The sequence below is a fragment of the Thalassophryne amazonica genome, chromosome 15 (assembly GCF_902500255.1).
Source record: "Thalassophryne amazonica chromosome 15, fThaAma1.1, whole genome shotgun sequence".
NCBI classification, from domain to species: Eukaryota; Metazoa; Chordata; class Actinopteri; order Batrachoidiformes; family Batrachoididae; genus Thalassophryne; species Thalassophryne amazonica.
Genome location: NC_047117.1, coordinates 89,664,890 through 89,736,978, shown reverse-complemented (window position 1 = coordinate 89,736,978; position 72,089 = coordinate 89,664,890). Strand labels below are relative to the sequence as shown.

General features: G+C 41.5%; 1 protein-coding gene and 1 long non-coding RNA gene across 3 annotated transcripts; one reads left to right on the top strand and one right to left on the bottom strand.

The window, feature by feature from the left end:
- Positions 1-21,658: 21,658 nt before the first annotated feature.
- On the bottom strand, positions 21,659-46,850 carry sclt1 (sodium channel and clathrin linker 1). Of its 2 annotated transcripts, XM_034188762.1 has the most exons (22): positions 46,724-46,850; positions 45,278-45,325; positions 44,493-44,560; positions 44,152-44,204; positions 43,954-44,026; positions 42,992-43,047; positions 42,581-42,698; positions 41,926-42,048; positions 36,724-36,789; positions 36,226-36,296; positions 35,595-35,706; positions 29,336-29,427; positions 28,880-29,057; positions 28,673-28,771; positions 27,752-27,823; positions 27,574-27,648; positions 27,358-27,500; positions 26,924-27,116; positions 26,081-26,277; positions 24,340-24,418; positions 23,958-24,041; positions 21,659-23,242 (listed from the first exon to the last, which is right to left on the bottom strand). In XM_034188762.1, exons 2-21 carry the CDS (start codon positions 45,309-45,311, stop codon positions 23,961-23,963), a joined length of 1,983 nt encoding a protein of 660 aa, XP_034044653.1. In that variant the 5' UTR covers positions 45,312-45,325; positions 46,724-46,850; the 3' UTR covers positions 21,659-23,242; positions 23,958-23,960. The 2 variants fall into 2 exon arrangements, with proteins under 2 accessions (XP_034044653.1, XP_034044654.1); XM_034188763.1 differs by lacking the exons at positions 21,659-23,242; positions 23,958-24,041; positions 24,340-24,418 and adding an exon at positions 24,897-25,483.
- On the top strand, positions 36,044-50,268 carry LOC117526711. Its single transcript, XR_004565336.1, has 5 exons — positions 36,044-36,054; positions 40,007-40,010; positions 40,726-40,731; positions 45,124-45,130; positions 50,159-50,268. It is a non-coding gene; the product is annotated as an uncharacterized LOC117526711 (long non-coding RNA).
- Positions 50,269-72,089: the final 21,821 nt, after the last annotated feature.

Genomic DNA, 72,089 nt, shown 5'->3' with positions numbered 1-72,089 from the left:
TTATTAATGATAGCTGGCAATAAAAACAGCAGCACCAACTCATCAGCATTGGGAGGATCTCAAAATCATCTTCAGCTTGAAAAAAAACAAAAAAAACAGTGATTACTCTAAAAAAAAAAAAAGTCCTCTTGTTCAATGCTGTGATACACAAATGTGTTTGAGTGCAAAATCACTTGATCCATCACACTGAGAAGTTAGCTAACAACATCAGGGTAATCATGGCACAACAACAGCCATGTGAAAGCAGCTGAGGAGATACTGGTCTGAGGTTGATAACTGGTCACTGCAGCAGATAAATTTGCCAAGATGTTCAAATATGAAGCCAAAGGTGCAGCTGTTAGATGTGACCTGATTTTCCACACAAGAAGGTAACACTGGCAACCAAAAAATGCACCACAACTACCAACTGTGAAGTCACAAAATGATTCCCACTTCTCTGCCGTACCAGTTGTTTGGGTGTTAAAATCCAGCCCCTCATCCACGTCGTGACACTGATCATGTACAGTAGGGGATTGCCTGTTGGGGTGAAATACAGTGGGGATCTTGTATGCACCATGGCCACTATGGTAACCATGAAGGCCCAACAGAAACCCTGAATGTGAGATGGCTGAAGGGGCTCTGGTGAAACAAGAAGTCCTCAACGGTGGATCAGGCGGAGGAGGTAATGGCTTGTAACCCAACAGCTGTGAAGATGTGTGAAGGCTGCTGCAGGTCCTCAGACCCTGATTGTCTGGGATTTCCCAGACATTGGACCAGGATAAGGATCAGTCAAGGACCATGTGCTTGTCATTGTGCACCAACATTTATACATTAAACAGACACATGCAGAAGCCTCTATAGATGGATTTAAGAGATGATCTTCCTCGCCATTGAACAATTGCCACAATGACTAGCTGTTTTCATGGACTGATCATCAATCTGTATTGAAGATCCAAGGAGATCCCCTTCCTATGGTGTGCTACCCTTGTGTGAAGTGTCACTAAAATCCACCAACCAGTTTAGGAGTATTTGTACTTTCCAGTCTCACAGACAGACGAACAGGGTGATTCTGAGATACCCTACAAATTTATACAGACTGGAGTATTTTTGGTGATGAAGACAATAAGGGCTGTGCCCATCTGACATTTGACCCCTATGACTTTGACCTTCACACAAATAATTCACCTCAAGCTGACCTTGCCAGGAGAATTCTGGAATCCATCTTAGTGTGTGTGTGAACTTTGGCCATAAACATTTTGAAAATCCAATTCCTTGACCTTTAAGAACACTGAGTTCTTTAAGAGCAATATTTGGCTCAACTTTTATTGAGACAGCAACTTCAGTGGAAATCAGCAAAAGAACCCGAGTGCAGCAAACAACACACAATAAGGCAGACATGACCTTGACCCCATTGATTGACCTTTGACAATTTTGACCTTGATGGGCAATTCTGGAACAGACCTTTATGTGGATACCAAGTTTGATGCAAATCAAAGTGAAAAACACATTTTGACCTTTGACCCCAATGATGTTGACCCCTATGACTCAACTTTGTGACATTTAATCTCACCTGTGAAACTGCAGAACTAAACTCTATATGTGTGTCAAGCTTGATAGACATCGCATTACAAAAATATTTTTTTAAATGAAATTTTGAGCTTTTGCCCCAATGACCTTGACCTTTACCAAAACAAATTCCAAGCTCAACCTTCATCCACATGCCAAATTTGGTGGATATTGAGGTAAGGTCCTGGGAAGAGCAGGGAAACAAAAGAGATAAATTGTATATTTATATCGACAACTTGGTGTTAAATCAACATGCAGATCCACAAAAACAGGCAAAACAAAAAAAAAAAGGTCAGTTTTATGTGTAAAAAAATGTTATCAAAAGCTCATGATTTAGCAGAGAGTAAAATACCTTTTGTGAGCACTATAACAAGTTTCTTTATTTTCTGTTAATTATACCTGTGAGTCAAATCCAAAGCAGAAAAAGAAACAAAAATATGAATATGATGAACTGATGATACGGTTAAAAATGAGAAACGTTCCTTGGACCTGCATGCAGCTAGCGCTCCACACCTTGTGACCTTCAGTGGTTAGTTATCTGTACTGGAAGCTGGTTGTTCCTGCAGATTCTAACTATGAATAATTTAAGAGATTCTGTCAATTTTTTCTCAGCCAATCTGGCTCCTTAACTGGTCAGACATAACTACATAATGGTTATTTGGAAAATCATCCACTTATCCATTTGTCACCACTTATCGAGTCAGGTCGCTCTGCAGACACGTCGCCCAGGTCGTCCTTGGGATCCTGTTGTTTCCTCAGCACAGATGTGTCACCCCTCCTCTGTATTCTGGGTCGAACTCCGCACAGGTGGATCTGCCCAGAAAACGTTCAGTGCACGAGGTCCAGGGGCCATCCTAACAAGCAAGTTTGGACAGACGGTGTTGAGATTGATGTGAGGTCCTTTGAGGTAAGATTTGTCTCTGAATCGTGGGAAAAGGAGGAGCCAGAAATGATGTTGGGAAGTTAAATTAAGAAATGAGGTCTAAAGTTGAACGTCAAAGGAGGTCATCTCAGCTTTCATGGAAAATCAACAAAGCGCCACCAGTGACCAAAAGATCTGGATGACTGAAGATAAAGATCCTCAGTCCAATGAAAACAGCCTCAAACAAGTGAATGAGTGAGACAGACGAGTGAACCTTTTTGCAGGAACACACAAAGTTGTGATAATGTTGAGAACTCTTCAAGATCCCCCAGGAATTGTTACAGGACTTGGCTGAAGATACAGAAAGTATGGGTTGAGCTGCTCGGTCTGCTGCCACCATGAACCGGGTCCAGGTAAGCGAAAAAAAACCCCCCAAAAAACGAATGACTGCCTGATGTGTTTATCACACAAATATTAAGTTGATGTTTTCAAAAGGTTTGTGTTGATGGTCAACACCATAACGAATGAGCACAATAAACAGGTATGTTTGAGGTTCAGAAAATTTCTAGAGTACCAAACTAGACCCTTGTTGATTGATTGGTGGGGAGGTGGTGGTCCAAAGATCAAAGGATCCTCAGCTCCCTGTCAGATCAGCAAGGTCGTTTATCCAGCAGCATCGAGGATGAATGTGAGACATCACTGTAAAGCTCTTTGAGGTTTCAATTCAGATGAAAAAGCGCTGTTATTTTTCTGCATATGTTACTGCACTTACAGAGTCTTGGGGATGGGGGAGCATCAATCTTTGGGGGGTGAGGGGGTGAATGCATCACTCCAGGGGAGGAAAAAAATTAATATATCAATCAATCAATCAATCAATCAATTTTTTTTTATATAGCGTCAAATCACAACAAACAGTTGCCCCAAGGCGCTTTATATTGTAAGGCAAGGCCATACAATAATTATGTAAAACCCCAATGGTCAAAACGACCCCCTGTGAGCAAGCACTTGGCTACAGTGGGAAGGAAAAACTCCCTTTTAACAGGAAGAAACCTCCAGCAGAACCAGGATATATATAAAAATATATGTATATAAAAATAATCTATTGTATGATTTCCATAATCTTTTGTGCAATTTGGTTCTTTTTGCTATTCATTTAGGTCCAATATGTTTCTCTCTGTTGAAGAACTTCACTATGTTTTGGTAAAAATACGTCCATGATATGAAGAAGCTATATAGCAAAAAAAGAGACCATAATTTTGTTGTTATATTGAGGTGTCATATAAAACAAATACTGAATTATTTCCTTTTGTACAATTCAATCTTTCATTTCATACCACTGCACTCATAATAATTAATTATTTGTATAATGTTTAACAATAACTTTGCCATTTTAAGTATAGGCAGTCATATATAAATGCCAATAATGACAAACAGTTTCTGCAGAGAGCCGTCTGAACTCTCAGCGTGAATGCACTCACAAAAACTAAACTTCATATTCAATCGGTGCTGCTGTTCAATAAATGGCTGAGGCACAGCGGGGCACCTGACAGTAAGTGCAAATGAGTTGAGGTCAGTGACATTTTATCTGGCAGATATGAATTCGATCAGCAGGTCCTGTGCCGATCTGCAAAGGTGTTATATTGATTCTGTGGCATTTACAGTCTGTTTTACCAAATCCTCGCTGATTGGTGGCCACATTGCTGAATGCACAATGCAGATCCAAACACTCAAACTCTGACCCTCGATTCTCTGCACAATATTCCTGAAATTAACTATCTAACTATCTGTTGACGATGCTGTGTCCATCTGTTTACATTCCATCTTGCAACACCTTGAGACCCCAGGCAACTATGCTAAGGTTCTTTTCATAGACTATAGCTCTGCTTTTAATACAATCTTACCCAGCAAACTCTTTTATAAGCTGCAGCAAATGGGAATTCATAGTACCCTTTGTCATTGGATACTTGACTTTTTAACACAGCGCTCCCAAGTGGTCAAAATCCACAATAACAGCTCCAAGGTTAAATATATATAAGCACCTGGTGCTCCCCAGGGATGCGTGTTGTCACCTCTTTTATATTCCTTGTACACAAATGACTGCACATCACAAACTGATACTGTGATTACACTACACTAGTGGGTCTAATTTCTGGTGAGGACGATAGTGCCTATAGAAATGAGGTCCACTCACTCACACAGTGGTGTCACATTCACAATCTAGAGTTAAATGTAGCCCAAACCAAGGAGTTAGTGGTTGACTTTCGCAGACAAAAGAAGGCATCCCTGCCATTGCACATTAACGGATTGGAAGTGGAACGTGTGAACAGTTTTAAATTCCTGGGCACTACGATAGATTCCTCCCTGAAATGGGATGAGAACCGTACTTGCATCACCAAAAATGCACACCAAAGACTCTTCTTTCTACGCCAGCTGAGGAGGTTTGGGGTAGCCAGTAAGGGGATGCTGCTGTTTTACCAAGCAGCTATTGAAAGTGTCCTGACATTTTCCATCACTGTCTGGTATGACAACGCCACTGCTCAACAAAGGATGCAGATGGATAGAATAGTCCACACAGCCTCAAAGATCATTGGCTGTGAACTCCCACCCATCTCTACTATTTACGAAACACGTATCTGTCGGAAAGGGCTGAAGATCCTACTAGATCAGTCACACCCAGCTAACTCCCTTTTCAACATCCTCCCATCAGGTAAAAGGTTGAGAGCCATAACCACTAAAACATCATGCTTTCTCAACAGCACCTACTGCAGAGCCATTAAGCACCTAAATAGTTCTCCTACCCTGCACCAGCACCTTATGAAAGTAGGTTTTTATGACTATGACTGAGCTCATATACATTGTTGCATATATATATATATATTTAGCATTCTAGTGCAATATGTCCATTTTGTATCTGCTGCGTACTGTACTACTGCACTTAGCACTTTAACAAGCCACTGCTGAGTCTATGTTTGCACTTGACACTTTAACCTGACTCAGGTTAAGGGGGTCTATTTTTTTTTCTTATTCTTCAGATATAATGTGCGTGATTTTAATTGATCAACATATTGATTTATTCTGCCTTACAGAAACCTGGTTACAGCAGGATGAATATGTTAGTTTAAATGAGTCAACACCCCCGAGTCACACTAACTGCCAGAACGCTCGTAGCACGGGCCGAGGCGGAGGATTAGCAGCAATCTTCCATTCCAGCTTATTAATTAATCAAAAACCCAGACAGACAGAGCTTTAATTCATTTGAAAGCTTAGTCTTGTCCATCCAAATTGGAAGTCCCAAAAACCAGTTTTATTTGTTATTATCTATCGTCCACCTGGTCGTTACTGTGAGTTTCTCTGTGAATTTTCAGACCTTTTGTCTGACTTAGTGCTTAGCTCAGATAAGATAATTATAGTGGGCGATTTTAACATCCACACAGATGCTGAGAATGACAGCCTCAACGCTGCACTTAATCTATTATTAGACTCAATTAGCTTTGCTCAAAATGTAAATGAGTCCACCCACCACTTTAATCATATCTTAGATCTTGTTCTGACTTATGGTATGGAAATTGAAGACTTAACTGTATTCCCTGAAAACCCCCTTCTGTCTGATCATTTCTTAATAACATTTACATTTACTCTGATGGGCTACCCAGCAGTGGGGAATAAGTTTCATTACAGTACAAGTCTTTCAGAAAGTGCTGTAACTAGGTTTAAGGATATGATTCCTTCTTTATGTTCTCCAATGCCATGTACCAACACAGGGCAGAGTAGCTACCTAAACTCTGTGAGTGAGATAGATTATCTCGTCAATAGTTTTATATCCTCATTGAGGACAACTTTGGATGCTGTAGCTCCTCTGAAAAAGAGAGCCTTAAATCAGATGTGCCTGACTCCGTGGTATAACTCACAAACTCGCAGATTAAAGCAGATAACCCATAAGTTGGAGAGGAAATGGCGTCTCACTAATTTAGAAGATCTTCACTTAGCCTGGGAAAAGAGTCTGTTGCTCTATAAAAAAGCCCTCCGTAAAGCTAGGACATCTTACTACTCATCACTAATTGAAGAAAATAAGAACAACCCCAGATTTCTTTTCAGCACTATAGCCAGGCTGACAAAGAGTCAGAGCTCTATTGAGCCGAGTATTCCTTTAACTTTAACTAGACCATTAACCATTACTTAAAAAGCCATCACTTGGCCCAGCTATCTTAGCTAATTATAGGCCAATCTCCAACCCTCCTTTTCTCTCAAACATTCTTGAAAGGGTAGTTGTAAAACAGCTAACTGATCATCTGCAGAGGAATGGTCTATTTGAAGAGTTTCAGTCAGGGTTTAGAATTCATCATAGTACAGAAACAGCATTAGTGAAGGTTACAAATGATCTTCTTATGGCCTCAGACAGTGGACTCATCTCTTTGCTTGTTGTGTTAGACCTCAGTGCTGTTTTTGATACTGTTGACCATAAAATTTTATTACAGAGATTAGAGCATGCCATAGGTATTAAAGGCACTGCGCTGCGGTGGTTTGAATCATATTTATCTAATAAATTACAATTTGTTCATGTAAATGGGGAATCTTCTTCACAGACTAAGGTTAATTATGGAGTTCCACAAGGTTCTGTGTTAGGACCAATTTTATTCACTTTATACATGCTTCCCTTAGGCAGTATTAGACAGCATTGCTTAAATTTTCATTGTTATGCAGATGATACCCAGCTTTATCTATCCATGAAGCCAGAAGACACACACCAATTAGCTAAACTGCAGGATTGTCTTACAGACATAAAGACATGGATGACCTCTAATTTCCTGCTTTTAAACTCAGATAAAACTGAAGTTATTGTACTTGGCCCCACAAATCTTAGAAACATGGTGTCTAACCAGATCCTTACTCTGGATGGCATTACCCTGACCTCTAGTAATACTGTGAGAAATCTTGGAGTCATTTTTGATCAGGATATGTCATTCAATGTGCATATTAAACAAATATGTAGGACTGCTTTTTTGCATTTGCGCAATATCTCTAAAATTAGAAAGGTCTTGTCTCAGAGTGATGCTGAAAAACTAATTCATGCTTTTATTTCCTCTAGGCTGGACTATTGTAATTCATTATTATCAGGTTGTCCTAAAAGTTCCCTGAAAAGCCTTCAGTTAATTCAAAATGCTGCAGCTAGAGTACTGACAGGGACTAGAAGGAGAGAGCATATCTCACCCATATTGGCCTCCCTTCATTGGCTTCCTGTTAATTCTAGAATAGAATTTAAAATTCTTCTTCTTACTTACAAGGTTTTGAATAATCAGGTCCCATCTTATCTTAGGGACCTCATAGTACCATATCACCCCAATAGAGCGCTTCGCTCTCAGACTGCAGGCTTACTTGTAGTTCCTAGGGTTTGTAAGAGTAGAATGGGAGGCAGAGCCTTCAGCTTTCAGGCTCCTCTCCTCTGGAACCAGCTCCCAATTCAGATCAGGGAGACAGACACCCGCTCTACTTTTAAGATTAGGCTTAAAACTTTCCTTTTTGCTAAAGCTTATAGTTAGGGCTGGATCAGGTGACCCTGAACCATCCCTTAGTTATGCTGCTATAGACTTAGACTGCTGGGGGGTTCCCATGATGCACTGAGTGTTTCTTTCTCTTTTTGCTCTGTATGCACCACTCTGCATTTAATAATTAGTGATTGATCTCTGCTCCCCTCCACAGCATGTCTTTTTCCTGGTTCTCTCCCTCAGCCCCAACCAGTCCCAGCAGAAGACTGCCCCTCCCTGAGCCTGGTTCTGCTGGAGGTTTCTTCCTGTTAAAAGGGAGTTTTTCCTTCCCACTGTGGCCAAGTGCTTGCTCACAGGGGGTGGTTTTGACCGTTGGGGTTTTTCCGTAATTATTGTATGGCTTTGCCTTACAATATAAAGCGCCTTGGGGCAACTGTTTGTTGAGATTTGGTGCTATATAAATAAAATTGATTTGATTTGATGTGGAGTATTGTGTGTATGTTTATGCTTCTTATGTCTCTTGTTTACGAGCACACTGAAACAAATCCCTAGGAACTTGCACTGGTTGCATGGCAATAAAGTATTGAATCTTGAATCTTAACATTGATCAAAGCATAAATCCTCTCATTGTCACATAGGACATTTTTCTCTGTCAGGGGAAGCGTGTAGAGGAAGGTGCACAAAGGTGGACTACACTCTTTCTCAGAGATGCAAACTAAAAGAAATTGGAGACTGGAAGGTGGTGGCAGCAGAGAGTGCAGCCAGAAAACATAGTGTGGTGGTTTGTCAGATGACTTTAGAGGTGAAGAAAAGAAAGAGAATAAAAACACAACAAAGGATCAGATCAAATCAAATCAAATGTATTAATTTATGTACCGCCAAATCATGACAAGTTGCCTCAAGGCACTTCACAAACATCATTTAAAAGGCAGAATAAAATGAATTAAGATTAAAAACAATAACAAATTTTAACATAAATAAGTAAAAGGAATAAAATAAAGAAAAGGAATAAAAGAAGACACACAATCGTATTAAATACTAATGATAAAACAGGGAAAAAAGTGTGTCTTCAATCGAGCCTTAAAAATCTCCACAGTGAGAAAAGGCTCTGTAACCCGCTGACTTTTTATTCACCCTAGGGATGCACAATAGGCCTGCACCCTGTGAACGCAGAGCCGAAGCCGTACATAGGGCTCAACCAGGCCGGCCAGGTAGGGTGATGCCAGTCCGTGAACAATTTTATAGGACAATAATAACACTTTAAAATACAATGTCAGATAGACCAGAAGCCAGTGAAGGGACGCCAGGACTGGCGTAATGTGGTCAAACCTTCTGCTTCGTGTCAGAAGTCTGGCAGCAGCATGTCTGCATGTCTCAGCATTAGCCATAGACAGGATGGGACAAATCTAAAACACAGGATCAAAAATTACCCCAAGGTTCCTCACTTTGTCAGTATGATGTATAATACACAAACCTAGGCTAAGCACTAGCTGATCAAATTGATGCAGATGTCTTGCTGGACCAAGAACCATCATTTCAGTCTTATCAGAGTTCAAAAGTAGAAAGTTACTAGACATCCACCTTCTCACTGCTGCAAGGCAGTCTTCTAGAAATTTTATGTGGACAAGATTTTCAGCAGTTATCGGCATGTATAATTGAGTGTCATTAGCATAGCAATGAAAAGCAACCCCAAAACGCTGCAATATATTCCCAAGAGGTGCTATATACAGGGAAAAAAGCAGGGGACCCAGAATGGATCCCTGCGGAACCCCAAACTCCATGCCCCTAAAATCAGAGGTAGCATCATTGCACAAAACACAGTGGGAGCGACCAGACAGATAAGATGTCAACCACGCAAGGGCAGTTTCAGTAATTGTGAAACAATTTTCCAGACTATCAAAGAGAATATGATGATCAACTGTGTCAAACGCAGCACTGAAATCCAACACAAAGACTGTAGTGGTGACACCAAGACTTCAGCTTCCTTCAGATGGTGGAAGCTGAAGACTGTTGTGTGAAATTCAGTGAGCAGGTAAGAGAGACACTGGATGGAGGGGAAGCAGTTTTGGAAAACTGGAAAAGGACTGCAGATGTGTTGAGCAAAAGAGTTGGGAAGGTACTAAGTGTGACATCTGGACAGTAGAAGGAAGACGAGGAGACTTGGTGGTGGAGCGAAGATGTTCAGGAAAGCATAAGGAAAAAGAGGTTGATGAAAAAATTGGGATAGAGAGATGAAGAAGGTTGACAGGAGTACAAAGAGATGCAGCATGAAAAGAGAAGAGGCAAAAACTAAGGAAAAGTCATATAGCGAGCTGTACAAGAGGTTGAACAGTAAGGAAAGAGAAAAGGACTTGTCCCGATTGGCCAGACAAAGGGACAGAGCTGGAAAGGATGTGCAGCAGGTTAGGGTGGTAAAAGATGCAGATGGTAGTGTGCTGACAAGCAAGGAGAGGTGGAGGGAATATTTTGAGGAGCTGATGATTGAAGAAAATGAGATAGAGAGAGAGTAGGCTGGATGATGTGGAGAGAGTAAATCCGGAAGTGCAAAAGATTAGTAAGGATGAAGTGAGGACAGCAATGAAGAGGATGAAGAGTGGAAAGGCAGTTGATCCAGATTACATTCCAGTGAAGGCTTGGAAATGTTTGGGAGAGATGACAGTGGAGTTTCTAACCAGAGTGTTTCATAAAATCTTGGAAAGTGAGAGGATGCCTAAGGAGTGAAGAAATGTGCAGGTTTCGATTTTTAAGAACAACGATGATGTGCAGAGCTGCAGTAACTACAGAGGCATAAATTTGATCAGCCACAGCATGAAGTTATGGGAAAGAGTAGCAGAAGCTAGGCTATCAGCAAGAGTGAAGGGAAAAGTCGACAAATCAAAATCAAATCAAATCAATTTTATTTATATAGCGCCAAATCACAACAAACAGTTGCCCCAAGGCGCCTTATATTGTAAGGCAAAAGCCATACAATAATTACGGAAAAACCCCAACGGTCAAAACGACACCCTGTGAGCAAGCACTTAGCAACAGTGGGAAGGAAAAACTCCCTTTTAACAGGAAGAAACCTCCAGCAGAACCAGGCTCAGGGAGGGGCAGTCTTCTGCTGGGACTGGTTGGGGCTGAGGGAGAGAACCAGGAAAAAGACATGCGGTGGAGGGGAGCAGAGATCAATCACTAATAATTAAATGTAGAGTGGTGCATACAGAGCAAAAAGAGAAAGAAACACTCAGTGCATCATGGGAACCCCCTAGCAGTCTAAGTCTATAGCAGCATAACTAAGGGATGGTTCAGGGTCACCTGATCCAGCCCTAACTATAAGCTTTAGCAAAAAGGAAAGTTTTAAGCCTAATCTTAAAAGTAGAGAGGGTGTCTGTCTCCCTGATCCGAATTGGGAACTGATTCCACAGGAGAGGAGCCTGAAAGGTGAAGGCTCTGCCTCCCATTCTACTCTTACAAACCCTAGGAACTACAAGTAAGCCTGCAGTCTGAGAGCGAAGCGCTCTATTGGGGTGATATGGTACTATGAGGTCCCTAAGATAAGATGGGACCTGATTATTCAAAACCTTATAAGTAAGAAGAAGAATTTTAAATTCTATTCTAGAATTAACAGGAAGCCAATGAAGAGAGGCCAATATGGGTGAGATATGCGCTCTCCTTCTAGTCCCTGTCAGTACTCTAGCTGCAGCATTTTGAATTAACTGAAGGCTTTTCAGGGAACTTTTAGGACAACCTGATAATAATGAATTACAATAGTCCAGCCTAGAGGAAATAAATGCATGAATTAGTTTTTCAGCATCACTCTGAGACAAGACCTTTCTAATTTTAGAGATATTGCGCAAATGCAAAAAAGCAGTCCTACATATTTGTTTAATATGCGCATTCAATGACATATCCTGATCAAAAATGACTCCAAGATTTTTCACAGTATTACTAGAGGTCAGGGTAATGCCATCCAGAGTAAGGATCTGGTTAGACACCATGTTTCTAAGATTTATGGGGCCAAGTACAATAACTTCAGTTTTATCTGAGTTTAAAAGCAGGAAATTAGAGGTCATCCATGTCTTTATGTCTGTAAGACAATCCTGCCGTTTAGCTAATTGGTGTGTGTCCTCTGGCTTCATGGATAGATAAAGCTGGGTATCATCTGCGAAACAATGAAAATTTAAGCAATGCCGTCTAATAATACTGCCTAAGGGAAACATGTATAAAGTGAATAAAATTGGTCCTAGCACAGAACCTTGTGGAACTCCATAATTAACCTTAGTCTGTGAAGAAGATTCCCCATTTACATGAACAAATTGTAATCTATTAGATAAATATGATTCAAACCACTGCAACGCAGTGCCTTTAATACCTATGGCATGCTCTAATCTCTGTAATAAAACAAGACAAGACAATAGTGAGACCAGCATGTTGTACGGTTTAGAGACAATGGCACTAAACAAAAGATAGGAGGCAGAGCTGAAGATGTTGCGATGTTCTTTGGGAGTGACAAGGATGGACAGGATTACATGAACACAGAGGGACAGCTTCAGTTGGATGGTCTGGAGACAAAGTCAGAGTGGTGAGACTGAGATAGTTTGGACACATGCAGAGGAGGGACCCAGGGTATATAGGGAGAAGGATGCTGAGGATGGAACCACCAGGCAGGAGGAGAAGATGGAGGCCAAAGAGGATCTGCTGTGGCGACCCCTAATGGAAACAGCCGAAAGAAGATTATTCATCCATCCATCCATCCATTTTCTTTCGCTTTATCCGGAGTCGGGTCGCGGGGGCAGCAGCTCAAGTAAAGCCGCCCAGACCTCCCGATCCACACACACCTCCTCCAGCCCCAAGGCGTTCCCAAGCCAGCCGAGAGATGTAGTCCCTCCAGCGTGTCCTGGGTCTTCCCCGGGGCCTCCTCCCAGTGGGACGTGCCCGGAACACATATTATTTGTAATTTATACTAAAAATATCTCATGTACTTTTATTATTTTTGACAAGCTAAATGTGAATTAAATGTTTGTGCTGTTATTTCACATGAATATTGATCATTTCTAGTGGGCAAAAAAGAGAGCGAGTGGAACGGTGTTGTTGAGCAGCTGTTCCTCAGCACACCCACTGCTGAGAGTACGTTAACGCAATACACGGCATGCTGACAGTACTTTAATGCAATACAAGGCATGAGATCATTTCAATTATACTCTATGTCAGGACCAGCAAACACTGTGAAAAATGCATTTAACTGTCAGTAATATGAGTAATATGAGTATATGTTTGATCAGTAATGGATCAAACATTCTCTGAGTGTCAGCAAACAGGTTGTAAAATAATCATTTGTGGAAACATGCTTAAGAGATTAAAGTATTTAAATATCAAAGAAACACATTCATCAGACATTCATAGTCCTCAGGTGCACATTTTAATATCCCTGTATAAGGAAACAAATACTTACACAGAGCCCTTTCACAGATGTTTTTTTTTATTATTATTATTATTTTAGTTTATAATGAATGAATATAATCCTTAGGTGAAGGATTTGATTAGTCTAAGAACTAAGTCTAACATGTTTAAGTAATTTTGTGAATAAACTGATGTCACGATTTGGCCCTGATCGAGGCTTTGATTCTATTTTTGCTTCTTTCTTTTCATCACCATCTGCCCCAGATTTGATTTATTAGTTGTTTTATTTTTATCATGTGTATATTCTCTGTTCTATTTTGCTTTGTCACTTTGTTACTTTTCATTCTTTGGCCATAGTTCAGTTCCGTTCTAGTTTTGTTCAGCCGGTTTGTGTTTTCTTTGTTTATAATTAGATTATTACTTGTTTATTTTGTTCTTCTCTTATGTGATAGTCTGTAATGTTTTTGAATCGGGTTTTATTTTCTGTTATCATATAGTCTCTGCTTTACTTATAGTTTGTTTAGTCACTTTGTTTGCTTAGTCAGTTCCAGTTCAGTTTTGTCTTAGTGTTTATTTTCCCATTATTCTCTGATCAGTTCTTATGTAGTTTATCTTCTATGTTTATTTTCTTTTGGTTCGCTTTTCTATTCTCATGTTCATGCCCTGTTCATTCCGGTTCATAGTTGTATTATATTCTGTCCGCGGTTTCTGTTTGATTTTTGTTGTCCGTTTTCCTCATGCCCATCTTATGTTCTCACTTCATGCCATTGCACCTGCCTCGTGTCTTTGTCTCTCACTTTGATTCTGTCTGCTTTGTGTTTTCATTCACACACGCTCTTGGCACCTGTTCACGTATCTTTATCTTTTCATCAGTCCACCTTGTGTTGTCCTCCCTCACTATCTTGCACAGTGCATAATCTTTGTCCTCCAGCCATGGCCCTTTCTAGATAGGGGGTTGTTTTGACCGTTGGGGTTTTTCATAATTATTGTATGGCCTTGCCTTACAATATGGAGCGCCTTGGGGCAACTGTTTGTTGTGATTTGGCGCTATATAAGAAAAAAGTTGATTGATTGATTGATTTCAGGAGATAAATGGATGCAGCAGATGCTCAGTAATAATACATGTAATGAGCAGCCAGTGTGAGCTTGAGATTCAATCAGGCACAAACCTGAACTTCATCAGGTGGCTTCAGTCTTATGAAAGAATAAAATCATCAGAGTTGTTGGAGTGGGAGATAATGAATGCCAGCTTAACGTGGAATAACAGACTCAGAAGAGAGACATCGAGCAAAGACAAGCAATGAATCAAAAGTCAATTATCACCTTTCCCAGAGGTTCAGCTAATAACAAACAGTCCAAAACACACAGATCGATTTACGCTCCCACGCGCCCCACCACTTATTTATTCACTGCTGCACGCAAACCTGGTTTTCCAATGAATAAATAACCTGCTACATTTTTTCCATGTATCTAAAAACGTATCCAACAATTTTGTTATTTAAAAAATATCTCACCTCAAATGTTACATGAATTTCAATTCAATTTATTTCATTTACAGTATATAGCACCAAATCACCACAAAGTTGCTTCAAGGTGCTTCACACAAGTAAGGTCTAACCTTACCGACCCCCAGAGCAAGAACACAGGAGACAGTGGTAAGAAAAAACTCCCTCTGATGATTTGAGGAAGAAACCTCAAGCAGACCAGACTCAAAGGGGGGACCCTCTGCTTGCCATGCTACTGACACAATTGGCAATACGAATATACAGGAAATTTTGGGAGTCCATGCTGGTGCACAAGACGGGAGGCCTGCAGAAGAAGACATCCACTCCCATCTCTGGATGGAGCCGCACCTCAAACAGAGAGAAAAAACAGAATCAGGCATCAGAAAGACAACAAATACAGTATAATTTGTCAGCATTAAGTGACAAGAAAAACAGAAGAAATGCCAAGGTGATCACCGGCCACTATGAAGTAACTCCCAGGAAGTATAACTAAAACTCAACAACATTTATAAAAGACAACACAGAGAGAAACCAGTCTAAAATGTGTGTGAAAAGGGGTTAAACTCAATTAAACTTCTTACTAAAATTAATCCACCTCCTCTTGTAAATCCATACAAATGAAAACGACAGCAACAGACATCAAGTTCATTTTCATGACAGCTTTAGTCACCATCTTGCATAAGGAATTGCCAAAATCTTGGGTGTATTTGAATTGATTTATTATGCTTTTGATCTTTTAATCTTTGATCCTTGATTTAATTTGTTTTGGTTCTCATTGTTGAGTTGTTCCTGTGAAGCACCTTGAGGGGACGTTGTCATGATTTGGTGCTCTATAAGTAAAAGTAAGTCCCTTCAGCTGCTCCCTTGTTTGCACTCGGGGTCGCCACAGCAAATCCAAGGTGGATAACATGTTGAATTGGCACAGGATGCCCTTCCTGACGCAACTCCACATTACATGGAGAAATGTGGCAGGGGTGGGATTTGGCGCTCTATAAGTTCAATATTTGCTTTTTTGTGGGGGAGTGGGGGTGAAAAATTATTGTCAATGGAATCCAGTATCCTTCTCTTCAAATAATAATAATAAAGTCAGGGGGAGTTAATTTGGCAATATCGGAGATGCAAGTGAAAGCGAGTCAAAGCCAGAGGAAGCTAACCAAAGTTAGCTCAGTGAAGGAAAGTTTTCCCATCCCTTCTAAAGTTTCAATGAAATATACTCAACAAAAATATAAACGCAACACTTTTGGTTTTGCTCCCATTTTGTATAAAATGAACTCAAAGATCTAAAACGTTTTCCACATACACAATATCACCATTTCCCTCAAATATTGTTCACAAACCAGTCTAAATCTGTGATAGTGAGCACTTCTCCTTTGCTGAGATAATCCATCCCACCTCACAGGTGTGCCATATCAAGATGCTGATTAGACACCATGATTAGTGCACAGGTGTGCCTTAGACTGCCCACAATAAAAGGCCACTCTGAAAGGTGCAGTTTTGTTTTATTGGGGGGGGATACCAGTCAGTATCTGGTGTGACCACCATTTGCCTCATGCAGTGCAACACATCTTCTTCGCATCATCCGTGAAGAGAACACCTCTCCAACGTGCCAAACACCAGCGAATGTGAGCATTTGCCCACTCAAGTCGGTTACGACGACGAACTGGAGTCAGGTCGAGACCCCGATGAGGATGACGAGCATGCAGATGAGCTTCCCTGAGACGGTTTCTGACAGTTTGTGCAGAAATTCTTTGGTTATGCAAACCGATTGTTTCAGCAGCTGTCCGAGTGGCTGGTCTCGACGATCTTGGAGGTGAACATGCTGGATGTGGACGTTCTGGGCTGGTGTGGTTACACGTGGTCTGCGGTTGTGAGGCTGGTTGGATGTACTGCCAAATTCTCTGAAACGCCTTTGGAGACGGCTTATGGTAGAGAAATAAACATTCAATACATGAGCAACAGCTCTGGTTGACATTCCTGCTGTCAGCATGCCAATTGCACGCTCCCTCAAATCTCGCGACATCTGTGGCATTGTGCTGTGTGATAAAACTGCACCATTCAGAGTGGCTTTTTATTGTGGACAGTCTAAGGCACACCTGTGCACTAATCATGGTGTCTAATCAGCATCTTGATATGGCACACCTGTGAGGTGGGATGGATTATCTCAGCAAAGGAGAAGTGCTCACTATCACAGATTTAAACTGGTTTGTGAACAATATTTGAGGGAAATGGTGATATTGTGTATGTGGAAAAAGTTTTAGATCTTTGAGTTCATCTCATACAAAATGGGAGCAAAACCAAAAGTGTTGCGTTTATATTTTTGTTGAGTGTATCAATGCCGCAAAAAGCTAAGTATATCCAAAAGTTGTACAAACAGATGGGAAAAAAAAAACACCAGAGTAGACATGAACCAGCTGCTAATGTTTAGCTTGGGCTAGAGGTGGGCGATACCGGGAATTTTGGTATTGATCCGATACCAAGTAAATACAGGCCCAGTATTGCCGATATTGATACCGATACCTTTTCATATTTAAGCTTCATAGATCCAAAGGATCCAAAAGACCTAGGATAGAATTTTGCCAAACATTGTACATGACAACAAAGTAATTTATTTATCACAATCAACATTTTTGTTTAAAAAATATCACTCAACACAACTTAAAACAAAATCTCCTGAGGTAGAGGGCTGACGAGGAGAGCGCTGAGTGGGTGGGCCAGGCTGAGCCTACCTGCATGGCTGTTGGCTGGCGCTGCTGAGCCACATGACGGCGCAACAACAAAAGACCAGAGGGGGGAGGGTGCGCTGCTCTGTGTTGTGTGACACAGTGCAGCACTGCTCTTACAGAGAGTAGACTTTGATGAATCTGCGTGCGCAGCAGTCAGTGTGTGCGGGAGAGAAAAAAAATGCTTGAGTATCGATCATTTTACACGAGGATCGTTCAATATCAATACCAGCATTAGTATTGATATTAGGATCGATCCACCCACCTCTAGCTTGAGCCACCATCTTGTTAAAGGAATTAATAACATTGCACAAACACTATCAAACTACTTACAATTTATACCACAAAGGTTTGGGGAGGGGGACGGCCTATAATCCAGTTAAAATCACTTATTTCATGTAGAGCAAGTTCTTTTTTTTTCTTAAGCTTTGGTTAGCTTTTCTAAGACAATATTAGCTATCCCTGATTGCACCTCTTTTGTGCTTTACCATTAAATCAAATCAAATCAATTTTATTTATATAGCGCCAAATCACAACAAACAGTTGCCCCAAGGCACTTTATATTGTAAGGCAAGGCCATACAATAATTACGGAAAAACCCCAACGGTCAAAACGACCCCCTGTGAGCAAGCACTTGGCAACAGTGGGAAGGAAAAACTCCCTTTTAACAGGAAGAAACCTCCAGCAGAACCAGGCTCAGGGAGGGGCAGTCTTCTGCTGGGACTGGTTGGGGCTGAGGGAGAGAACCAGGAAAAAGACATGCTGTGGAGGGGAGCAGAGATCAATCACTAATGATAAAATGCACAGTGGTGCATACAGAGCAAAAAGAGAAAGAAACATTCAGTGCATCATGGGAACCCCCCCGCAGTCTAAGTCTATAGCAGCATAACTAAGGGATGGTTCAGGGTCACCTGATCCAGCCCTAACTGTAAGCTTTAGCAAAAAGGAAAGTTTTAAGCCTAATCTTAAAAGTTACCTAGTCTTAAAAATGATCCATAATGCAATATGGAATGGCACGACAAAGCATGCGAGCCCCATTGTAGGAGGAGTTCAGGTTTGAGTTTCTCTCACAGACTGCATCTGCGTGGATTCACATAACTTTTCAGACATTTCGGGAATATGGCGCTCCCAAGATTACTAAAACTTAACTTAGCTTCAGCAACTACAACTATCAACAACTTGTTTTTTAGTGCATTTCTGTGAACCTCAAGGAAAGAATATAAATAACTGAGTAAACAGCACAGTGCCCTATGGAACTCTCCCCATGATTTGCGTCATGACACGTTGTATTTTGGGGTATGAGCACTGAAGAGAAACTCCCAGTTTTTCTTTGTGTCGGAATATTGATGGTTGTTGGATATTTTTGCAGAGATGAGTGTCTCGTGTGCGGTTCAGCACATACCACAGAGAAGTGTTTCTGACCGAGCCCTGAGTGGTCTTCTTGGCGGGTCTGATGCCAAAGGTGGTGCGGTCCTGATGGGAGAACAGCTCAGAGCACAGCTTGCACATCTGGGTCATCTCTCTGTCTACCATCCAACTCACCTAAAATCCAGCTGAGTCCAAAAACACCTGCAGGGTGGGGACCAGAGAGAATTTCACATCACACAGTGTATGGTTGCAGAGGTACAAGTTGTTTTTCAAGATTTACCAACCAGAAAAAAAGGTAGCTCAGCGGCATAAGGAGTTAGGCTACCATGTAGACCTGGGTGGGTTCAATGCCCTGGAATTTTCATTGGTGTTGTCTCAGTTTAATCAGCTGTGGAGGTAATGAGAACTCCTCTCTTGGGAGAACTCGAACCAGGTTAAAAGCTCTATAGATTTAGACTTGGGCCAGTTCACAACACACATGGGCTGAATTCACATCAACCCGACTTCTCTTGTATCTGATGGAAACAGGTACCAGCCTTGGCTGGGGAAGTAACTTACATCCCATCAGTGTTGCCAGATGTATGATAATTATCGTATTTGTATGACAGTTTTGCCCTCTGTACGATGTATGATCAATAATGGGAAAAAATCCAAAATGTACCATAATTTCAGTTGGTTGCCTAAACACGTATTTCTCTCTGACACCCAAGAATCATTTCGCAGGCGTTGCACTCAGGTGGCATCAAAGACACACCACACACAGGGCTGCTGCTAGCTTTGGCCGGCCCGGGGACAAAGTCATTTGAAAGCCCACCCCGTCTCCATACAAAGTAATGAGTTCCCATTCTCGGCCCTGCCCCTCCCTCCCTGGGCCCGAGACAACTGACCTGTAATGTAGACTGTTTTGGCTGCACATGCGCACATACGTAGCTTAGCCCACCCTCGTCACCATTGGAAATAAAAAAACCCCCGCTAAAATAGCAACGTTGTACGCGTTTTGTTTGTGTATGATAATTTGATTAACTTTCAGACCTGTTGTGAGAGATTAACCCAAAGCTTGTGAAACCACTAAACAAGTGAACTCTATAAACATATATCTTATCTAATATATCCTCTGCTTCCCAAATAACTGGTGTCCTGAGTTTTTTTTCTCTTTCATGGAGAATGGAGCATATTTACATACGACAAAGCTTATAAAATTCAGAAAAATATATTAGATTAGCATGAACAGGACGCCAGGGCCACACATAAACAGACAAGACATACATACATACATACCATTATATACTGTATAAACTTCATAAATTCCATTATACTGTTTTTTGGGTTACATCCATTGTTTCGCATGTTAGAACAGACTTGGGAAACTGATTCAATGCGCGCAAAAACACACAATACAAACGCTTTTCAATAGCGCCACCTAGTGACAGCATCAAGTAGGTGCAGTCCGACAACAGAAGATGATTACAGGGCCGCTCACATGGTTGTAATGATGTATTAAAGAACAAATAATGCCACACAGTGTGCGCACACACACACACACACACCCTTTGCAACATCAAATCCAAGCACTTTAAAGGTGGATTTTGAACATTTTTAAAGCACCTTATTTTAGTACATATTTTATCGTATTAAAAGAGATGGTACTGTGCTATAAACAACTAAATTAACAAATAACTCAGTGGCGGCAGCGGGGGGCTTAAGCACCCCAATAATAAGCCAAGCCCCCCCTCAGCCGCCCCAATAATTCTGCCAATAATGTGAATTGCGACTGACATATTTGTGGATCTCAACTGCAGTTTTGCACTGAGAGTGTCTCAATATTACGTAACTGAGCAAACTGATGAATGTGTGTGTTTGGTGATGCACCAATGCTGAATCACCCTTCACAAACAGAATTTTCAGTTTTGCAAATAAACATTTATTTGTAAAAACCCACACATTTGTGTTGGCGGATCACAAAGCACGTGATTCTATGTGATGTGTTTGTGCATTTATACCACATTTTAGAGGAGCACGGGTGACTAAAACATATACCTTGGTATTTATAAAGCAATTTACTATATATTGTTCATTTCGATGACATTTTGTGGAGCCCGTCCAACTTTTACCCCAGCCCCCCTCCCCCAACAAAATTTCCTGGTGCCACCACTGTAATAACTAAAGTATTAAGTCATATACCAAATTGTTGTGAAATAGTTACATTTTTAAACATTTTACCAATAACTCAGGCACTTTTCAAACCTTGAAAACACATGAGGGATGCAGTCAGAAATACCGAAGTGAAAATCCCAAAGTCCAAATGGGGAACACCACCAAAGATGGTTTAGTGATGAGGTGCTGTGGATCTCCAAATTCCACACAAAGGGGCTGTCCAACCACACACACAGCAGCGGTTGGGAAGGAGCAGAAAAAGGGCAGTCGTGGTAGATGTAGCAAAAACCAAGTGATGGCAACTTCAGAAAGGAGCTGGAGAACAAAAAATGTCAGTGGAAATAGCAGCTCTCAGCTGTGAGCATCAAAGTGGAAGAGTAACTCCAGAAGATTCCAGGTGCAACATTTTTTTTTTAATTTTATTTGTATAGCACCAATTCAGAACAATGCTGTCCCAAGATGCTTGACATGAGTAAGGTCTAACCTTACACCCCCAACCGAGCAAACACACAGGCAACAGTGGTAACAGGCAACATCTAAAGTCCAGAAGAGAGAGGTCCAAGGACCAGCATACCATTTTCAGACTGTTTCTGTTCAGTGTTAAATCGAAGTTTAAAATGTGCAGAGTAACAACACTCATCAAGGTGTCATGATGTTTTTAATTCAAACATCATTGGTTTCAAACAAGAAAAACGCACAATAACAGTAAGAGCATCTGTGTGAGGCCCAAAGCGCCATTCTGCAGTCGGGTAACTGAACCAGAGAGAACAGACTGATCTTCATGTCCTCCTTTGAACTCACAGTTCCTGGACCACCATCTGCAGACTCTTTCCATTGGTCTTACAGACCTCAAAGACAAAAACACAGTTTGATCTCCAGAAAAGAGATGTATAGAAACCAGAGATCATGATGGATCATCAGCTGAAGGGTTCTAAATGCTCTGGAATGCATTTTTTCCATTTTAAAGCAACACATTCCAGGAATTTCTTGAGACTTTCATGAGATTTGAGAAAAGCTTGTGAAATCCAGCAGTCTGAGAATTTGTTCACAAACATACATGTTGCGACAATCTAGGAAATAATATTCATCTGTCCAAAACGGTAGCTCTAGTTGTACTCAAGATTCGTCAATATTCAATTGCAGTAATAGAAAAATACAGTTTGACAAATTATTATACAAAGCTTGACTTAGCAATTAAAAAGATTATGTTTCTTCAGTAATGTTCAGCATTTGAACAGAGAAAATCATAAAGTTAGACATTCATCTTAATTTACAGGCTATGAAGTAATATCAGCAGAAGATATTCTGAGATATTGTACCAATAATAAAGATGCTCGTGAACAAGAGTCATGAAAATAAGGAACTTTTGTCTGTGGTTCTGAATGAGAACGTGTCCAGTCTTTAACAGAATAAAACCAGTTACAATAGTATAGATAAAAAAATAAATAAAAAATAAAAATACAATATAAACAGTATTAGTGAATAAAAAAAAGCCTTTGCCAAAATCATGAAAAGTACAAAAAATAGAAAGGGAGCAAAACTGATCTGAGTTGGTAACTAACTTTTTTAAGAAGAGACGAGGATGTCCACATTATCTTGTGAGAAGGTGACAAGAATGATTTTATTAATAGCCCTTTCTGGACAAAAACAGTCATCCTACCCACTGATCCTGGGGAGCAGCTACACAGAAACAGTCAGGAATACTCTATCTTTCAGCCAGTTTGGCTGCGCACATGCTTCCAACACATTTGGTTCACTGGGTTCATGCCTGTACAGCAAAGAGACGGTGGACACTTTGTCCTTGACGTTAATGGAGATCGGTTTTGTGGTTGGTGTAAATGGGCTTGTACAGATCAGTTGATCAAGTGATCTGCCACACCACTAAACCGCAGAAATCTGCAATTTCATGAAAATTTCACATCCATAATCCTTGTCTGGCAGTGCACTCAGTACCCATCAGAACCTGGTAGAGCACAATGAGGAAGCACACGTTCCTTCCTGCACTAACACAGACCTTCAAGGGAGCTGGATGTGGAGCTTGACCCTCCTGCAGATGTTAGTGGTCATGGAGGAAATTTAGAGACCACTACGACTCACACAACCTGTTGGCCAACGACCCAGGAGGCCGTGTGTCTGACGTCGACCTCCCTGGTCAGAAGCAGTCATGTTGTACTGAGGATCAGTTCTTCAGTCCTCTTCCTGTCACATGCCACCATCTTTAGTCTAAAGGAGCGAGAAAGAAGAGAAAGGAACCCGTCAGCCCTCCACACGCGAGGAGCCAAGTCGTGACCGTTCAGCTAAAATACATGGTTGATTATTTTATTTTTTTCTTTCACATTCTGTATTGTACTCAGAATAATTAATGCTGTGGTCACACACACGTCTATACAGTACGTGATGATTGGTATGCACCTCTAAAGCTGGTTTGTGACTCACTGTTAAATAGAGAGAGGAAGTTTTATTTGTATTCATTTATTTATAAGTGTTAAGTTTATTTCCAGGCCGTGGATGATGACATGCCAACGCGAGCTCTTTAAAGCTGTGATTCAATCATTCACATATCTTATAAACGACAACATTATAGAGGTCGCAGGCATTACACAGCATGACTGTAACAGCAAATGTGAGCATGACCAAATATTTGTATTATGGAATTATTCATCAGGTTTTTTTTTTATGTATTTAATGTACACCCGTTTACTATGACTGTGTTTGAGGACCACAGTGTAAATCAGCACCTCACGTTGGAAGCTTTATTTTATCCCCAGCAGCAGATTTTTTTTGTATTTTTATCTGGAATTTTACTGCCCAAATATAAATCAGTCAAACTGAGGTGTTAACTCCATTTACTGCCACTTCATGCTGCACTGCACCTTTGCCACTAACATGCCAGCCACTGAAAAAGACTCGACAGCTGGCTGAGGTCTCAGACTCATACCTGTCATGTAGCAGCAGGCATTTTTTGTCCCGTCTGCGTCAGTAGACGAGTCTTCTTTCGGCAAGCTGCGAGCTGTTTTTCATACTGCACACAAGCACAAAGTGTTTCATGACAAAGTGGTGTGAGCTTGAAGGATTTGTTTTTGTTCCTGCAAAGCACAGAATGATTCTGTGGACTCCACATGAACTCCTTTATTATTTCTACAAAAACACTTGACAAGCAGCTGCACCTCTGAGCGCACCAGAACATCCCGACATCTGTCACAAGTGCAGTGTTCTGAGAAGTTGAGAACTTTTGGAGGGCTCTCTGGGTCTAAACTGAGCTGCTCGTTTACTGTAAGTGTTTGTGCAGTAAAGTGTGTGTGTGTGTGTGAGACTCAGACCTCAGACATTTTATTGTGGTCAGCCTGCAGCTGCCGTTGGAGCTGATTGGAACGCTGTCTCTCCTGATTCAGCTTCTTCCTAAAAAAAAAATTAATAAAGCCAGTGTAAAACTGCACACATTTGTAAAGATTTACAAAGGAGTTTCAACAGTCAATCGTTCTTACATCACCTCTGTGAAGTGCAACTATAGCTAAGAGCAAAACAACTCAGAGGGGTGAGTAAATTTTTATTTCAGAGTAGGACATCCCAATCAGAGTTTTTGCTTTTTTGGTAACTCACTGATCAAAGTCATGTCACACTGAATATCTGCAGATACCAAGTGCTGATTCTATACTTGTACATTGTTGATGTTGCACAGAACCCATTGCAAGCACATTAAAGTCTATCCAATGCAAATGCATGACAGGCGCTCTGCCATGCATTAAAGCGGGGGGGGGGGGGGGGGGTGTTCTTCAATCCAAGCTGCTCCTTGATGTTTTTTTAATTTTTAAAATCAAGCTTGGGGGTCAGTAATTTCACTTTGTGCAGAATAGTAGCAGCAAAAAGTAGGACACTCTGTAATATTGACTGAACATTTCAGTTGTTTAAGCCACATTCAACAAAACGGTCCTGTTTTCAAGTTCTGTTTGTCTTTTTTTTTTTTAAGGTGATGAAAATGTCCTGGTTTTCATCTCTCAGCATTTTTGACTGAATTTCAAGTATCTCATTGCCGGGCTGAATGTTCTGGTTTTCGGTAATCAAAATATGGTCACCCTATTATTACTACTACGGCCCTGCCACAGACTGACATCCTGTGCAGGGTGAACCCAGCCTCTCACCCCGACTGCTTGGATAGGCTCCGGCCCCCCAGTGACCCTAAAATGGAGTAAGCAGGTATAGAAAATGAATTAATTAATTATTATTGCTACTACTACAACATGCATAAAAATGTCTTTAAAATGTGGGGCAGGAGCTGCTTTGACCCCTTGCCCCTTTGGCTACACACCTGCACATTCTCAGTGTGCAGGAGGACAACAGACACAATAAGAGGGGGGAAAAAAAAACTAATTTATTTAAGTGAAACGTGTGATCTTATCTGAGCAGTAAGAAGGTTATATCACATGCGGCGTCCATCAGAACCACACTCGGGGTGTATTGCCATTACTGCAACATCAGTACAACACCATGAATCAGAATGAGACTGACGGGCACTGATCACAATCTGTATGAATAAAATGGAGTTGTTAGTATTTTTAAGCGGAGTGTTAATGTACTTCTAAAACATGCACCATGGCTCTGTGCTGAACACAGCAGCAGCACTGACTGACTGCTCGCTCCACCGGCATAATGCCGATGAAACAGAAATTTATCAGATACCCCGTAATCAACAAAAGCCTTGATTGGGTTGTCCCAATTTCAAACTATCAAAATCTTTATTTCTCCACCGTAGCTACTGTTCAAAGTTTGAGAGTCAACAGATGGTCAATAATCAGTGAGTGTTAAACGTTTTGTTCAAAGGCCACACCCCCTCCTGTGCTTCCCCCTAACTCAGTACTGTTGAAAGGATGAAGAATTTTAACAGCATTCAGGCTCAAATCATACATTTAATTCAACCAATTTGTCAATTTCAAGGCAGTGACTCCAGTACCTTGAAGAAACTAGTAGCTCGATGGCTCACTTTCATTTCCACTACACATTAAGCTTTTTTTCTACTTTTGTTTTTCTCATATATACGACAAACATGATGTGACAGTGGCTTACGTGAGATCTTTGATTTTGGCTTCGGAGACCTGGATCAGATGGATGCTGTCCTCCTTCACGCTCTGCGCTTTTTTCTGCTGAGCTACGAACATTTGCTCCATCATAGCGCTGGAAGAGCGGCTGCTTTCCTCTAGCTCCAACATGCGTGCTGTAAGCTCTGCCTCCTTCATACTGCACCGCTGCTCCACCTGCGAGATCTGGCAGAGGGCAGTGATTCAGCACACAAGAGTGTAAAATTAAAATAAAATTTGCAGACAAGGAAAAGCATAAAGCAACAAGAGCAATCAGAGATCTCTGGCGTCCACCAATCCAGATCTGGATCACCTTCAAAATTTAATGGTGTGTTCCCTGCTCTAATACAAGTATGTATCTGTGGGGAAAATTTGATGAGAATCTGTAAAGTAATTTTGATGCAATCCTTCAAAGCCTGCATAAATTGAAAGTTGATCCAGAGTCTGGATCCAGATCTAGATCACCTCCAAAATTTTATGAAGTCCTCCATGGCCAAATATGTATCTGTGTTGAAAATTTCGTCAAAATCCTTGAAGCAGTTTTGACATAATCCTGCTAACAGTAATCCTTTAAAGCCTAAGTAAAGTAACTTGATCCAGATTTCAGATGTGAATCCAGATCACCTCCAAAACTGAATTAGTTCTTCCATGGCCTAATATCCATCTGTGGTGAAAATTTCATCCAAATCTGTTTAGTAGTTTTGACGTAATCCTGCTAACAGACAGACAAACGCCGATGATTTTATATCGTCTTTGGCGGATGTAAAAATTCTGAAAGTTCTTAACCAGTCTGTCACATGTTGTTCTTTCTTTTTCTGTCTCATTAAGTTACCTTCAGTTTGGCCTTTTTTTCAGCCAGTGTAGTGCTCTTACGCAGCTCCATCAGCTCAGTGCGGAGCTGCTGGTTTTCCTGTTGCAGCTCGAGTCGCTCCTCGTTGATTTTGGCAGAGTTGTGGCGGTCAGCATCCAGGCAGCCCTGCAGCCGCCGGACTTCATCTTGGCAGAGTGACAACTTCTCATTGCAGCTGCAGACGGATGGATGGAGAGAAAGATATAAGATATAATAGATATAATTATATTAGTTTCCTGCTGCGTTCATCACCAGCAGGAGGTGGCGCCACATAAACACGTCCTGGAGACTCCACAGAGACGATTTTAACACTACAGGCTGCAGCGGCTCAGATCTGCTCTTTTCATCCTCACAATGTGACCCAGATCAGATCGCACTCACTTTTATATGATCTCATCATACTTGGCATTACTTACGTCTTCTCCATATCTTTTAACTTCTTCTTTGTCGTTTTCAGACTAAGGCCTATATCCTCTTTACTCCGTTCTGCCAGGAGGCACCTCTGCTGAAGGGCTTCAATTTTCCTGAGCTCCACCTCTGCCCCACCTTCTCTGCGCATCTAAAACAATAATAATCAAATAACATCAATGGATTCTTCCCTCTGTGTAATTTACTGATAGTTTAACAGATACCTTCTCCAGCTCAGCTTCAAGATTTTTTCTTTCTCGCTGCAGCCGCTGAACCAGCAGGTCTTTGTTTGCACACTCCTTGAACAAAACAAAAAGAAGGAAAGTGCCATAAATGGGGAGGGATGGAAAAAAATAAATCCTAAATTCAACAGTGAATTTGTCTGCAGGTGCAGGCTCATACCAGCTGCAGATCAGACGCCTCCTCTATCAAAAAAGTGATTTTCAAGTTACACTCCTGACGGACATTCTCCACCTGTTGAAGATCAAGTTCACTGGACATGAATAAAGAGAACTTGAGGTTGAACGGCTTAATTTGATTTCTCAGTTTGATCACTGAATAACAACAATACAAATCCAGCAATACCATAATAAAAGACTCCTCAAACCAAGATTACATCCAGTTTTTGTTTATAAGAGATTTGGTGTCCTCTGAACTACCAACAATCAGAACCACCTGTTACTACACTCATGAGGTCACAGTCAGTCTGACTCACTCATCTTAAACTCTGGATGTTGACACCCAGCTGTGTATGCAGTGGTCTTGTTTTCAGTCTGTGTGAGAACAAAATAACATTTAATCCAATTTGGACCAAACTTGGAACGTCTGAGCATCAGCTGAGGACAAAGTGATTGGTTTTGGGGTGGAATCGTTTACAAGTACAGATCATAGGCTCATCGGTAGGACACGATGATGGTTATTCTGAGGAATTAGTGTGCAGACGTAATGCATGCGCATGCAGTGTTTGAAGGTTTCTTCTTATTCTGAGTTTCATGATGATGATGATGCATGAAGAAGTCACCCGTCACTAATTGTGACTTCATGTTTATACCTTTGAGCAAACTGCTGCATGAGTCTAACTTTCCTACAGTTTACTCCAGATCAAATTAACAGGGCTGTGAAATGAAAATTGTGAAATGTGAAAATTCGCAGGGGGTCTCAGTAATGATCACGATTAAAGAGTACAACACCCCTGCCCCCCTCTCCATGATGAAATCCGCAGAATCCCACGGATCCGCGGAGTTTTCACAGCCTTGAATTAATCAATCCTAGTCAGGATTTATGAACGTCTCCAGAAAGAGGCTGTGATTCAGAGCTCCTCACCTCCTTCCTCGTCCGGACTGCAGCATCCTGAATAAGCTGTCTGGTGGCCTCCTTTGTCTTCTCCAGCTCCTCCAACCTCTGCTTTTCTCTGAAGACAGCCTGAAGCCAGTCGATGTAAAGACACATTTCAACTGACTGAAGAGCTTCAAGGACACATCAGACAGCATCAAGAAGAGCTCACCAAAACTCAAAACAGGCCAAAGTTACCTCATCTTTGTCCAGAACAGCTTCCTCGGACATCTGCACAGCCTCGCCCACTTTGGCAACGGCTTCAAACTTCTCCTGTTCCAGTGAGGCACAGCGTTCCAGCAGCCTGCTCATTTTTTGTTCCCAGGTGGTGCGTTCGCTGAGAACAGCCTCCCTCTCCTCACACGCCACTTTCACCCTGGGCACAAAGACCAGAGTGAAAATGTGTAGCAGGTGACCTCATTTTCAACTCTGCAAACCTGGAACTTCATGTCTGTTGTGTCCTCCATCAGCAAGCTTCTGTTACATTCAGTGATTTCTTCTTCTTTGTTGATTGTGATTATGTGGAACTTAAGATGACACTGGATGACAGCCAAATATTGACATTCTCCAACCTCTAAATTATGGAATTCCCCACTTGAAACCTAATGAGAAAGTACAAATGCGTATGTGAAGTAGCAGTTTTCATGTGTTCACCTGGTCTCCATCTCACTGACAGTCAGCTTGAAGTGTTGAAGCCTCCTCTCTGCTGCCTCCTGCTGGCACAGAGCCTTTGCTGTGTCCTGCTCCTGAGGAAGTAAAACCAGGTGTTACACTGCATGCATCATCATTAAGCAAAAGAATATTTGTCATTTCTATGCATATTTTCCATCTCCATGCTACATAAACCTGAATGCCTTTTGGATTTAAGCATTCTAAGGTGATTGTATAATGAGGGAGGGGTGTGGCCTAAAATGATTAACACCCTATGTTAAGATGTGCATAATCACGAGGCAGCTTCTGTCCTTCAGGAAAATGGGCCACGAAACAGACACTGGAAAGTAAACAAATAGTATAAAATGCCTTTCAGAGGGACACTGCACTCTTGAAATAGCTGATACTGAGGCATGATCACCAGATAGTCAAATGTTTTATAAGACATGGTCAACAGGGTAGCAAGAAACATGCTGAGAAGATGCAAATTAACTGCCAAAGACTTGGGAAGAATAAAACATGAGGTGACCTGGATCCAGTTATCCTCCAGTGTCCTCATATCCTAGAACTGCAACCTATGTGGAAGACCAAGGTATTCAGCCATGACCAAGGTCAGGAAGGCTGAAACATGAGCACGACTGAATAAGTCACAAGTTGAAACATCAAAACTGGGCCAAGAAATATCTGAATAGAGATTTTTCAAAGGTTTATTGGAGAGATGAGTGATTCTTGATGGACCAGATGGAAGGTGCTATGGCTGGACTACAAAAAAACCGATAGGTCCACTTCAAGTCAGATGCCAGCAAGGTGGAGGAGAGGTACTGGTATGGGCTGCTGTATTAAGGATGAGCTAGTTGGATCTTTTTAGATTGAAATTAGACTTAAAAAAAAATAGAGTCTGCATCATTCAAGAAACCCAACATTATTATGCGGGACAATGCTCCATCACATACATGCAAGTACTCCACTGCTTGGCGAGCCAGCAAAGGCCTCAAAGATGACAGAGTGATGACATGGCCCTGACCTCGCCTGACTTAAACCCTACTGACAGCTTCTGGGTCTTTCTTACACGTGAAATTTACAGTATTGGACAATAATACCCCTGTATGAACGGCGTCTGGGAGCCCGTGTTTGCTGCTGCATGAAACACTGATTGTGAACAAATCAAGAAAGTGACAGACTACATGGATGGATCACGACAGCTACTGAAAAGAAGGGTGACTATATACTGATCACTGAGGATTTCTGAAATGGCAGAAGTGTTTGTTATACTTACTCTAATCAATGAAAATAAACAAGTGAGATGGGAAAATTTTAGTGGTTAAATTTAGTTACATAACTTTGCAGTTTCCTAATAATTGTGAGCATATATTTTAATTTAATCTTTATTTAACCAGGTTAGTCCCATTGAGATCGAGACCTCTTTCTCAAGGGAGAACTGAACAATTATAGTTGTCTCCAATTCACCTAACCTGCATGTCTTTAAACGTGGGAGGAAACCGGAGCACCAGAGGAAGCCCACGCAAACACGGGGAGAACATGCAAACTCCAGACAGAAAGGCCACAGGTGGGAACCGAACCCATGACCTTGCTGTGAAGCAACAGTGCTAACCACTGAGCCTGTATGGTCTCCTGAGAAAGCCAAATCTTACTCCTCTGTTAAACATTCAAATATGAACACATTGGAGTGAGAGCAATGTGTTTGTTGAACAACAAATCTTGCTCAATAATTGTGCACGCAGTTTATTCAGAAGATGTTGGAAAAGTTCTTGTGCTTTATTATTTTTCATTATTATCATGATGGGAGAACGTAAAGTTTTCTTTTAATTGATATTGTGTATGCTGAATATATACAGTAGTGTTCAGAATAACAGTAGTGCAATGTGACTAAAAAGATTAATCCAGGTTTTGAGTATATTTCTTATTGTTACATGGGAAACAAGGTACCAGTAGATTCAGTAGATTCTCACAAACCCAACAAGACCAAGCATTCATGATACAACCCCTGGCAAAAAATATGGAATCACCGGCCTCGGAGGATGTTCATTCAGTTGTTTAATTTTGTAGAAAAAAAAAAAAAGCAGATCACAGACATGACACAAAACTAAAGACATTTCAAATGGCACCTTTCTGGCTTTAAGAAACACTATAAGAAATCAGGAAAAAAAGTTGTGGCAGTCAGTAACGGTTACTTTTTTAGACCAAGCAGAGGGAAAAAAAATATGGAATCACTCAATTCTGAGGAAAAAATTATGGAATCATGAAAAACAAAAGAACTAGTATTTTGTTGCACCACCTCTGGCTTTTATAACAGCTTGCAGTCTCTGAGGCATGGACTTAATGAGTGACAAACAGTACGCTTTATCAATCTGGCTCCAACTTTCTCTGATTGCTGTTGCCAGATCAGCTTTGCAGGTTGGAGCCTTGTCATGGACCATTTTCTTCAACTTCCACCAAGATTTTCAATTGGATTAAGATCCGGACTATTTGCAGGCCATGACATTGACCCTATGTGTCTTTTTGCAAGGAATGTTTTCACAGTTTTTGCTCTATGGCAAGATGCATTATCATCTTGAAAAATGATTTCATCATCCCCAAACATCCTTTCAGTTGATGGGATAAGAAAAGTGTCCAAAATATCAACGTAAACTTGTGCATTTATTGATGATGTAATGACAGCCATCTCCCCAGTGCCTTTACCTGACATGCAGCCCCATATCATCAATGACTGTGGAAATTTACATGTTCTCTTCAGGCAGTCATCTTTATAAATCTCACTGGAACGGCACCAAACAAAAGTTCCAGCATCATCACCTTGCCCAATGCAGATTCGAGATTCATCACTGAATATGACTGTCATCCAGTCATCCACAGTCCACAATTGCTTTTCCTTAGCCCACTGTAACCTTGTTTTTTTCTGTTTAGGTGTTAATGATGGCTTTCATTTAGCTTTTCTGTATGTAAATCCCATTTCCTCATTTGTTTTGTTGTGCATTTTCGATTTTTGAGACATATTGCTTTAAGTTTTCTGTCTTGACGCTTTGATGTCTTCCTTGGTCTACCAGTATGTTTGCCTTTAACAACCTTCCCATGTTGTTTGTATTTGGTCCAGAGTTTAGACACAGCTGACTGTGAACAACCAACATCTTTCGCAACATTGCATGATGATTCACCCTCTTTTAAGAGTTTGATAATCCTCTCCTTTGTTTCAATTGACATCTCTCCTGTTGGAGCCATGATTCATGTCAGTCCACTTGGTGCAACAGCTCTCCAAGGTGTGATCACTCCTTTTTAGATGCAGACTAACGAGCAGATCTGATATGATGCAGGTGTTAGTTTGGGGATGAAAATTTACAGAGTGATTCCATAATTTTTTCCTCAGAATTGAGTGATTCCATATTTTTTTTCCCTCTGCTTGGTCTAAAAAAGTAACCGTTACTGACTGCCAGAATTTTTTTTCTTGATTTCTTATAGTGTTTCTTAAAGCCAGAAAGTTGCCATTTGAAATGACTTTAGTTTTGTGTCATGTCTGTGATCTGCTTTTTTTCTACAAAATTAAACAACTGAATGAACATCCTCCGAGGCCGGTGATTCCTATGAAACTGGGCTATTAGTAAAAAAAAAAAAAAGTAGAAAAGGGGGTGTTCACAATAATAGTAGCATCTGCTGTTGATGCTACAAACTCAAAACTATTATGATCAAACTACTTTTTTAGCAATCCTGTGAATCACTAAACTAGTATTTAGTTGTATAACCACAGTTTTTCATGATTTCTTCACATCTGCAAGGCATGGAGTCAACCAACTTATGGCACCTTTCAGCTGTTATTCCACTTCAAGATTCTTTAACAACATTCCACAATTCATTCACATTTCTTGGTTTAGCTTCAGAAACAGCTTTTTTGATGTCAACCCACAAGTTCTCAATTGGATTTAGGTCTGGGGATTGGGCAGACCACTCCAAAACATTAATTTTGTTGGTTTGGAACCAAGATTTTGCTTGTTTACTAGTGTGCTTGGGGTCATTGTCTTGTTGAAACACCCATTTCAAGGGCATGTCCTCTTCAGCATAAGGCAACATGACCTCTTCAAGTATTTTGACATACGTGGGCTGTCCGTAAAGTATCGGTCCTTTTTATTTTTTTAAAAACTATATGGATTTCATTCATATGTTTTTACGTCAGGCAAGTTTGAACCCTCGTGTGCATGCGTGAGTTTTTCCATGCCTGTCGGTGAAGTCATTCACCTGTGAGCACGCCTTGGGAAGGAGTGGTCCCGCCCCCTCGTCGGAATTTCATTGTGTGGAAATGGCGGAATGAAAAGGACTTTTTTTCCATCAGATTTTTTTCAGAAGCTGTTAGAAACTGGCACCTGGAAACCATTCGAAAAATTTATCTGGCTTTCAGTGAAAATTTTGCGGGCTTCACAGAGAATAAGTTAACTGTCGCTTTAAGGACCGCTTTAAGGACGGTCGGCACACCGCACTCTGTGCCGCGATGACGCGGCACAAACCACTGGATAATTTCTAAGCTGATGGCTCTGTGGATACGAGACGTCGTGTGCTCTTTCTCTGGTAATCACAAGAGCTGGACATCAGTCATTTTCCGGCAAATTTCACTTTTAACCAGAGATTTTGTAATGGAACGCCACGCGGAGGCTTTGCGCATCACGACCGATTCGCTTGATGAGCGAGACAATGAACACCTCCGTTTCGGCGTGTCAGTGGACAAGTTTGGACATGTCTAGCTCTCCACAATTTCTCTGATACTTACTGGACTGGTAAGCATTGAAAGCCGAGATAGACATATCCTAACTTGACAGTTAACAGTCCTTATTCTCTGTGAAGCCCGCAGAATTTTCACCGAAAGCCAGATAAATTTTTCGAATGGTTTCCAGGTGCCAGTTTCTAACAGCTTCTAAAAAAATCTGATGGAAAAAAAAGTCCTTTTCATTCCGCCATTTCCAGACAATGAAATTCCAACGAGGGGACGGGACCACTCCTTCCCAAAGCGTGCTCACAGGCGAATGATGTCACCGACAGGTGTGGAAAAACTCACGCATGCGCGCGAGGGTTCAAACTTGCCTGACGTAAAAACATATGAATGAAATCCATATAATTAAAAAAAATAAATAAAAAGGACTGATACTTTACGGACAGCCCACGTATCCAAACTGATCCATGATACCTGGTATGCGATATATAGGCCCAACACCACAGTAGGAGAAACATGCCCATATCATGATGCTTGCACCACCATGCTTCACTGTGAACTGTGGCTTGAATTCAGAGTTTGGGGGTCGTCTCACAAACTGTCTGCGGCCCTTGGACCCAAAAAGAACAATTTTACTCATCAGTCCACAAAATATTCCTCCATTTCTCTTTAGGCCAGTTGATGTGTTCTTTGGCAAATTGTAACCGCTTCTGCACGTCTTTTATTTAACAGAGGGACTTTGCGGGGGATTCTTGCACATAAATTAGCTTCACACAGGCGTCTTCTAACTGTCACAGCACTTACAGGTAACTCCAGACTGTCTTTGATCATCCTGGAGCTGATCAATGGGTGAGCCTTTGCCATTCTGGTTATTCTTCTATCCATGGTTTTCTGTTTTCTTCCACGCGTCTCTGGTTTTTTGTCCATTTTAAAGCATTGGAGATCATTGTAGATGAACAGCCTATAATTTTTTGCACCTGCATATAAGTTTTCCCCTCTCCAATCAACTTTTTAATCAAACTAGGCTGTTCTTCTGAACAATGTCTTGAACGTCCCATTTTCCTCAGGCTTTCAAAGAGAAAAGCATGTTCAACAGGTGCTGGCTTCATCCTTAAATAGGGGACACCTGATTCACACCTGTTTGTTCCACAAAACTGACAAACTCACTGACTGAATGCCACACTACTATTATTGTGAACACCCCCTTTTCTACTTTTTTTTTTTTTTTTTTTTTTACTAATAGCCAAATTTCATAGCCTTAAGAGTTTGCATATCATGAATGCTTGGTCTTGTTGGATTTGTGAGTATCTACTGAATCTACTGGTACCTTGTTTCCCATGTAACAATAACAAATTTACTCAAAACCTGGATTAATCTTTTTAGTCACATAGCACTACTATTATTCTGAACACTACTATATATATTATATATATATATATATATATATATATATTGTGATTCAACAGAAACTGTAAAAATCCAAATGTTTGCATTTATACCTCTCATTATAAGCTTTGGTTTTTTTTTTCCTTATTTAATTTCTCCACTCACTTGTTTCTTCAGCTGCTCGTGCGCGCTCTGGAGACGCTTGGCCATCTCATCCACTTTGGCCGTGGCTGAGCTGAGCTCGTCTTGAGCCATTTTCAGTTCAGCTTGGAACTGCCTACAATGGAAACCACAATAAAAACAGTGAAGTCTGCTGTCGTCTGGATTGTTTTTAAGCGCTTTAAATGGTTATACATGAACTGAACTGAAGCGGAAATGTGGAGGTGAATGAAAACTAGAATTAAGTACAGTAAACTAAACCAAAAGTCACTGTGATGTAAAGTACATGACGAGAACAACTTCAGTTTGCTGTAAAATTGGTAGTTTTGCCATTGCTTGCAGTAAAAGTACTTTTCTGCAGTCAGCATATACTCTTATTTACTTTATGTTGCAGTTAGAAGTGATGCAATTAACCATAATAAAAATCAGCTCATATCGGGGGGGGGGGGATGTACAAAAAATGGCTGTGGCAATTAAAATTGTGAAGAAAAAAAAGAGAATAACTGACAAATTGTAAGGCCACATAGAGAAATGTTTAAGTCCCATCGCTGGTGTGGATGATCACTGATAATTTATTATCAACAGATTATATCTGGCCTGATGGCAGCAGTGTTGAATCTACGAGGTGTTTCGTTACCCGCGCTGATCGAAGAGCTCGCTCATCTCGGTGGCCTGCTCGGTCACAGTCTTCAGGAACTCCTGGTTTCTCTGAAGGTGAGGAACAAGAACATGAACCCAAGGACAATGTGTCACTCACTGTCTGTTACAAAGCCTATGAGCAGGAACGGCCATAGAGGGGAAAGCCTGAAGACTGGCTTCTCATCAAACATGCATCATAAGGATATAGTGTTACTCTCCTCTCACACGCAGTATCGTGTGCACACGCATGGACGTCTCTGTCAAGTTCCACACAGACACACAAGCTGAAAAGTTTTAAGACTGATCAACTGCAAGGATAAAAAAAGTGAGACACAAAGATAACAACACAACCAACAATTTTGACTGACGACCAAAGTGAGGCTGAAACTGATCCAGTTTGTTACTTTGTAATTATCAGTGCAGGGTTCGACTGCAAGATGTGCACAGTATTTCAATCTTATACCGAATTAGAAAGCAATAATGATCCATCACTTACTGATTTCAGCTTCTGATTGGCCAGTTGGTGACTCTGTGCTTGCCTCTGCCACTGAGCCAGCTGATCCTGTGAAGAAGAAAAGTCATTAAGCTGAAGTCACTGCTTAAAGTCTCATGGTGACATCAAGAGGGCAACTGCATGTGTCAGTGTGTACGCCCAGAAGTAGCCCTCGCACATTGCATGATGGGACAGTCTGTATACTTGCAACCAGTGTCTGTGGATGTTTTAAGTCAATTTTGGAGCCAAAAAAAGTACCTGTAGCTGTTATCAATCAATCAATTTTATTTATATAGCGCCAAATCACAACAAACAGTTGCCCCAAGGCGCTTTATATTGTAAGGCAAGGCCATACAATAATTACGTAAAAACCCCAACGGTCAAAACGACCCCCTGTGAGCAAGCACTTGGTGACAGTGGGAAGGAAAAACTCCCTTTTAACAGGAAGAAACCTCCAGCAGAACCAGGCTCAGGGAGGGGCAGTCTTCTGCTGGGACTGGTTGGGGCTGAGGGGAGAGAATCAGGAAAAAAGACATGCTGTGGAGGGGAGCAGAGATCAATCACTAATGATTAAATGCAGAGTGGTGCATACAGAGCAAAAAGAGAACGAAACACTCAGTGCATCATGGGAACCCCCCAACAGTCTAAGTCTATAGCAGCATAACTAAGGGATGGTTCAGGGTCACCTGATCCAGCCCTAACTATAAGCTTTAGCAAAAAGGAAAGTTTTAAGCCTAATATTAAAAGTAGAGAGGGTGTCTGTCTCCCTGATCTGAATTGGGAGCTGGTTCCAGAGGAGAGGAGCCTGAAAGCTGAAGGCTCTGCCTCCCATTCTACTCTTACAAACCCTAGGAACTACAAGTAAGCCTGCAGTCAGAGTGAAGCGCTCTATTGGGGTGATATGGTACTATGAGGTCCCTAAGATAAGATGGGACCTGATTATTCAAAACCTTATAAGTAAGAAGAAGAATTTTAAATTCTATTCTAGATTTAACAGGAAGCCAATGAAGAGAGGCCAATATGGGTGAGATATGCTCTCTCCTTCTAGTCCCCGTTAGTACTCTAGCTGCAGCATTTTGAATTAACTGAAGGCTTTTCAGGGAACTTTTAGGACAAGCTGATAATAATGAATTACAATAGTCCAGCCTAGAGGAAATAAATGCATGAATTAGTTTTTCAGCATCACTCTGAGACAAGACCTTCCTAATTTTAGAGATATTGCGTAAATGCAAAAAAGCAGTCCTACATATTTGTTTAATATGCGCTTTGAATGACATATCCTGATCAAAAATGACTCCAAGATTTCTCACAGTATTACTAGAGGTCAGGGTAATGCCATCCAGAGTAAGGATCTGGTTAGACACCATGTTTCTAAGATTTGTGGGGCCAAGTACAATAACTTCAGTTTTATCTGAATTTAAAAGCAGGAAATTAGAGGTCATCCATGTCTTTATGTCTGTAAGACAATCCTGCAGTTTAGCTAATTGGTGTGTGTCCTCTGGCTTCATGGATAGATAAAGCTGGGTATCATCTGCGTAACAATGAAAATTTAAGCAATGCCGTCTAATAATACTGCCTAAGGGAAGCATGTATAAAGTGAATAAAATTGGTCCTAGCACAGAACCTTGTGGAACTCCATAATTAACCTTAGTCTGTGAAGAAGATTCCCCATTTACATGAACAAATTGTAATCTATTAGATAAATATGATTCAAACCACCGCAGCGCAGTGCCTTTAATACCTATGGCATGCTCTAATCTCTGTAATAAAAGTTTATGGTCAACAGTATCAAAAGCAGCACTGAGGTCTAACAGAACAAGCACAGAGATGAGTCCACTGTCTGAGGCCATAAGAAGATTATTTGTAACCTTCACTAATGCTGTTTCTGTACTATGATGAATTCTAAAACCTGACTGAAACTCTTCAAATAGACCATTCCTCTGCAGATGATCAGTTAGCTGTTTTACAACTACCCTTTTAAGAATTTTTGAGAGAAAAGGAAGGTTGGAGATTGGCCTATAATTAGCTAAGATAGCTGGGTCAAGTGATGGCTTTTTAAGTAATGGTTTAATTACTGCCACCTTAAAAGCCTGTGGTACATAGCCAACTATTAAAGATAGACTGATCATATTTAAGATCGAAGCATTAAATAATGGTAGGGCTTCCTTGAGCAGCCTGGTAGGAATGGGGTCTAACAGACATGTTGATGGTTTGGATGAAGTAACTAATGAAAATAACTCAGACAGAACAATCTGAGAGAAAGAGTCTAACCAAATACCGGCATCACTGAAAGCAGCCAAAGATAACGATACGTCTTTGGGATGGTTATGAGTAATTTTTTCTCTAATAGTTAAAATTTTATTAGCAAAGAAAGTCATGAAGTCATTACTAGTTAAAGTTAAAGGAATACTCGGCTCAATAGAGCTCTGACTCTGTCAGCCTGGCTACAGTGCTGAAAAGAAACCTGGGGTTGTTCTTATTTTCTTCAATTAGTGATGAGTAGTAAGATGTCCTAGCTTTACGGAGGGCTTTTTTATAGAGCAACAGACTCTTTTTCCAGGCTAAGTGAAGATCTTCTAAATTAGTGAGACGCCATTTCCTCTCCAATTTACGGGTTATCTGCTTTAAGCTGCGAGTTGGGAGTTATACCACGGAGTCAGGCACTTCTGATTTAAAGCTCTCTTTTTCAGAGGAGCTACAGCATCCAAAGTTGTCTTCAATGAGGATGTAAAACTATTGACGAGATACTCTATCTCACTTACAGAGTTTAGGTAGCTACTCTGCACTGTGTTGGTATATGGCATTAGAGAACATAAAGAAGGAATCATATCCTTAAACCTAGTTACAGCGCTTTCTGAAAGACTTCTAGTGTAATGAAACTTATTCCCCACTGCTGGGTAGTCCATCAGAGTAAATGTAAATGTTATTAAGAAATGATCAGACAGAAGGGAGTTTTCAGGGAATACTGTTAAGTCTTCAATTTCCATACCATAAGTCAGAACAAGATCTAAGATATGATTAAAGTGGTGGGTGGACTCATTTACATTTTGAGCAAAGCCAATTGAGTCTAATAATAGATTAAATGCAGTGTTGAGGCTGTCATTCTCAGCATCTGTGTGGATGTTAAAATCGCCCACTATAATTATCTTATCTGAGCTAAGCACTAAGTCAGACAAAAGGTCTGAAAATTCACAGAAAAACTCACAGTAACGACCAGGTGGACGATAGATAATAACAAATAAAACTGGTTTTTGGGACTTCCAATTTGGATGGACAAGACTAAGAGTCAAGTTTTCAAATGAATTAAAGCTCTGTCTGGGTTTTTGATTAATTAATAAGCTGGAATGGAAGATTGCTGCTAATCCTCCGCCTTGGCCCGTGCTACGAGTGTTCTGGCAGTTAGTGTGACTCGGGGGTGTTGACTCTTTTAAACTAACATATTCATCCTGCTGTAACCAGGTTTCTGTAAGGCAGAATAAATCAATATGTTGATCAATTATTATATCATTTACTAACAGGGACTTAGAAGAGAGAGACCTAATGTTTAATAGACCACATTTAACTGTTTTAGTCTGTGGTGCAGTTGAAAGTGCTATTATTTTTTCTTTTTGAATTTTTATGCTTAAATAGATTTTTGCTGGTTATTGGTGGTCTGGGAGCAGGCACCGTCTCTACAGGGATGGGGTAATGAGGGGATGGCAGGGGGAGAGAAGCTGCAGAGAGTTGTGTAAGACTACAACTCTACTTCCTGGTCCCAACCCTGGATAGTCACGGTTTGGAGGATTTAAGAAAATTGGCCAGATTTCTAGAAATGAGAGCTGCTCCATCCAAAGTGGGATGGATGCCGTCTCTCCTAACAAGACCAGGTTTTCCCCAGAAGCTTTGCCAATTATCTATGAAGCCCATCTCAATGCACAACTCGAGGCAGCAACAGTAGTGGAACTATAAAGATGGTTAAAGTGAAGAATTGCAAGTTTAAAACACAAGAAAAAGGATCTGATAGAGAGGTAAGTTCTGACTAACTAGCTTCTAGGCGATATTACTTCCTGAGTGACGGGGTTTTATATCAAATGTTCATTACAAAAAAAAAAAAAAAAAAAAAAAAAAAAAAACTGCTGAGACAAGCACATGCATTTCTCGGTGGATGGGACTCTGAATCTGCAAGAAAGAAAGAAATAAGTTGTCTCACCACTAAAATGCTGCAAGAGAAAGCTGCTCTGGGTGGGGGGTCAGGAGGGATTTATTAAATTATGTGTTAAATGGCGTCCTTGATTTTGCTGTAAGTTCTGGACAAAACTATCACATTGGTGTTTTTGAGGGAAGTGTTTTGAGTGGGAAACCTGTTGGTGTCTCTACCATGCAAGTTTTCTGGCTGCAGCCTCAGTGCGTTGATGTTGGCTTGAACTTACTAAACTTTCACTTATTTCCAGCCCTTCCAATATTGTGAATCCACTTGTTTCTAAGCGTTGCATGGTTAGAAGCCAGAGGTTCACATGTTTACTCCTGAAATGGTTATTGGAGCATCCAGACACAACAAGTAATCCCCAGGATTCTGAACCTTTTGACCGTGTCTGTGCGTCCACAGCAGGCACACATTTCCCACAATCCCCTGTGTGACCATAATCCAATGTGGCAGGGATGCAATCCTTCTATTAACTGGAGACAAACTGGATTTGACCCCATTTCTATTACAATGGCTCCATCTAGTGGCAAATATAATGTGTGTACTTTAGGGATACAAGTTTCTGATTTTGGTCCTGAAAACACTTTCTTGTATTATATTTAGATGAACTGTTATGCTTACGTGACTATAGTACACTCACTTTTGAGCGACCTTTTAAATGTTCACCCATGAACTCATGTTTGGACTCTTATGCAAAGCTTGTTTGAATACAGGCAAAAGTGCACAGTGCTCTTGGCTTTCAATAAATTCTTAGCATTTGTAAGACTTCAGTGGTGATTAGATTGTATTGCTGAATCATCATGCTTTTTCTCTTTTTTTGTTTATTATTCAACCAGGGTAGTTTTTGGAAATCCACAAAAATGCAGAGTATAAAAATTTCAAAGTTTTTTTGATCAACTATATTAAATCAAAACAAAAACATCGATTTTCATTGTTTTCTAGTAAAAGCTCATCAGGATATGATACAGGACTATGGGATTGTAAAAAAGTTCTCTCTCTAGTGGAGGTTGATGTTGGAATACCTGGAGCTGCTGCTGCTGGGCCTCTTGTTCCTGCCCGTCAGTGATGATCCTCTGATGGTCAGCCTGGAGACGGTTCAGCTCCACAGCCGCCATCTGCCACAGGTTCATGGCCTGTTCACGCTCCTAAACAAATACACACCAAACCAGAAATGTGCATGAGCATGGAAGAGCTGGAAAACCCCAAACCAGCCGGTTACCTTGAGCGAGAACGGGTACTGTCAAAAAGTGGGCTTGGAAATGTAGAAGTTAGCCTGTGGAGCCAGAACCATGGCCGCCCAACTGACTTCAATAACCACAAGATGGGATTGCAGCTCTCGTAACAAATATAATGTAATAATAAAATAAGCAACAATGACAACACACTGAAGCATTTGCTTTACAGCCTCTATTTTTGAAGCATCCAAACCAGGTAAGCTGTGGAAAAATATGTGCTATCAATGAGAGAGAGAGAGAGAGAGAGATGAAATATAAATACTGAAAATTCAGAAGTGACACTGATATGATCTCACTGAGATGACAGTAAATGACAAACACGTACTTCACAGAAGGTCAGAGTTTGTGAGTATGTGCGTTTAAACTGAAGAACAGATGTGACCTGCTGAACAGTTTTAACTCATGATTCTGACTGTGGACTCAACACCCACTGAATGCAGACCTGTTCTGACAGCTGCAGTTGCTCTCTGAGGTTTTTGATGACGTCGTCCACATCAGATCCCGACTTTGACAGGTTCTTAATCTGTGTCTCAATGCTTTCATGGAGCTCTGCGTGCAGCCTGATGACAGGAACAGAAAAGTGTTTACGTATGTCTAAAACAGTTTGAGATCCCGAGTCATCACAATCGTCAGTGCATCTCCACGTACACACATCACAAGTGCTCACTGAGAAGTGCACGTGACATTATCAGTATGTTTTATATCGATACATCCAATTGCCTCTTAAGGAAAGAAGCAAAATCAGATCTCCACAAGCAGAACATCTTCAGTGATGCTAATTAAAGTTCCATGCATGATTATTTTCGCTTTAATAACCTATCTTCAAACAGTGAAAACAGGACATTTTTCTCACCCTTCATTCTCCTTAATAATCTGCTGCATCTTCTTTTTAATATCAGTCATCTCCGCCTGTCGAGGGAAACAAGAGTTACACTTATGAGTTTGTTCAGAATTCAAACAAATACAGAAAAGAACAAATACGAAAGCACAGTGTGTCACTCAAGAAATGTACTGTACTTTCTGGAGCGTTTTTTTTTTTTTTTTAACTAGCTTGGGAAGTCTTGCGACATGCACAAAAAAATAAATCAATACATACAAATATATCAATCACTGTCATTATTAAGAATAAAAACTGTTTACATAGCTTTTCAAAGAATGAAATAATTAAAATTAATACATAATTAAAGAATAAATGGCAACAGTAAAAGTAAGGCCCTTTGGCTGCTCTCTTGTTTTCACTAGGGGTCATTACAGCAGATCCAAGGTGAATCTGTAGGTTGATTTTGCACAGGTTTTACGCCAGATGCCCTTCCTGACGCAACTACAGGGGTCAGATTTGAAATGGGATCCTTCTGAAGCCAAGCGTACTACTTGGCCACCACTCCTGATCAACAAATGACAATACCAAAAATAAATAAATAAATATGCAAGGCAACAATGCACAAAAATCCCAAATTAAAGAGCTGAAAATACAGAAAATAAGGTACAACTTATACTCCAAAAAATAAGGTAAATCAAAACATTTCGCATTCAACCAGAAAATCCCTAAAAACCTGCAGTGTTTAATGATGTGCAGCCAGCTGTTTGAGAGCAAGCGTGTAGAGATCAAAGAAAGCAAGAAGGTTAAAGTGTCAGACTTTGTGTCTGATAGGATCTAAAAAAAAAAAAAAAAAAAAAAAAAAAAAGGGGTAATTATCAACCCTGACTTCAACATTCATCCGGAGCATTTTGTCTCAGTCACATTCGAGCACATCAACACCTGAATGAAACCTGTTTCAGTGGTTGCTTTAGCTCGTGTCGTCCTGTGATTTTTACCTTGTACCTCTGCAGCTGTTCAGTCATGGTATCTATGTGTCGGTCATAGTCGGCCAGCAGAGGAGTCATAATCCTGTTTCAAAAATATACACAGAAAAACAGAAGAATGATGTAATTTGTGCAAAAAAAGTGTTCGTGACCAATGTTTTCCATTTTGTCAGAGAACTTCAATGTCAGTGTAGCTGAACTAAAGCTGACCTTCTGTCTGAGATCCAAGGGGCACCAGGTTCAGGCGGCTTTGACTCTTCAACCTTGACAAAGAGAAGAAACAATAGCAGAGTGCAGAAACGTTATGAAGATAAAACCACCATTAAGCTCAGTGTTTTCACTGTCTTTAACACTTGCATGTGGTGGGTAAAAACAAGCTGAGAGAGATGGAATTGATGAGGCATTTTAAACTATGTTTACCTAATTTAACTTTTCTGCATAACTAAAGTCAGATGTGAATCTTAGAGAGAGACAAATATGACAAACTAATGTGAAGAAGCAGAATCTGTTAAGGGTAGAAAATAATATACAGTGGATGTTCACAATAATACCTGAGCTAATGTGAACGGACTGGAGGATGCATTCTGATACTGTCCAAGAGCAGAATTTAACCTTTTGACTGAAAAACACACAGACAAACAGATTCTGTGTTACAAAGCAAAAGAAAAAATAAACTAATAAATGGAATAAAAGAAGCCGGTAGCAAAGACAAAAAATGACTGACACCAAGTTGGTAAATTATAACAGACCTGTCACAGATATATCACATAAATTTTAAAATTTTGGTGATCAGCATCAGGTTTAATGTTAAACTAGTAAAACATTTTTAACTTAAAGAATGTTATTAGTGATTCTGAAAGCCTGGGAACAACACAAACCACATCACTAGTATTTATTTTTCTTTGGTGCCAGGCTCTCACTGTGATGTTTCAGCCAAATACATAGAATTAGTTTATGCCATATTCCTGGCAACTAGTTCCAAAACGTGTAACATCAAATTGGTTTTGTTAAAAACATGGATCTTATCCTTACACAGTGTCTGTGACTTCAGTTAAAGAATTATGACTCTTATGACCATCTTCACTGGCTTTGTACATTTACAAAACACACAACGAAACTGTGGGGGGGGGGGGGGGGGGGGTATAACAATGCACTGTGAAGGTGGATTAGATACCCCAAAAGGTTTCAAGTTATCAAAATGTTGATTTGAGCAACTTTTTGGACTGAAACACACTGGGTTGAAACTGTACATTGGCAGAAATCCTTTAAGCAGATTCTGGGCTGAAAAAATGTTATAATTCAACCTGCTGTCATATCTGGTTTTAACTGAACTGACCTTGATCTTGCAAAAACTGAACTTCTTCTTCCATGCTGCAACAGTAACCTATGAAGAAAAAATAATCTTAGAACAGTAAATTAAAGAAAAATAATTCAGTCATTTATTTATCTTCTATACCCGCTTATTTGAGTTAAGGGTTCTGGGGAGCTGGAGCTGAACACAGCGGACGTCAGGCAGAATTCAGGGATGACAGATTTTTTTGTATTTATTTATTTTTTAATATTTTCAACAATAATTAACAAACAACATGACATCTGTCAACCATTATAGACATCATCAAATTGGAGGTGGTTCAGAGAGCAATGAAAAAATGAAAGTGCTTTTCACAACATTCATACAAGGAAAACACTTAAATTGGAGATTTATAAATGTTTAAGTAATATTTTTGACTGCAAATGTAAACCTGAGCAAACGTTATCATTAGACAACAGAAGGGGCCATAACAAGAAACAACTTAAAAAAAAAAAAAAGATGACATCTGGATTTGAAGAAATCCTCGTTTACGACAGTGGTGGATACACGGAACAAAGCAAGAACACTATTTGAAAAAATAAATTAGATACAGACAGTGGAGAAATAATTATGAAATTGAATTTATTTAGTACAGTTCAATGTACAAGCCAAACTACATACATTAAAAAAATATGGATAACACTGTCGTGGTCTGAGTTTGCGCCGGTCTCATTTTACCAAGCGCATGCGCAAATCGATTTTTTTTCACAGTCAACTTCCGGGAGGTCTAGATTTACCATTTCTTGCGGCGATCTTCAACCGAGCAGATGTATTTTGAAATAACTGCATTTTCCACACACTTTTGATTCAGAAAACTTGAAGTGGGACATAAATTCAGACTTGCAGGCTGGAAATTTCAGACTAGCTAGATAACTAGTAACCAGAATTATAATGGTTAAATCAATAAGCATCAATAGAAAGTGACAGGATTTACTTGTGGTTCCAATTAAAAAAATTACATATTTGCTTGGCAAATTTGGACCAGGGTCAATAACACACAAGTCTCAATATACCAAGATGGTAAAATCAGACTGGTGGTAAATTCAGACTGTGGCTGCTACAGTCTGAACTTACAGTCTCAATAATTTTACCTGGTAAATTCAGACTGGTGGTAATCTCAGACCGTGACAAACACAATGAAGTGAAATTTCCATTGTTTCCGATTATTTCCATTGTCGTTCACATATAAAACAACTAAAATTGTAAAGTAACTTTATAAAGTGAATACCACTAGTTGTGTGACTGTTAGCCTGGAAGCCCACAGAACAAATAAAAATACCTTAAAACAGCCAGTGCATAAAAATTAATGAATAAATAAAGCATTATCGTAATTTATTGTAAACGTAAGATGAAGAATTACAAACATGCTAGCGCATAGCTAAATGCTAATTAGCGGCAGCAAGCTCCAGCAAGATTAGACGAGCCACCCACCTTTGTATTTGTTGCCAAAAAACAGTATTACATACACAGAGAAATGTACTACTTAAGTCGCGTTCGCTCAAAACACTGAAACAAACTCCCCGAGTTGTTCTTGTTCTTCTTCTTCTCTTTCTAATAGGTTCCGGCAGGCTGTACGCTGGCGTAGCATAATGCTGCCCCCTACAGGTAATAGCTAAATACTTTATCTTATCTTAGACTCTCAAATAGAGGTCGGTGGAATGGAGGAACTTAATCACAGCTTTGTCCACTAAATGCGAGTAACTGCTCTCAGAAAAAGTTGACCTAAAAGAAAACACAGTCAATCCAAAGTCTGACAAATCTTTAAACAATTTCCGCCTATCACTAGAATACATAGGACAGCACATTAAAACATGATGAACACTTTCCAACTGACACAACCCGTCTGGATGTTTTCTAATCACTTTTAAATATGCTGCCAACCAACAATGCCCCAGTCTCAATCTAATTGAAGAAAATAAGCACAACCCAAGGTTTCTTTTCAGCACTGTAGCCAGGCTGACAAAGAGTCAGAGCTCTATTGAGCCGAGTATTCCTTTAACTTTAACTAGTAATGACTTCATGACTTTCTTTGCTAATAAAATTTTAACTATTAGAGAAAAATTACTCATAACCATCCCAAAGACGTATCGTTATCTTTGGCTGCTTTCAGTGATGCCGGTATTTGGTTAGACTCTTTCTCTCAGATTGTTCTGTCTGAGTTATTTTCATTAGTTACTTCATCCAAACCATCAACATGTCTATTAGACCCCATTCCTACCAGGCTGCTAAAGGAAGCCCTACCATTATTTAAAGCTTCGATCTTAAATATGATCAATCTATCTTTATTAGTTGGCTATGTACCACAGGCTTTTAAGGTGGCAGTAATTAAACCATTACTTAAAAAGCCAATACTTGACCCAGCTATCTTAGCTAATTATAGGCCAATCTCCAACCTTCCTTTTCTCTCAAAAATTCTTGAAAGGGTAGTTGTAAAACAGCTAACTGATCATCTGCAGAGGAATGGTCTATTTGAAGAGTTTCAGTCAGGTTTTAGAATTCATTTAAGATTAGGCTTAAAACTTTCCTTTTTGCTAAAGCTTATAGTTAGGGCTGGATCAGGTGACCCTGAACCATCCCTTAGTTATGCTGCTATAGACTTAGACTGCTGGGGGGTTCCCATGATGCACTGAGTGTTTCTTTCTCTTTTTGCTCTGTATGCACCACTCTGCATTTAATCATTAGTGATTGATCTCTGCTCCCCTCCACAGCATGTCTTTTTCCTGGTTCTCTCCCTCAGCCCCAACCAGTCCCAGCAGAAGACTGCCCCTCCCTGAGCCTGGTTCTGCTGGAGGTTTCTTCCTGTTAAAAGGGAGTTTTTCCTTCCCACTGTTGCCAAGTGCTTGCTCACAGGGGTCGTTTTGGCCGTTGGGGTTTTTCCGTAATTATTGTATGGCCTTGCCTTACAATATAAAGCGCCTTGGGGCAACTGTTTGTTGTGATTTGGCGCTATATAAATAAAATTGATTTGATTTGATTTAATTAATTTGACTTGAGCCTTATGACAGGATGAGAAGAGAAGTCTCTTATTTTTAATCGAAGGCTGACACATAAAATAGTGCCTCCCTACTGATTCACTCTCCCACTGCTTTTGCCACTTCTGATCACTCAACTCTTTAAAAATACTAAAACAATCAACCTTTCCCAAAGGGATATTAACATCAACTTTATTCTTCAAAGGGACTCTTTGGCCAATGAATCTGCAATCTCATTACCTATAATACCAGAGTGCCCAGGAATCCAAGTGAAGGTTACACAACAGCCAGCTGACTCAAAGCAATGGAGGCAAGACAGAATCTCTAGCACGAGGTCAGGACGAGCTCCTCCTGAGGCTCCGCCCATCAAAGCTTGCAATGCAGCTGCAGAATCAGAATAAATGGGTGATTCTTAGACTACGGGCACTTATTATGTCCTTTGATCATATTGTATGAAAAACAGAAAAAAGTGGAAATTTCACACTTTTATAGTTATCTTTACAATGAAAGTGTGTTAAGAAATTTGTTCTAGTAGTCTATGATGACTTTTTCACCTTTTTTCAGCATCATTATATGCAAATATTGCCGTTTTGTGCTTGTCCCACACCCAGACTTTTGATTTTCAATGATAAAAATGAATGGTAAAGAAACGTTTTTTCTAATGTTTTAAAATATCTCTGAATAAAATATCAGTAAAATAATCAAAACATAATTGGGGTATTCAATGTCATACAACTGTTGTGATTTTTTTAAACAAAATGTAGTTGTCCCACACTGTAATGTCCCTAAACAGTTTGTATGAAAGATTGTTTGGGTAGTTTCTATGGAGATAAACAGTGACATCAGAGCACATGTATATAGCGCCAAATCACAACAAACAGTTGCCCCAAGGCACTTTATATTGTAAGGCAATGGTGTGGTGGAAATTACATTTACAAGGCCAATAGTGCCCGTAGTTAAAGAATCACCCAAATACGACGCTCAGAAGGTCTGGTACTTTGTACCCACTCTAGATTTGAAAGTGGTCTGTGAGGAGAGAGATGGTCTTCTCAGGGAGCGCACCACCTGGGAAGAAAAGATGGGCAAGCTGCTGGAGCGCTGTGCCTGTCTCCAGCAGCAAAACTTTGAAGCTATCGGCAAAGTCCAGGAGGCTGTGCAGGTAGCCGAGGAGGATCTTCTGCAAGAACACCAGGTAACTTTCAGATCTTGTGATTTCATTATCTTCCAGTGCTGGATGGAGATTTCCCCTCGACACTGTCTGACACGTCCTTGAATCTCTTCAGTCATCTGAAATGTGTCTTTGTGTCTGGTCTCTTCAGGCCGTCCAGAGGGACAAACTGAGGACAGAAATGTTGGAAAAGCTCCAGGAGAGTGTCAGGCAGCAGGTGGAGGAGGCCGTAGACCTGAAGAGGAAGGAGGTGAAGAGCTGTGAATCATTATAGATAATAATACATATTCTGAAAAACAGGTCAAGTGAAAGCTGAACTGAGATATGCAATTTTATCTTCAACAGTTGGAGAAAGTTCATCAGGAGCATCAGTTGAAAGTGACGTCTCTGACGGAGCTGTCGTCCAATCTGCAGCTGGTAAGAACCTGCACCAATTAGTCCATGAGCCTGAAGACAATTTCAACCTAATCGGTACGATTTAAAGGACTGAAACAACACTTTGAGTCCAGTCTCAGTGGACACAATAAGTTATGGTGGTCATCTCAGGTTAGCAGCTGGAGTCAGGTCAGAGTCAGTATAGAACAACACAGAGGTCAACATTTAAAAATGCTCCAATGATTTAGAAAAGTCCACCACATTATTTGTGTGGCCAAAAAGATTCTAAAAATATCATTTCAATTATCTGACTGAAAGTTATGGAGTAAAAAAAAACACAAAAAAAACGAGTTTGCACAAGGGTCAGAAGTTAAAATTGCTTCAGTTTTGGTGAAAAAGTGATGCAAACCATTGGTTGAGCTAATAGGACAAATAAACACAATAGATTTGACCGTGTTGAGTGTTTGTGTTGCTCCTCTGGGGTTCAGAGGGCATATGTATGTGTGAAGTAACCAGCTTGCCTATGATAACTCTGTGATAAATGAGAACAGAGAGAGCACATTCATTTAGCTGCGTTTACTTCACCATGAGGATTGTTCTTCCTCTGTGGTGCCTCAGCTATTCTCTATCATCCTCTACCGCTCGCCACTGCTCAGAAGCTGCAGTGGTCTCTCTCGGTTGGGCCGAACCACTATTAAGAGTTTCAATATTCTGTGCGCATCCGCTCTCTGGCCTCATTACCAAGAAGCAATCACTACACTGAAAGTAGTCCCAAAACAAACGAATAAATGCACTGCAAAACAACGCATGCGTGTGGCTTTGCGCAATGTTGGATGTCTTCTTGTTTGCATTCTTGAAACCTTGAAAGTAGTCCGGCAGCCTTCCCAGATTTTCTATCAGTGCCCAACATGCACCATCTACTGGGCAGCGTAGGGATTACACTTAACTCAAAGATTACAATGGAACCAACTGAGTTATTATCCCAAAAAATAAACTCTTAAATAAGTGAAATCAAAATTGTAGGGGTGTCTGTTTTTACTCAGTCCAATTAACATATGCTTAACTATTTCAAGCCTCGACATTCGGTCTCCAAAGGAATCGTCAAACACAGTTGATGTCCGTTTGATTTTTCACATATGTGACCTCATAACATGATAAATTAGCACAACAGATGGTGTAAAAGTGAAATTGTCCTTTATCACCATTTTGCTGTTTTGACCCCATAACCTCCATGGTTGTAGATCACCCAAACTATACCTTTTTAGAATCTTTATAATCAGATTAATAATGTCGTCTACTTTTCAACATGATTTGACCATTTTTAAATGGCTTCTCTTTGACCCCTAACTGGGTCCTGCTGCCACCCTGGGATGGCCACCATAACTTTTGCAGCCATGGTGCAATGAGGCTGGATTCTAATTGTTCTTTTTAGTCCTCTGAAGTGGCACCAAAATCTTACTTAGTCCATGAACTAAACAAATTAAATTTCAAAAATCAGGATTTTCTTCTCTTATCTGTTTTTTTCTTACCTCCCTCCCAGTTTATGGCACTTTTCTTCTTTTTCTTTCTGTCAAGGAGTACACCAAGAAAGACTTGCTGATTGAGCGGTTAAAACGAGACATGAAGAACGCTGAAGCTAAGCTGGAGAAGGTATCTGTTAAAAAGTCTTAATAAAATTATACAGAGGAAGAATCCAGTGATGTTAATTTTCACATTGTTGTTTTAGATGTTTCAAAAATGTGAGACAGAGGACAGAAAAACTGCTGACCTCCAGCAGAGATTCCTCTTGATGGAGCAGAGGAAGAGGAATCTGGAAAAAACACAAATAAAACTTTATCAGCTAATCACAAACCAGGATGAGAGCTGTATACTGCCACCTACTGTATTGGAGTGTGTCATCATCTTCTAAGGCAATACAATACAGAAAAATATGTGAAATAATAAAATCAAAATGTATCAAATATCTTCACACTTAGGAAATAGAACGTTTCATAGTTTTATCACAGTCATACAGCACTGTGAGTGTGCTTGCTTATAGTCTAAACTCAGCCTGTTTTCTGTGTATTTTAGCTAAACGGTCACATGAATCGGTTCCTTGCATGTGGAGGGCTGCTGGCAGTGAAAACTCTTCTTTGACATCTTACTTTCTCTTCTTTCTCTTTCCGTTAGACTGTAACGACAGCAGCACGTGACAGGAAGAGGGCTGAAGACCCGATCCACAGTCCACCATGACGGCCTCCACCAGGGAGGTCAACGTCAGGCGCACAGCCTCCTAGGTCATTGGCTGACCATCTGTGTAAGAGGTCATGGTCTATGCTCATGTCCTTCATGACCACTAACATCTGCTGCAGGGACAAGCTCCAAGTCCAGCTCCCATGAAGATCAGTGTCCAGGTCTGTAAGACAGATGGGAGGAGCCTGGAGACGGTGGTCCAGGAACTTTGAGTTCAGAGAAGCACATGACGATCAGTGCGTTCTCTGTGGTTCAGTTCCCCGCCTGCAAAACGCTGCTGTGAGCTGCACACAGCTGCTGCTGTTAGTGTTTGAATAAAATGATCAATAAAAACATCATCATGAGACCATGCTGACTGTTGGTACAATGTTCATTGTGCTTCACTCATTACAAAGCTTTTGTTGCTTTAAAAAAGTTGAAAGAATATCTACCCTATAAAACCATTTGTACATATTTGCTTCATGCGTTTCTGAGACGTCTATCTTATCAACATGATCAATACGTTCTTTATAAACCTGTTGTTTTGCACCTGATACATGTATCCTGCTCTCTAGTGGATCATCACTCCACCGCAGTAGATGAAAGGGCTTTTTCGGCCATTTCAAACGGACATGTCACATTTTTGTCACGAAATCTACATCATGCCTACCACAATACAACCACACACTAATTTGATGATTTAATAAATCAAATTATTTTCTGAAATGCCATCTTAAAGTAGGTTTTTGGTGTTTTCACAAAAACAATTCCTCTGAAATCAGTCACTATGTTGCATTGTTTACGTGTGTGTTCAGATGTCAAAAAGAATAGAGGAAGAAGAGAGAAAAGAAAGTACAATCCAAATGTCATCACTATAAGAGATGGCAATTCAAGTGACATGGAGCAGTTAGGGGAGGATGAGGAGGAATGGACTCCTCAGGTCATGCACGATGATGGAAGTTCAGAGAGCAGTGATAAGGAAGACTATCAAGATGTAAGTGTAGCCCAGACAAGCACAGAACTTGAGGTCCCAACAAGAAGGACACAATCAGAAAGGAGTCAGTGGAGGACAATGCAAAAAGAAAAATTACAGTTGGAGAAAAATACAATATCAAGGTCCATCTCTTGATTTCATTGCATGTGTTGAGGAAGGCACAGAGGACAGGTGTGACTGGACACCATACCTGCATTTAAAAAGTTGATGAAATGTTGGAGGAAACTGCAGAACAAACAAACCTGCAGTGTACAAAAAGAAGGCAAGTCAGTAAAAACAACTGCCAGAGGGACAGAGCAGGTTCTGGGCATGTACATGCACATGGGGTTGTGTGAGAGCTTATTGGGAGATGGAGACAAAGCTCCCTGCAGTTTGTGAGGTCTTGAGACCAGTTTCTCAAAGTGCTGACACTGATTCACTTTCAGCACAACCTCAGTGTGTCTGACAATGCAAAGAAAGATAAACAGGAAGCTCAGGTTGTGGTTACAGAACGGTTTCTCTGGATGCCTCCTGAAGAATTCCATGCAGTTGATGAAGGTATGGTGCCATTCAAGGGAAAAAATCATCTACAGTATGTGTCTACATGTCTGCAAAACCTCATAAATGGGATTTCAAAATGGGGGAAATGCTGGACAAAGTGGCTTTCATTATGACTTTGATGTTTGTCAAGGTGCAGAAAATCTAGACAGAGTCAAGTTGGTGATACAAGAGAAGCTCTGCTGAAAATGACATCAACACTTCTCGCAGGAAAAAACTGACAAGGTCTACTTTACAGCTGTTCCCTTTGTACAACAACTATAAAAAGAGAGGAATCCACAACACTGGCACGATCCAGATGAACGGGTTGAAAGACTGCACCATGATGGATGTAAAAGAACTGAAGAAAAATGGAACAGGGTCAGTGACTTCAGAGTGAACCAGGACAACAACATCATTATAAGATGGTACGACAGCAAAGCAGCAAACTGATTTCCTCTTTTGTTGGCACTGAACTTGTGGGAAATGTGAAATGCTGGATCACAAACCCAAAAACTCACACAATGATTCCCAGACCAGCCATTAATGGAGATGCCGATTCATTTATATAACGCCAATCACAAGGTGCTTCACACAAGTAGGTCTAACCTTACTAACCCCCAGAGCAGCAGTGGTCTGATGCTGATCTCCCTGATATGCAGTCTGCACTTTACATGTTCAGCTTCAGATGCCAAAGATGTTATAACGTCGGTTGGCATACTGTGGCAGACTGGCACTCAATGTGTGGAACATCTACAGAAGAGACCAGAAGAAGCTCGAACCCCAGACAAAAACCATGGTTCTACAAAGGTTTCACGCTTGGTTGGCACTTTTCTCACAAGCACAGTAAAGGCTAAAATCAAGTGTGGCAGACCTCTATCCTCTCCAGTTCTCCCTTGCAAAAGAAGAGGTCTCGATCTCAATGGGACTAACCTGGTTAAATAAAATATCCTCTCCAGAAGGGACTCCAACATCACCCTGCCAAGCTGCAGTGTGCTTGTTGATGTGAGGAGAGGGCAGTGATCATTTTCCAACATGGGAAACCTGACAGAGAAGCAAGCACCACACCGACACTCACTTCTTGCATGTGAGAAGTGTAAGGTCCATATTTTCCTGAACAAGCACAGAAGCTGTTTTGTGCCAGCTGCAAAGTAAAATAAAAAAGCCTAAAAAATGGTATGTTAAAAAAAGAAGGGAAAAACGGCATGAAATGTTCTATATTTTCAAAGTGTTATGGGCAAAAATTTGTTTTTATATCTAAAATTAACATTGTGAGCAAAAACGCCCAATGTATGAAATGTGCTAAAAAAAAATAAATAAATAAATAAATAAATAAAAATCACAAACATGATAATATGACAAGAAAATTGTGGGGATTTTGTCAAAAGGTTTAATAAGCATCTAAGTTCCCAAAAATTTTTGAAGTTTCTTGCTATTTTTTTTTGTGTCAGGCTTTACACAGTTTAAGTCATTTACCTTTCTATTTAAATTAATATATCTAAACAACTTGCTTGTTTATTGGACAATACAAAATGATCACTCTGATTTTGCAGTGGTTCTTCAGAATTTTAATTTTGTGGTCTGGAGAATCGAAAAATTGTCGTTTTTGGTTTGAATAAGGATTAACATTTGAATAAGGATTTATGTTTGCTGCCCATTTTTCATACTGCCTGAAAATAATAACAGTCACCAAATAAAGACAGATCTGCCGTTTTGCGGTTGCAGTCGTTGGTGAGCAGGAGCGAGAAACCGTATAGTTGTTCTCTATAAGAGGCTCGTAATTAGTTCGGCGTATTCTTGCTAAAAGCGCAGTCTTTTTCTGAGGATCCACAAACACTTCTTTTTCTGTTGAAACACAACAATTGGGTTTACGGAAGAACCAGAAACTGACACTGTCATAATAAAGGATTTTCTTTCATCAGAACAGATCTAGGCTTGTATCTCAGATTCACCTTCTGGCAATTGTAACTGAACTGAACTTTCAGGTCTTCTTTTAAAGAAACTCCTCTTCTATACCACTTCATCATGACGCTGTATAACTGGGAATCAAAATGCAAAACATGCATATTTCTCCAATCCCAGTCACTGAAGCCTATAACTTCTTCTGGGTTGTCTGGGTGTCTTGGTGGCTTTCCTCGCTCTTCTTCTTGCACTCTTCTTCTTGAATTTTCCACTCTATACAGATTTACCATAGAGTGCAATACTGCTTGTATTTCTTCGTAATTGATGCCAATACAGTTGTGCTCAAAAGTTTACATACCCTGGCAGAATTTTTGCTTTTTTGGCCATTTTTTAAGAGAATATGAATTACAACACAAAAATGTTGTCACTCATGGTTAGTGGTTGGGTTAAGACATTTATTGTCTAACAACTGTTTCCTATTTTTAAATCAAAATGACAAGAGAACTACCCAAATGAACTTGATCATAAGTTTACATACCGATGTTCTTAAACTGTGTATTTCCCTTTAATGACGACAGCTTGGAGGCTTAGTGGTAGTCTTGGACGAGGCTCTCTAATGGTAAAGCTGCCACTGAATATGTCCTTGGACTTATTACATCAATTACAAAGAAATACAAACAGTATGGCACTTTATGGTAAATCTGCATGGAGTAGACAGTTCTCAAAAACTGAGTGACTGTGCAAGAAGGAGAAGAGTGAGGAAAGCCACCAAGACACCCAGACAACTCAGAATAAGTTATGGGCTTATGTGGCTGTGGATGGAGAAACTGTGCACAGTGCAAGCTTTGCATTTTGCATCACTACTCTTAGCTTCATAGTGGAGTAGAGCAGAGAAGGGTTTTCTTTCACCAAACAGATCAAATCCAGGCTTGCATCTCAGGTGTACCTTCTGGCAATTTGTAGCTAAACTTTCAGGTCTTCTTTTTAAGAAAATCCTCCTCTACACCACTTCGTCATGAAGATGGATGACTGGTGATTACAAAATTGGCCAGCAGATGTCGCCATATTTAATTGTATCAAATGCTTTGAAACACTGAACCACTTCAACACAGTTTCCTTCCTATTGATTCAGCAGTTAAAAAGCTTTGGTTTCTCCATCAACAGAGCTAGAGGTCAAAAACACAAGAAGAGCAACCAGAAAAACAGGCAGCGGCATCCAATAACAGCAGGCAGTGTCAATTAAACTCACAAGAAGGAAATCAGGTTCAAACATAAGGAGCACAAAGGAACACTCGAAAACACCATCAAGAAAGTTGAAAAACACACAACATTCAGGTGAGGTCTGAGAGTATCACAAGGGTTTAAATGCACTCTGAGGGCTCCCATTTGTGTGGTTACACAAATGGGAGCCCTCAGACAGGTGAGGTAATCACTAATTGGAAACAGTTGAGGAAAAACACAGGAGGAAAAGTTACCAAAACCAGATAAGTGGTTAGACAGGAGCTGCACGGAGTGTGTGACTGGAGGTGGAGGTGCTCACCTCCCAAAAGAACACAGACTGTGGGATTACTGAGTGTGCGTACTCCACACTCACCTGTACTGTTTCTGTTCTCTGCCAGCAGTACCAGCTCTGACAGCTGGAGACGGTGACCACCGGGGGACCCAGGACATTGGCGGCTCCGGTGTTCCTTCAGATACGTTGGCGGTGAGGGCCGTGTGAGATCCGGCTCGGTTCTGGACGGGCGTCTCCTATCCTCAAGCCTGCCCACACGTCACCCAATGTAATTGACTGTAGTTCCAAACTGGTTGTTGTCTGTATTCCGTTGTGCACAATTTACAACATTAAATTGTTACTGTTTGGCTTATCCATTGCCCGTTCTTTTACGCCCCCTGTTGTGGGTCCGTGTTCCTACACTTTCAGGATTTCTCGGCCAGCGTCATGGATCCCGAGGGGCGTCAACCATCGCTTGAACGCCAATGGAAGAGCGAGGTGCACAGGCGCAGCAGGAGGCATGTTAGGTGAGCTGCAGCACATCTTAACCGCTTTTACTGCTCGGTTGGACTTATTACCGAGCAGAGCGTTGTTCTCAATCGAAGATGGAGGCTCTCACCGCCCAGGTGAAGCGCATTTCAGGGCGCTGCTGCAGCTCCTCCTCCTGCTGACCGAATGCCAGAAACAGACATTCCACTGGTCGTTCAACGAACCCCCCCACCTTCCCCTGAAGCATACATACAGCCCTCCGGAGCCGTACGGAGGCTTGTGGAGACGTGCGCGGACTTCTTGATGCAGTGCTCGCTCGTCTTTTCACAGCGTTCCCGTCATGTACCGTCAGACGCTAGCCGGGTGGCTTACGTTATAAATTTGCTTCGAGGAGAGGCACGCGCCTGGTTACGGCGCTCTGGGAGCAGAATTCACGGCTCCTAATGATTTACACTGAGTTTGTGAGGGAGTTCCGACAGGTGTTCGACCACCCTCATAGAGGTGAGACCGCTTCAAGTGTGCTGCTGTCGATATGACAGGGGTGTCGGAGCACAGCAAAGTATGCAGTCGACTTCCGCCATCGCGACAGCGCGAGCCGGCTGGAATGCTGTTGCGCTCCGTGCCGCCTTTGTAAACGGACTGTCTCTGGTCCTTAAGGAGTACCTGGTGGCGAAGGACGAGCCGCGGGATTTAGACGGGCTTATCGACCTGGTTATACGGTTAGACACCGATTAACAGAACACCAACGGGAGCGAGACGAAGGGCGTGGTCAGGCACAAGCCGTCCCTCTTCCTCCTGGGTCCGAAAGGGAGCCGTCTTCCCACGCTCCACAGCCAGGGCACTCCACGTGACGACAGCTCCCCCTGCTGACGTTGCTATGGAAACGAGCAGGGCCAAAAGGCGATCAGATCAGAGACAAAGGAGGCTGATCCGTGGGGAGTGTTTCTCTGCAGCTCAACCGAGGCACACACAGAGAGAATGCCCCAAACGATCAAAACAGCAGCACTCGTCCTTAGAGACTGGGCTAAGGGTGGGTCACAATACCCACGCGGGGAGACCCCGAAAATCTGGACGTATCCCAGTCACGATCCTGAGTGGGGATCTAACCCTTCACGCCCCAGCACTGGTGGACACGGGGGTCGGAGGGAATCTGCTGGATAGCAGATGGGCAAGGAGGTTGGGCTCCCTCTAGTGGCCTTACCGTCACCATTGTCGGTGCGGGCACTAGATGGCACCCTTCTTCCACTAATCACACACCAGACACAGCCAGTGACATTGGTTGCATCTGGAAATCACAGGGAGGAGATTGTGTTTTATGTAACCACCTTCTACCTCCCGAGTGATTTTGGGTTTCCCATGGGTGTTAAAACACAATCCCCGGATTGATTGGCCGTCTGGGGTTGTGGTTCAGTGGAGCGAAACCTGCCACCGGGAGTGTTTAGGATCCTTGGTTCCACCCGGTTGTGACAGCTAAGGAGGAGGTTATAGTTCCCCCCATCTGGCGGCGGTGCCAGCCGAGTACCATGACCTTGCTGACGTCCTTCAGCAAAGATCTGGCACTCACGCTGCCCCCGCACGTCCGTACGATTGTGCCCATTGATTTGATACCGGGCACTGAGTACCCGTCCAGTAGGCTGTACAACCTCTCACGTCCGGAACGCGAATCAATGGAGACCTACATCCGGGACTCGTTAGCTGCCGGGTTGATCTGGAACTCCACCTCCCCGATGGGTGCTGGTTTCTTTTTTGTGGGCAAGAAGGACGGCGGACTCCGTCCATGCATTGATTACAGAGGGCTGAACGAGATCACGGTTCGCAACCGATACCCATTACCTCTGTTGGATTCAGTGTTCACGCCCTTGCATGGAGCCCCAAATTTTCACAAAATTGGATCTTTAGGAATACTTATCACCTGGTTCGGATCCGGGAGGGAGACGAGTGGGAAGATGGCATTTAACACCCCGTTAGGTCACTTTGAGTACCTGGTCATGCCGTTCGGGCCTCACCAATGTGCCCGCGATTGTTCCAAGCGTTGGTTAATGACGTCTTGCGGGACTTCCTGCATCGGTTTGTCTTCGTATATCTAGACGATATACTCATCTTTTCTCCGGATCCTGAGACCCATGTCAAGCATGTACGTCAGGTCCTACAGCGGTTGTTGGAGAACCGGCTGTTTGTGAAGGGCGAGAAGTTGCGAGTTCCACCACACTTCTTTGTCCTTCCTGGGGTTCATAATCTCCTCCAACTCCGTCGCCCCTGATCCGGCCAAGGTTGCGGCGGTGAGAGATCGGCCCCAACCAACAAACCGTAGGAAACTGCAACAGTTCCTCGGTTTTGCAAATTTCTACCGGAGGTTCATCAAGGGCTACAGTCAGGTAGTAGCCCCCTGACAGCCCTGACCTCCACTAAAGTCCCCTTCACCTGGTCGGATTGGTGCGAAGCCGCGTTAGGGAGTTGAAATGCCGGTTCTTGACTGCACCGGTTTCTGGTGCAGCCCGATCCCAATCGCCAGTTTGGTAGTTGAAGTGGACGCCTCTGACTCGGGGATAGGAGCCATGCTATCCCAGAGTGGGAGTCCGACAAGGTTCTCCATCCATGTGCCTACTTTTCCCGCAGGTTGACCCCGGCTGAAAGGAACTATGACGTCGGCAATCGGGAAACTTCTTGCAGTGAAGGAGGCTCTTGAGGAGTGGAGACACCTGTTGGAGGGAGCATCGGTACCATTTACGGTTTTCACGGACCATCAGAACCTGGGAGTACATTCGGACCACCAGGCGTCTGAACCCCAGGCAAGCCGCTGGTCACTGTTCTTCGGGTGTTTTGACTTTCAGATCACCTACCGCCCCGGGACGAATAACCAACGATCTGATGCCCTGTCCCGGGTGCATGAAGAGGAGGTCAAGACCGAGCTGTCAGACCCGACGGAAACCATTATCCCCGAGTCCACTGTCGTGGCCACCCTCACCTGGGACGTGGAGAAGACCGTCCGGGAGGCCCTGACACAGAGCCCGGACCCAGGGACAGGTCCAAAGGACAAATTGTACGTCCAACCAGAGGCCAGGGCTGCGGTCCTAGACTTCTGTCACGGTTCCAAGCTCTCCTGTCATCCAGGGGTGCGAAGGACCGTGGCAGTGGTCCGGCAGCGCTTCTGGTGGGCGTCTATGGAAGCCGATGTCCGGGAGTATGTCCAGGCCTGCACCACCTGTGCCAGGGGCAAAGCTGACCACCACAAGGCCCATGGCCTCCTCCAGCCTCTGCCCGTGCCTCATCGCCCCTGGTCTCACATCGGCCTGGACTTTGTCATGGGCCTCCCGCTGTCCCAGGGCATGACTACCGTGCTCACGATAGTGGACTGGTTCTCCAAGGCGGCCCACTTCGTGGCCCTCCCGAAGCTCCCGACGGCCCAGGAGACTGCAGACCTCCTGGTCCACCATGTTGTGCGTCTGCATGGGATTCCATCCGACATTGTCTCAGACCGTGGTCCTCAGTTCTCCTCTCAGGTCTGGAGTAGTTTCTGCAGGGAACTGGGGCCACCGTGAGTCTCTCGTCCGGGTACCATCCTCAGACGAATGGACAGGCAGAGCGGGCGAACCAGGAATTGGAGCAGGCCCTCCGCTGCGTGACCTCCGCGCACACCGACGGCCTGGAGCAACCCATCTGGCCTGGATCGAGTACGCTCATAATAGCCAAGTATCGTCTGCTACCGGCCAGGAGGACCCGGCCCTCCTGGCCGACTTGTACCGGCGGCACGCGGACAAGCCTGGTTGGGCGCCAAGAGGCGCCCGTTGAGGGGGGGGGTCCTGCTGTGTGGGCCGCTGAAGAGGAGGTACTGCTGGCCCACCACCACCAGATGGCGCCCTGCTTGGAGTGCGGGCTTCAAGCACGATGAGGGCGCCGGAGCCACTGGGAGTGACAGCTGTCACTCATCATCAGCACCAGCTGTCACTCATTCAACTCATCACCATCACCATAAAGGCCGGACTGCAACTCCACCTCCTCGCCGAGAAATCAGCTACCTTGGAGTAATTTTCTCTGCTAAACCGAAAACACTGACTAATAGTCTGAACTTCTTTGCAGCCGTTTTCCTGTGGGTGTTGCCTTATCTGTGGATTGCGTTTGGTGTGATCAGCGACGGCTTCGCTTCACACCCCAACCAGATAAGTGGTTAGACAGGAGCTGCACGAGTGTGTGACTGGAGGTGGAGGTGCTCCCTCCCAAAAGAACACAGACTGTGGGATACTGAGTGTGCGTACTCACACTCACCTGTACTGTTTCTGTTCTCTGCCAGCAGTACCAGGTCTGACAGCTGGAGATGGTGACCACCTGGGGACCCAGGACTGGCGGCTCCGGTGTTCTTCAGATACGTTGGCGTGTGAGGGCCGTGTGGGATCCGGCTTGGTTCTGGACGGGCGTCTCCTATCTCAAGCCTGCCCACACGTCACCCAACGTAATTGACTGTAGTTCCAAACTGGTTGTTGTCTATTCCGTTGTGCACAATTTACAACATTAAATTGTTACTGTTTGGCTTATCCATTGCCCGTTCTTTATGCCCCCTGTTGTGGGTCCGTGTTCCTACACTTTCACAACAGCATCGTTCCACCTTAGAATTGGAATATAATATATAAAATATACCCTTAATGAATTTTCATATGTATAAAACTGTTTTCAGATTTGCATAATTATAATTGGGTATTTTTTTAATACCCAAAACAATATTAAAAATACAACAAAACAACTTCCAATCTTCAACATTTAACAGAATTTGCCATTAGAAGAATAAAATTCATCCAGAATTAAATCAGTCCTTTGTACCTTCTTTATGCTGTTTAACAGTTTCTTTGCTCATATTATGTATTTAACAATTTCACACTTTTGTGATGTCTTTAAGGATTAATTAATTTGTTGTTGTTTTTTTAAGCGAGTGTGTGATCTTCACAGCAGCCTGTCAAGAACATGGAGCAGGATTATGCTGTCACATAAATCACTTTCTCAACAATTTAGCAGTATATTATGGATTTTATGAGCAGACTTGCTTTTAAAATCAGATTGTAATTTTTATTTTCCTCATAAAAATGTTTACAAGTATGTTTTGACTCATTGGTTATCGTGGTTATATGTTTTAAAACAATCTTATATTCCAGAAAAAGCCAGATGTGTGTGGAGATAATGGTGTTTATTGAATGTGATGCACTGATTTGATTTTCAGCTTATTACTTGTTCAGTTTTTTTTTAATAGAATCAATGAAATGGGTTTGTTTTGGATTTTTTTGCCAATAAAGGGCATCTCTCACTCCAGTCAACACTACGTTTAAAAAAAAAATTATATACCACATTATAAAATCATTTCTTCCAAGTCTTTAGCTTGCGCGAGTCATGATACAGCTGATAAAGGTAAAATATGCCAGAATGCATCAGAAAAATACAAGACGGATTCACTGACATTTTTTATCAATAATCATTATGTAACATGAAGAACAAATTTTTAGCTGTTGAGTATTTGGTCTCCCAAGTAAAGGTCAAACAAGGTTGATGTCCATTGGGTTCTATGACATATGATATAATGAATATTATCAGGTGGTGCAAACTGGTCCTTTTGAAACCCAAGTTTTCCTTGAGATCACTTTGTATTGGAAATTGCTCAAATGCTACTTTTATTATAACTCTGGAATGCCTAAAATATTTGCACAGTACTGTATACTTTGACTTCCAGCGAGTGACATAGGCTATTGAGCACTTTAGTAGCAGTATTTGGTAAGAGGAGAGACACTTTTTGTGCTGCATCACCATTGGCAAGTATACTTAAAGGTTAGTGTCATACTTTTCTATTTCATTTTTTCCCTCTTCTTTTTGCAAGTAACAGTAGCAGTAACATAGTAGCAGCAGTAGTCTCTTCTTGAGGCAGCTTTATTTGTGCCCTAGCAGTTCTCTGGAACCAAGTATAGGTGGGAGGTGTTTGCTTTGTTGGTGAAGATGAAGTTTTCATTTCAGTCTCTGAATCAAACCCACCCTGGGGTGGGTAATCAGCTAGTATAATAATAATAACAATAATATGGACAGAAATTTAGTGATGGGTGAAGAATATAAGTTTTTTTTTTTATCTATTTCCACAGCATTCTGTAATAAACTTTTTGCGGCAGCTAAGGAAGTTCAACCTGCCAAAAACAGTGATGGTGATCTTGTACACTGCCATCATTGAGTCTATCATCTCCTCCTCCATCACCGCCTGGTATGCTGCTGCCACTGCTAAGGACAGGAGCAGACTGTATCATCCACGCAGCAGAGAAGGTTCGCCTGCAATCTGCCATCCCTACAGGACCTGTACACCTCCAGGGGCCTGAGGCGAGCAAGGAAAATAGTGGTTGATCCCTCTCACTCAGGACACAAAGTCTAGTTGCAGACAGCTTCTTCCTGTCCACAGCTAGACTCATGAATAATGCCAGAGACCCCCATTTACCCTGCCTGCTCCCCTCCACACAAAGAACAAACTGATCATCACTGTACTGTTCATCTGCATTCCTGCACACCCCCATTCCACTATATCTATTTGACACTAAAATTAACTTCACCCATTTGTCTATTTGACACCTTTACTTCTTACATAAGTTTTTTCCCTTTTTTATTGTTTGTTTATGCACCTATTGCTTCTTACAGAAGTATTGTCTTTAGTTGTTGTTTATACACCAATGACACCAGATCATATTCCTTGTATGTAAGAACTTACTTGGCAATAAATTTGGTTCTGATTCGAATCTGATTCTAAACATATATTTTCTGACGACGCCACCCACAGACTATGTCAGTTACCTTGATATTGAATCATCACTCACACAGGCTCTGTTCAGATGTGCTGTCCAGCTGTCTGGTTTAGTTGTGCAGTTCTCCCCACCTGAAGAAGTACTGACTCATCTACTGGTGGTTCATTTATTTATTTAACCAGGTTAGTCCCATTGAGATCAAAATCTTTTTACGAGGAGACCTGGACAATTTTTACAGTTTCCAGTCCACCTAACCTGCATGTTTTTGGATGTGGGAGGAAGCTGGAGCACCCGGAAGGAACCCACACAAACACAGGGGAGAACATGCAAACTTCACACAGAAAGACCACAGGTGGGACACAGGTGCTACCCAATGTGCTGGATTTCACTTCACAATAGACAGTTGCATGTACACTCAACAAAAATATAAACGCAACACTTTTGGTTTTGCTCCCATTTTGTATGAGATGAACTCAAAGATCTAAAACTTTTTCCACATACACAATATCACCATTTCCCTCAAATATTGTGTCACAAACCAGTCTAAATCTGTGATAGTGAGCACTTCTCTCCTTTGCTGAGATATCCATCCCACCTCACAGGTGGTGCCATACCAAGATGCTGATTAGACACCATGATTAGTGCACAGGTGTGCCTTAGGACTGTCCACAATAAAAGGCCACTCTGAAAGGTGCAGTTTTGTTTATTGGGGGGGGATACCAGTCAGTATCTGGTGTGACCACCATTTGCCTCATGCAGTGCAACACATCTCCTTCGCATAGAGTTGATCAAGTTGTCAATTGTGGCCTGTGGAATGTTGGTCCACTCCTCTTCAATGGCTGTGCGAAGTTGCGACGACGAACTGGAGTCAGGTCGAGACCCCGATGAGGACGATGAGCATGCAGATGAGCTTCCCTGAGACGGTTTCTGACAGTTTGTGCAGAAATTCTTTGGTTATGCAAACCGATTGTTTCAGCAGCTGTCCAAGTGGCTGGTCTCAGACGATCTTGGAGGTGAACATGCTGGATGTGGAGGTCCTGGGCTGGTGTGGTTACACGTGGTCTGCGGTTTGTGAGGCTGGTTGGATGTACTGCCAAATTCTCTGAAACACCTTTGGAGATGGCTTATGGTAGAGAAATGAACATTCAATACACGAGCAACAGATCTGGTTGACATTCCTGCTGTCAGCATGCCAATTGCACGCTCCCTCAAATCTTGCGACATCTGTGGCATTGTGCTGTGTGATAAAACTGCACCTTTCAGAGTGGCCTTTTATTGTGGGCAGTCTAAGGCACACCTGTGCACTAATTATGGTGTCTAATCAGCATCTTGATATGGCACACCTGTGAGGTGGGATGGATTATCTCAGCAAAGGAGAAGTGGTGATATTGTGTATGTGGAGAAAGTTTTAGGTCTTTGAGTTCATCTCATACAAAATGGGAGCAAAACCAAAAGTGTTGCATTTATATTTTTGTTGAGTATATTTTCCTCTTTTTTCTTTTTCTTTTGAATTCAGCAGCAGTTCCACTGACTTATGAAACAGAGGGAGGTGACACTTGAACTGACTAACTGATGAATGTTAGTTGAAAAACCAGCTGCCTCTCCAGCCTTTGTAGATGTTATCAGTTCTCCACAGTATTCCACAAATTCCTGAACAGGTGGTGTTTTTCCAGCATCTTCTTCAGCATGGGTCTTGATTAAACACCTGTCAGCAGGTCTTTCTTGGTGCACATCCTTGAAAGAAGAAAAAGAAGAAAAGTGTCATAAACTGGGAGGGAGGTAAGAAAAAAAAACAGATAAGAGAAGAAAATCCTCATTTCAAAACTGAATTTGTCTGTTTAGTTCAAGGACCAAGTAAGATTTTGGTGCCACTTCAGAGGACTAAAGAACAATTAGAATCCAGCCTCATTGCACCATGGCTGCAAAAGGTATGGTGGCCATCCCAGGGTGGCAGCAGAAGCCAGTTAAGAGTCAAAGAGAAGCCATTTAAAAATGCTCAAATCATAGAAAAGCAGACCACATTAATAGATCCTAAAAATGTATAGTTTGGGTGATCTAGGACTGAATGTTATGCAAGTTATTGGGGTTAAAAAACAGCAGAAATGTGTGATAAAGATCACTTCAGTTACACCATCCGTCACACGGTGGTTATCACGTTATGAGGTAACATATGGTTAAACTAAACCCTAAACTCTGTAAGGGAGATAGAGTATCTCGTCAATAGTTTTACATCCTCATTGAAGACAACTTTAGATGCTGTAGCTCCTCTGAAAAAGAGAGCTTTAAATCAGAAGTGCCTGACTCCGTGTATAACTCACAAACTCGCAGCTTAAAGCAGAGAACCCGTAAGTTGGAGAGGAAATGGCGTCTCACTAATTTAGTAAGATCTTCACTTAGCCTGGAAAAAGAGTCGTTGCGCTATAAAAAAGCCCTCCGTAAAAGCTAGGACATCTTACTACTCATCACTAAGTTGAAGAAAATAAGAACAACCCCAGGTTTCTTTTCAGAACTGTAGCCAGGCTGACAAAGATCAGAGCTCTATTGACTGAGTATTCCTTTACTTTAACTAGTAATGACTTCATGACTTTCTTTGCTAATAAAATTTTAAATATTAGAGAAAAAAATTACTCATAACCATCCCAAAGACGTATCGTTATCTTTGGCTGCTTTCAGTGATGCCGGTATTTGGTTAGACTCTCTCTCTCCGATTGTTCTGTCTGAGTTATTTTCATTAGTTACTTCCTGCAAATCATCAACATGTCTATTAGACCCCATTCCTACCAGGCTGCTCAAGGAAGCCCTACCATTAATTAATGCTTCGATCTTAAATATGATCAATCTATCTTATAGTTGGCTATGTACCACAGGCTTTTAAGGTGGCAGTAATTAAACCATTACTTAAAAAGCCATCACTTGACCCAGCTATCTTAACTAATTATAGGCCAATCTCCAACCTTCCTTTTCTCTCAAAAATTCTTGAAAGGGTAGTTGTAAAACAGCTAACTGATCATCTGCAGAGGAATGGTCTATTTGAAGAGTTTCAGTCAGGTTTTAGAATTCATCATAGTACAGAAACAGCATTAGTGAAGGTTACAATGATCTTCTTATGGCCTCAGACAGTGGACTCATCTCTGTGCTTGTTCTGTTAGACCTCAGTGCTGCTTTTGATACTGTTGGACCATAAAATTTTATTACAGAGATTAGAGCATGCCATAAGGTATTAAAGGCACTGCGCTGCGGTGGTTTGAATCATATTTATCTAATAGATTACAATTTGTTCATGTAAATGGGGAATCTTCTTCACAGACTAAGGTTAATTATGGAGTTCCACAAGGTTCTGTGCTAGGACCAATTTTATTCACTTTATATATGTTTCCCTTAGGCAATATTATTAGACGGCATTGCTTAAATTTTCATTGTTACGCAGATGATACCCAGCTTTATCTATCCATGAAGCCAGAGGACACACACCAATTAGCTAAACTGCAGGATTGTCTTACAGACATAAAGACATGGATGACCTCTAATTTCCTGCTTTAAACTCAGATACAACTGAAGTATTGTACTTGGCCCCACAAATCTTAGAAACATGGTGTCTAACCAGATCCTTACTCTGGATGGCATTACCCTGACCTCTAGTAATACTGTGAGAAATCTTGGAGTCATTTTTGATCAGGATATGTCATTCAAAGCGCATATTAACAAATATGTAGGACTGCTTTTTTGCATTTACGCATATCTCTAAATTAGAAAGGTCTTGTCTCAGAGTGATGCTGAAAAACTAATTCAGCATTTATTTCCTCTAGGCTGGACTATTGTAATTCATTATTATCAGGTTGTCCTAAAAGTTCCCTGAAAAGCCTTCAGTTAATTCAAAATGCTGCAGCTAGAGTACTAGCGGGGACTAGAAGGAGAGAGCATATCTCACCCATATTGGCCTCTCTTCATTGGCTTCCTGTTAATTCTAGAATAGAATTTAAAATTCTTCTTCTTACTTATAAGGTTTTGAATAATCAGGTCCCATCTTATCTTAGGGACCTCATAGTACCATATCACCCCAATAGAGCGCTTCACTCTCAGACTGCAGGCTTACTTGTAGTTCCTAGGGTTTGTAAGAGTAGAATGGGAGGCAGAGCCTTCAGCTTTCAGGCTCCTCTCCTGTGGAACCAGCTCCCAATTCGGATCAGGGAGACAGACACCCTCTCTACTTTTAAGATTAGGCTTAAAACTTTCCTTTTTGCTAAAGCTTATAGTTAGGGCTGGATCAGGTGACCCTGAACCATCCCTTAGTTATGCTGCTATAGACTTAGACTGAGTGTTTCTTTCTCTTTTTGCTCTGTATGCACCACTCTGCATTTAATCATTAGTGATTGATCTCTGCTCCCCTCCACAGCATGTCTTTTTCCTGGTTCTCTCCCTCAGCCCCAACCAGTCCCAGCAGAAGACTGCCCCTCCCTGAGCCTGGTTCTGCTGGAGGTTTCTTCCTGTTAAAAGGGAGTTTTTCCTTCCCACTGTCGCCAAATGCTTGCTCACAGGGGGTCGTTTTGACCGTTGGGGTTTTTACGTAATTATTGTATGGCCTGCCTTACAATATAAGCGCCTTGGGGCAACTGTTTGTTGTGATTTGGCGCTATATAAATAAAATTGATTGATTGATTGATTGATTGATTGATGATGAAATCATTTTTCAAGATGATAATGCATCTTGCTATAGAGCAAAAACTGCAAAAACATTCCTTGCAAAAAGACACATAGGGTCAATGTCATGGCATAGGGTCAATGTCAATGAGCAGATCTGATTTGATGCAGGTGTTAATTTGGGGGATGAAAATTTACAGGGTGATTCCATAATTCTTTCCTCAGAATTGAGTGATTCCATATTTTTTTTCCTCTGCTTGGTCTAAAAAAGTAACCGTTACTGACTGCCACAATCTTTTTTTTATTGATTTCTTATAGTGTTTCTTAAAGCCAGAAAGTTGCCATTTGAAATGACTTTAGTTTTGTGTCATGTCTGTGATCTGCTTTTTTTCTACAAAATTAAACAACTGAATGAACATCCTCCGAGGCTGGTGATTCCATAATTTTTGCCAGGGGTTGTGTGTATATATATATATATATATATATATATACATATGAGGTCTGTCAATAAAGTATAGGTTCTTTTTATTTTTTTCAAAAACTATATGGATTTCATTCATGTTTTGACGTCAGACATGCTTGAACCCTCGTGCGCATGCGTGAGTTTTTCCACGCCTGTCGGTGACGTCATCCGCCTGTGAGCACTCCTTGTGGGAGGAGTCGTCCAGCCCCTCGTCGGAATTCCTTTGTCTGAGAAGTTGCTGAGAGACTGGCGCTTTGTTTGATCAAAATTTTTTCAAAACCTGTGAGGCACATCGAAGTGGACACGGTTCGAAAAATTAAGCTGGTTTTCGGTGAAAATTTTAACGGCTGATGAGAGATTGAGGTGATACTGTCGCTTTAAGGACTTCCCACGGAGCGGGACGTTGCGCAGCGCTCCCAGGCGCTGTCGTCAGCCTGTTTCTGTTGTGAAAGTGACGTGACACGGACCCACAACAGGGGGCGGTACTGAACGGACAATGGATAAGCCAAAAGTAACAATTTAATGTTGTGAATCGCACAACAACGTACAGACAATAACAATATGGTGGACTGTCAATCATACACCAGGTGACGTGTGGGCAGGCTCGACGATAGAAGACGCCTGGCGAGAGAAGAGCTGGATCCCCACACAGCTTCCACCACCAACGGAGATGAAGAACACCGGAGCCGCCAAGCCCTGCGCCCCAGGTGGCCGCTGTCTTCAGCAGTCAGACCCGGTACTGCTGGCAGAAAACAGAGACAGTCCTGATGAGTGTGAGTTCGCACACTCAGTACTCCCACAGTCAGTGTTTAGTAAAGGAGGGAGAACCTCCACCTCCAATCACACACTCGTGCAGCTCCTGTTTAACCACTTATCTTGGTTTGGGGTGTGAGGCGAAGCCGTCGCTGATCACACCAAACGCCAATCCCACAGATAAGGCAGAACACCACAGGATAACGGCTGCAAAAGAAGTTCAGGTTATCACTCAATGATTTGAGTCAGCAGAGAAAGTTACCTGAATGGTAGCTGATTTCTCGGCGGGGAGGTGGAGTTGCAGTCCGGCCTTTATGGTGGTGGTGATGAGTAGTGGATGAATGACAGCTGGTACGGATGATGAGTGACAGCTGTCACTCCTGGTTGCTCCGACGCCCTCTCGTGCTTGAAGCCCGCACTTCAAGCAGGGCGCCATCTTGTGGTGGTGGGCCAGCAGTACCTCCTCTTCAGTGGCCCACACAACAGTTTCAAGCTGAAAACCTCCACATTTCAGGCTCTATTGATCCAGGACGTCGTGAGAGAACAGAGAAGTTTCAGAAGAAGTTGGTTTTAGCATTTTATCCGGATATTCCACTGTTTAAGGAGATTTTTTTAATGAAAGACGTGTGGACGGATTGCAGCGTCGGCTCGCAGCCACCGCGATGCTCCGCCACAGGAAAAACACCTCTGTTGGAAGCCTTAAGGACAAGTTGGAACATGCCCAGCTGTTAAACAATTTCTCAGATACTCACTCCACTGAAAGCCATCAAAAGCCACCTGGATTTTACAAATGGTTATCAACACGGAGGTGTTTTTCCTGTGCCGCCGCACTGCGCCGGCTGCGTCCCGACGCGCGGACCCGTCCGCATGTCTTTCATTAAAAAAATCTCCTTTAACAGTGGAATATCTGGATAAAATGCTGAAACCGACTTCTTCTGAAACTTCTCTGTTCTCTCACGACATCCTGGATCAATAGAGCCTGAAATGTGGAGGTTTTCAGCTTGAAACAGGCTGACGACGGCACCTGGGAGCACTGCGCGACGTCTCGCTCCATGGGAAGTCCTTAAAGCGACAGTATCGCCTCAAAATCTCTCATCAGCCGTTAAAATTTTCACCGAAAACCAGCTTAATTTTTTGAACCGTGTCCACTTCGATGTGCCTCACAGGTTTAGAAAAAATTTTGATCAAACAAAGCGCCAGTCTCTCAGCAACTTCTCAGACAAAGGAATTCCGACGAGGGGCTGGACGACTCCTCCCACAAGGAGTGCTCACAGGCGGATGACGTCACCGACAGGCATGGAAAAACTCACGCATGCGCACGAGGGTTCAAGCATGTCTGACGTCAAAACATATGAATGAAATCCATATAGTTTTTGAAAAAAAATAAAAAAGGACCTATACTTTATTGACAGCCCTTGTATATATATACTTTTCTGGTTTTATGCTCAATGTTTTGATATCTATCTATCTATCTATCTATCTATCTATCTATCTATCTATCTATCTATCTATCTATCTATCTATCTATCTATCTATCTATCTATCTATCTATCTATCTATCTATCTATCTATCTATCTATCTATCTATCTATCTATCTATCTATCTATCTATCTATCTATCTATATATGTTAGAATAATAATTGTAGTTACAAATTATAGTAATACAAGAGTAAATACCAATAATGCATAGTTCAGCACAACAATGCACAAAATTACAAATTAAATAGTTGATAATATAGAAACTGTTACTTATACTCTGGTGCTTTTTATAACAATAAGAATAATACAAATTTTAGTAATAATAATAATAATAATAATAATAAGCAACAGCGGCCTCCAGTGGACCTTGTGATTACTACATGCCAGGATTTAATCAGAATCAGAATAGCTTTTATTCACCAATTATCCACAGAATACAAGGAATTTGACTGTGGTTTCAGCTGCACTCTCGCTGTATGGCAGGTACTGTATACATATACACTAAATAGTAAATAGTTCACAGTAAAAAAATGTGTAAATGAAATGTGCAAGTAAGATAAAATGTGCAATAACAGAAAAAAAATGTGTG

Bases quoted from the DNA above. Each gene is read 5' to 3' on its own strand.
- sclt1 (XM_034188762.1), bottom strand. From the start codon at position 45,311: ATGGAAGAAGAAGTTCAGTTTTTGCAAGATCAAG. The intron at 36,297-36,723 runs GTAAGTGATGGA...CCTCACCTTCAG, and splicing joins CCAATCAGAAGCTGAAATCA to AGAAACCAGGAGTTCCTGAA. The intron at 29,058-29,335 runs GTGAACACATGA...CTTTGTGCCCAG, and splicing joins GTCAGTGAGATGGAGACCAG to GGTGAAAGTGGCGTGTGAGG.